General features: G+C 34.1%; 1 protein-coding gene and 1 long non-coding RNA gene across 2 annotated transcripts; both read right to left on the bottom strand.

Moving 5' to 3' along the window:
- Positions 1–26,191: 26,191 nt before the first annotated feature.
- LOC128237215 (uncharacterized) lies at positions 26,192–40,440 on the bottom strand. The gene is made up of 4 exons (XR_008261527.1): positions 40,336–40,440; positions 32,621–32,694; positions 27,229–27,351; positions 26,192–26,822 (listed from the first exon to the last, which is right to left on the bottom strand). It is a non-coding gene; the product is annotated as an uncharacterized LOC128237215 (long non-coding RNA).
- Positions 40,441–54,413: 13,973 nt separating this feature from the next.
- On the bottom strand, positions 54,414–55,829 carry LOC128228125 (uncharacterized). The gene has a single exon (XM_052939248.1). The coding sequence runs from the start codon at positions 55,827–55,829 to the stop codon at positions 54,414–54,416; it is 1,416 nt and encodes a 471-aa protein (XP_052795208.1).
- Positions 55,830–65,329: the final 9,500 nt, after the last annotated feature.

The raw sequence follows: 65,329 nt of genomic DNA, 5'->3' as shown, positions 1-65,329 counted from the left end.
TTTAAGTTGGTAGTTATGTAATCCACGGCTTCCATGAAAACCGCCTGGCAGATATAAACTGATAGCCAAACCACCCAATCCTTTGAACGGATATGGTAACGTTCGCCAAATGTTTGAATAAATGGTATTAATATTTCTTATCTTTTAAGTCAAACACTTTTTCTGTCTATCATATCTCCTGGGAGATTTCAGTTTTTGGTTGAAAGCGTTACGAAGGATATTCTCGGAGTCGCATGATCGACGAAAAGTTGGAAACAGTTGACTATGAGGATACCAGACATCAAAGAAAAATGTTAGAACAAACAAACGTATGCGGTTTTGAACGCATTTAAATTTATTGAGTTGAGCATCAAGTCCAAAATAGATTTAAAGTACGTGGACGCAAACATTTCAAAACATTTAAAGCCCAGAGCTGTTGCCCTTTTATAATTGGATCACAATTCGTAAAACCATTTTGTAATGTTGCTAATATACGCAAGTTAAACCTTTCAAAGAGATAAAGTCATGTATGTTACAATGATTCATATCAGAACTCATTTCACTGCATGATATATTCTAATAAGTATGTAGTTTGAAGGATGAAGACTCAACAAAATATCGTGCTTCACAAAACACAGCTTTGTACATTTTCCGAAATAAACTTCCAATATAGAGATAGGGAATGGACATGCTTCCTATTGTTCTTTCAAAAAGAGTCGTCATAATCGGTTTCAAAAGTCAATTTATTTCGTTATAATGTATCTGTATACTTTTCATAGTGTTTTGATTATATACTATCACCTACAAAGTACAACATGGAGTTTTTAATTAAAGTAGGAAAAGCGAGCATATACTGTGCGCTTTAACAATTGAATTATGTAACTGAAAGCACTTTATACAATTAATGTATTGAAGGAAAATAAAACCGAATCAGACAAATTGAATAGAGGTATGACAGATGCAAACAAATGATGTGCCATAACATAGCTACTATCAAACCTAGATAATTATATGTAAGCCCTTTGATTGAATTTGATTTGCAATTATTGAACTATTTATACATAGAGACAAGGCATGACTTTGTATATCCAATTAAAGTCAATCCTTAATATAGCCATCGAATTCACGTTTGGAACTTTTTTCCAAAAGTATAGATTTGTGTGTCAAATACCAAGCAATATTGGTAAAACTTTGAACACATTCTGGCGTAGTTGCTAATGAAACATAACTGATGTTTTTAGTCTCGAGAAAGGGATTGTACCTGGCAAATACGCCATTACACGTACATCGCTGACCTTTTAAGCTTTCATTTTTTCCTTCAGGAAATGCTAGTGGGATATTGTGAATCTAATTTAACCATACTCACCAGTCTATTCCGCAAAATGCGGATATCACTTGTGTCGGCAAGGATATGTTTAAACATCAACGATGTAGATTTAATCTTCAATTATTTTTTGGATCAGAAATCTCCCCGACAGTGTAAATACTACAAAGATAAGACCGATATAGAAAATCAAATGTTGATCTGCTGGTTAATAATGAATCAAAATATTAAAGGATAAATACGTCAGAAGATTACAAAGAAGTCATAACATGCGTCATTGTGTTTTATGTACTCGATAATGTATTGATTATTGATTATTTATATCAAGACTCTATTAAAGAATATGTTTTACTAGGGATGCAAACGAATATTAGAATATTCGAATATTCGATCAAACGTTTGGTATTCGAATTCCAAAATCGGTATTCGAATATTCGAAAAAAGTTAAATAAAGAGAATAAAACACATTTTGCCTACAACACTGATATTGTTTATAAAGTTCGTTTGTCTTGTTTTTACAACGATTGGCCACTTATGCCAGAGGTGTGAATGTGATGACTAGACACGCGTCATGTGTCATTTTTGGACATATCGCCGGGTACTATAAAAAGTCCCCCTACTTTTACAACAGCTAGCTAGGGATCGGCTTTAACACCAATATATTGTCTTGGCTACAAATACTGTGCAACATAGCGCAAATCGAGGTGATGATATGAATGTCATGTGCTACAATAATGTTGTTGCATATATGTGCTTTAAACTGTTTCAATGTTTCGATACAATTTTCGTGCTTTGAAATGGATTTTAGGATATATTTCTCCTCTCTGGTCTGAATATCTAAACTGACGAAAAGCAGTTCTATATTTTAAATGAATTTACATATGTAGGTATTTTTGGTATTTAAGTTTTTTTTTATATTTATAATAGTGACATCTTGAAAGTATTAGTAACATCATTTTAATTTCTTTTCGGAAGAACAATTAATAATGCGTTGTTTAGAAGTGAACGTAAATAAATATTGTGCCAAATGATCGAAATCATGATTCATTAAATAAAATGTGAGTTGTGTTAAGGCTTGGAACGCGGAACAATGTTCATTGTATGAGCTTATGAAAGCTTGGACACTTTTCTGTGAAGTTTAATAGTTCGCTCCTACTAATGTATACCTCAGTGGGTATTGACAAATGAAACACAAATCCTACCGTTTTTCCTACTTTGCACGGAAGTTTCCCAGGAAAAAGCTGTCAGCTTAATTACCAAGCAAGTAAACATATAATTATTTTGACACGAATTTCTTCTAGAAAACCTTCAACGCTTGATCTAGATGAACGGGATAAAAAATGTCGGTTGCCGACACTTGTTTTGAAAGGCCAGATTTTCTCAAACAAGGTCAAGAACTCTTTGTTCTCTATTGTCTTTATGTCTCTCAAACAAAATTAAAACGAACATTTATTGAAGAAAATCATGTTCAAATATTATAAAAACATAACAATAAAAAAAAGGAATTTCTTTTAATGAATTAAGAGTAATTGTTGTATGTTACCCGATTGCGCTCCAAGTTGAATATACTCCTGGACTAGGGATACCGAAGGGTATATAGTTATATCGCATTTGGCTACTTTTAATGACCAATATAAGTTTTATTTATTTTATCAGGTCAAATGAACAACAACAACCGCAACAACAGCATCATTAAACCCCAACTATCATTATGGTACGACCCGTTTATAAGTTTTATTGAAAGCATGATGAAATTAAATCTGACGACATGTGAAGATCAAAACATGACATTTAAATGAACAGTTGTTTTTTATTTGTTTCTGGTGCGATGTTAAAATTATCGGTAAAAAAACTTTCTAAAAACATTGACTTAACCTTTGACAAATATTAATAACAATATCCTTATTCTTAATTTGTTTTATTCAAGGACGACGGAATTCCAAATTGCTGTCTTTTTTTAAGACAAACATGATATTGCCCTGATTTCATTGGCTTCAAAAGCATAAACATGGCATTTGTTTACACCTTTTTATGTATCCAATTTAAAAACCTCAATAGTTTTGTACAAACGCCACCAATTGATTAAAGTTTGTTAGAATTCATTCCCCAATATCACGAACACATGTATTGCTAATTAAGTACGAACTCGATATAACATGCGTTCAGAATCACGACACGGTTATTACCGCAATTATGGCACCAAATATTATGCGTTTCAACCTTACATCAAACCAGTTTTGTAACTGCATTTGGATATTAAAGAGTACCGTAGCTACACTTTGTAATTAGAACGATGATGTGCCTACGGAATCCTTTTTCGCCATCAATTGTTCGTTGTCTAGCCGAGCGCGAAGATGCGATCGTGTTTCGTCCCTAAAAGGTTCATGTAAACTCACAATTTTGACGATACTTTACAAAAGTCGCTGCCCTTTAATAATTTTGTATTTCGCTTCTCTGAAGATCTGCCAATAACGAAATCTGCAAAGTCTAATTTAAAACTTCGTTTTGTCAAGGACATTTTACTTTCAAAACCAAAACATTCGGCAACAACCATAATAACTAAATTATTGTTTTGCTGATTTCTTAGATCGATAGGAAACGAAGCATTATTCACAAATTACTTGGCGATAATATCATCCGATTTTTGTGTTTGTATGGAATTTCTAATAGCTAAGATGTGAAATAAATTTCGCTTTGTTGCATATTCACGGTTGTGAAAATAAGAGTCTGTATGTCCAAGAACAGAAAACTGTCTGTGCATGGGATATCATTATCAAAACAAGTCTGGAACCTTATTGTAACTTCGATTATCAGGCTTTCTTAAGAGAGACATACTATTTGTATAACTTATCGCTCGGCGTACAATCATATCATATCATTCAAGTTAGATTATGCACTTTAGGTTGAATTGTCTACATAAACGATGATAACATATGTTAATATAATAGACAGTTTTAAAATATAACATTCTACTTTGCGATATTAAGCATCGTGCTGACATTAAAACTAAACTAAATCCATAAATTAAACTTACTGAACCTTTACAATACTCATATATCAAATTTAGTTTTATGATTTAGTACAACTCGGTTAATAAGTCGAAATGAATTTCTATGTTAACGTTTTTTGTTGTCATATTTGTTTACGTTGGACGAAATCAACAGCACTTTTTCTTGCGTATTTTAATAACCCTTGGCCAAACAACCAAGCTCACAATGACTTGTTTAAAGGCACAATGTTAGAACCCCAACAGACAGTAAACCGAAACTTCTAACCCAAGCGACAACATACATAAATAATGTACATACAATAATTACTACTAGCCCAAAAAATGATTTAAATGGGTTAACTACTAGTAGCCAAAATATAACCTTGGACACTTTAGCAAAGTTTTAAACAGTGGGCTTCAGGCCTCTCTTTACCAAAAGACTAGTTCATGAAACTAGCGACCTTTTTCTCGTGCAATGTATCTTTTTGTTTTATTCTGAATACTGACAATCCAGGGACTTCAACGAGTGCTGGAGTCAATTTATTTAAAAAAATTATATTGCTGCGGTTTCAAATGTTTTTTAAACAGTAGGATACTATAATTGGAAATCTTCTTCTGGCCACCCAAATTAATGTTTTGTTCCCCGGATTTTTTTGCCAAACAAATGGAGCAAGCGAGCGAAAAACACAAAAGGTCAGTTTTCATAAAAACCAAAGAGCGGAAAATACTGTTTTTTTTTTCAAATAATCAATTTAAAGAAGGGACCCGTTTTAGTAAGCACAATGGCTATGGAAAAAGCAAATTTCCCGGGATAATAATAACATATTTTAAGTATGACGATCATTCAGAATAAAAAATAACCCTGCTGTTAGTAAAAGGTTTAAGACAACTGATCTACCTGAAACATTTTAACATGATTTACAAGTGTATTTGTACATCATACATCAAAGTATCATGATTGATTTTGGATATTTAGAAAATGACCGGTTTTACACAGGCAGCATCAAACAGTTAAGGAGTCCGTTACATCTTATTTTCTTGATTTAATTTTGTTTTGAAAATCACAGTCAATGCATGCATGTGTTTTCCCAAATGAACAGGGTATATTCAGAATATTATTTAGGTCAGGGAGTTGTTTAATTCATCCAAGATTATGCTTTTAATTACAACAGACATAAGGGTTATTAACTTATGTTAGGCTTATCTATTTGGGTCTGTCCGAACCAATGTTCCTTTCCATTATGATCGCTATTTGTGGACAGATATTTGTTCGCAATTGATGTATATGCATAATTGTTTACCATGTTGTAGATGGAATGATGTACAATGACATTCGAGCATGGTCACAACATACAAATGGACAATAATAACATAAAAATTCCAAAATTCGAGCCACAGTCTGTTTACAGAAAGCCGCAATTTTGATTCAAATTAATGGAACCAATGCTTAAACAGTTTAAAACTATACGCATCAGTTACTTCCCTTTACAAAAAAGATAAAACTGTGAAGGGAAACTAAAATTGATTATATATCAACTTTCAAAAAATATTATTACCACTAAAAATCAAATTCGTAATAAAAATAGAGGTGCGGCAGCACTAAAAAATGCGTTTTCAAAAATAGGTGCTGTAAATCCGCGGAACGAAACATCAATTTGGAGTGGCCTCAGAGAACGAAACAATTCCTAGGATTATTGATGTCATTGTCCCCTGATATCAAAGAACACTTAAAACAATGGCAATGTCGTTTAGTTAAAGTGACACTCTTTTTCAAAATCAAAGCATAAACATGTATAACAAACATAAATTTTGATTGATAAAACTTGAAATACTTACTGAATAATGCATTTATGGAAAATAATAATTACTGATAACAAGATTTTAACCGTGAATTTGATAGTTGAAAACGCAAAAATATTAGATGATTGGTGAATGCTAAAAGATTTACGGTAATTTACTATAGTCTCATTAATAGGTAGAAATACTATGTTTTATGCACATTTCTTTCAAATTGAACTCAGTATCCTTCATAAGAACAATTATTTTCGACATTTATTCATCATTTTTGGAATATTAAAACATAAGTATTAAATGTGGTAAATCTTGTTTGGGAGTAAGAGTGCATCTTTAATCTAAAAAAAAAAGATTTTCATTAAGGGCTGATTGCCATGCGTTAGTTCTTATATAGGATGACGTTATCATCAATTTATGTCATGTTTGATTCTGGATATCTGCGCAACTCTACAGAATGGAAAATTCCGGCAGCAATTAATGACGGTTAAATATTTCCGTTTAGTGACCTGATTGTGCGCTGATAGTTTATTGTGTGTGACTGGTAGAACGAGAGTCATATGGTTTCCTTATAGTAGATGACCTCCAACTTACTGCACTATATGTTCTAATTGACAATTGTCCTCGTCACTTCAATATGTCAGAACAGTTGAGGTCAATACCATTGTTGCCGTGTCGACAGTAACTTCCGCAACATGACAAAGCTTCGTTGTTGGGAACGTATTCAAGGGAAAATCATTTCCTTTTGAACATCCTTTGTAGTCGTCGTTAAAACCACATGATCTCTGTTGTTCACGTCCACATTTTAGACTCTAACTTAACTTTACGTTCTAGTGTTAATGTTATCTCAAATGAGATGACACATGTTTTCTTAAAAGTATGTACAGAGAAGTGAATTGCTCGAGCCGTGCTTACAGTTTTATATGTTTGAAGTAAGGATAACGGCAGTGTATAGTTAAATAACGTTTTAACAAATACATCATCGATACTTAGAACAGAAACACGATGTGTTGGCCTTGAAAGATTGCAAAAACAGTCATTTCTCTTCCGATTTCATTTGAAATAAAGAATAAATAAAAATTGCAATAATTTCATCTGCGATGTGTTTTTGTTTATTTGTTTTACATATAAGTATTTGGTTATTGATACCATGCGCACTTAATTTAACATTATGAACGATGGCTACATTTATGCCTGTAAAGGATAAAATAATTGCGACTAATGCTCAGATTAACACACATATAAACTGGACATGTTCTGATATTTGTAAAGTGTTTTTTCGTAATTGATAACTTATTAATTAACATCGGAAATAGGTTTTGTCGGCAAACAATAGAAATGCCTATGGGTGATATTTTTGTACCTTTACGTGCAGACCTATATCTATGTTTTGAATTAAGTCGGGAGATACTAGCTTTCTCAGAATTATCCCTCACTCACGAAAAATATCCAATAAGTATAACCTTTAGAATTAAAACTGGATTGATCAACCACGTCCGATCAAAATGCTTCGTTTTTAGATCTTTAGCTTGGGGAAACAGATAACAAAATGATCGTCCCACTCAATGACCAGCGTGATGATTTTAACTTAAAAATTGTAAATTATCCGTCTTTAGATGTCGATGTTCCAACGTCCCCGTCTTATGGTGTATTCATGGAGCAATTAGTTGGTTTCGCTTGTGTATGTTCGGACGTGGATGAATTTTATTCCCGTAGTAAATTAATGACTTCTGAATTGTTAGAACATGGATTGAGATATAAGAAACTAAGGAAAACCTTTTCTTTGTACTTTTAAAGCATTATGACATACTTACAGTCTTAAATCCCTGATTGTTAATGATATTTTTTAATCCGGATTTCTGTATCGTATCGACATTCTCAAAAGGCTTTGTAAAATTAAAATGCTTCCTCAAATAAGACTAACTTGATCGGCACAAAGACCTTTTCAATACTTATTTGAATCGAGGGTTATAATGTTGATTCTTTATCTGTTAATATCCTTGTATTTGGACAGGATTTTCTTGATGACAAAATTCATTTTAATCTCAACTTGCACCGCTAGTTGACAAACATTTATAACACTTATGACATTTTTATTTTAAGTATTACAAGTGGGGCCCCTTTTTTCAAAAGCAATGATTAAGTTTGACTTTAGCGTCAATTGACCTTTAATTTAGGTACTTTTTCATATATTATAAAAAAAAATCAAAACCGTTTTCGATTGAAGTCAGCGTTACAGTCCGCGAATGGTTTTCGTGAAGATTGATGGTAATCTTTTAGATTATTTTTGTTTTGGCTGGTGCTTCTGTCTGATGTATAAAGACTGTTCATGTTTCGTTTTTACATTTCGAAAAGTATTACACAACATTTATATATGATTTCATGATTTTATTATATTTTCATTGTGTTTTTCCTCCTTGTTTCTACAATGATACTTTCTTAATTACACTAAATCAAAACATATATGTTAACCTTGTTCAGCGAGCTATGTCTGATTGTTGTCTTTGAGTGATTATCGTACCTTTTAAGAGCTAGAACTGTTGCTGCGGCTTGGCTTATTCGTTTACAGGTGATGTTGGTATCTGCTCGTTTAGTACTTGAAACTAATATTATATCAGTTATATAGGTCCTTTTCGTTATTCTTCATTGTTTTCAAGTTGATGCGTGCTCTGATGAGGCTGATATATATTTATTTCCCAAACAACACAAGACCACACTCTCGCGCAACATCTTGCCAACAAGAGTGAAGTAGTATTAGTTATAATAACTTTCTTTACAATCGTTGTAAAATACATAATGTTCGAACTGAGGATGGGCAAATGCTTTATTGTTTTTGAAATAAGCATGACCAAACCTTTTTCACGAGATATCAATGATGCGATTTCCATTATTTTTCTTCTTCTATTTTCAATGTAATTAGATCTAACTGTTGCTTTAAGAAAAGAAAATGTGATATTTTAATGGATTATTTATAAAAGAAAACACCGATGAATGTACCGACAACAAACAGAATAGTGACCATGTGGCATCAACGCAATGGTAAATCCAAAACATGCATGTGCATTTTAAAGTAATGCTTTCAAAAACAGGCGACGTCATGTCTGTTTAAATTCCATCCAATCATTTTATTACTGTTGCTAAGTACATACAAGGGAGATCTCCATCCATCTTAAATATTCGTGCTGAATGTATTTGAATTGTTAAGTATAACAAATTCATTATTTCAAAAAGATTAACATAATTTATTCATAGTTCTCATATGATAATAATTTATAGCTTTTAAGTTGGCACTTCGTTATTGCTTGATTTTGTGTCTTAAAGTATTTTAATTATTGTTAACCAACTGTCATGGCTGCCCGACCACCCAGTTGGGGTCACGTAAGCATCACCTGTTTTTCCATAAACAGCGTTCGTTTCGGGATCAGGAGTTTGACCAGTTGATGTCAGATCGGTGAAGTTTGAGAGCACCCACAAATCTGATAGGTCTAGTAGTTTGACCTTACTTAAGTAACAAGTTGTTTTAATGTTAAATTGTTAATTGCTTACCAAGTATTGAACACGTGAGAGCTTATGCAATCTAAACTCGTATCTAATAACTATGCATGTGTTTGATTAATATCATTTGACGATACAAGCATGCATAATGCGTTCATCGTTTAACATAGTGTTCGTTCTGTTAACACATCTCACGGGCATAAATGTTTGCTTTGACTTTGTAGGTCGTTACCATATTTAACCCTTTTCTAACTATTATCTCTATAATTTCAAAAAATTAAATTCAGTCTGGCTAAACTCTTGTTCCGCCTTTATATACGTGAACGTTGCTTATAATCTTGAATTAAATGTCTTTTTCATGTGTATGTACGAGGAAATATGTCAACAGTTGCACTTTGTCTTCGACAAATATAATCGTTTCTCTCAAATTCAGTTATTATAATTAGATCCACTTACTTTGACATACCTTACAAACATATATAGTGTTTCTGAAATGAATGTAATATTTACGTTGAAATAAGGGCGATACCTCCTCATAGAAGTTATATTGAAGGCCTACTTTCTTTGCGGAATCCTTGTTTCCAATGACACGCAAAAGACACAACTATAATAATTCTTTTTCAAACGATCTTTAGACAAGATTTATCAATGCACTTCCTCCTTTCGTGTCTACAACTTCAGTCAACATGGCAGTAAGGGAACATTGTTTAAAAACTAAGACAAATTCAATCCTTTTAGGCCCTGTATAATTTAAGATGTAATAAATTGCCCTTGAATGTTTATTTGTTTTTCATGTGCCGAATCCTAGAAGTTCCTGTAACATTATTGATATAATTAATGGCCCTTGAATGTCCATCTATTTGCCATGTGCCAATTTCTAGAAGTTTCTGTTACATTAATGATATAATTGATGGTGCCTGGATGTCGTTCTATTTGACATATGCCGTATCCGGGTAATGCCTGTAACAGTCATGATATAATTGATGGCCCTTGAATGTATCCTGTTTGTTATATGCCAATTCACCCCTGTGCCACAAAACAAGTCCAATACTTTGGACTATTGGGCTTCTCCGAGCACTTTTTGCTTATTATTGATGCCAACGTTAATGTTAGTCTATAATTATTGTATACAGAAATGATGTACACTGTTATCATCAAAATAAATGTAGACGCATCGAGGACGACCTATCTTAATGGACTACCAGGATGAGGATTGGTATGATTCTTTTTTAGGTAAAAATAAGAATAATAAACTGTAGAGAAACCTATCTTTTCTGCATCAAGTTAACGTTGTTCTAAAGAAAGAATCATAAAATGCGTACGCTCGACGTCTGTTACACCAATTTAATGTAATTTTAACAATTCATTGAAGTAATTTGAAATGGTTTCAATAATTGCATTTAATTGGATGCGTTATCGCCATTATTTCTTTACATTTAGTAGGTTCTCCATTTACCAATGTCTAAGGAACCTGTCTTTCCCTATCCTGTCAATAACTTTATACGTTCTTACCCAGTGCTGTTGGCAGCAATTTAGTACATTCTAACGCAGTACTTCTGGGTGACACTTCATACGTGGTAACCCAGTGCTTCTGGGTGACACTTCATACGTGGTAACCCAGTGCTTCTGGGTGACACTTCATACGTGATAACCCAGTGCTTCTAGGTGACACTTCATACGTGGTAACCCAGTGCTTCTGGGTGACACTTCATACGTGTTAACCCAGTGTGTGTGGATGACACTTCATACGTGCTAACCCAGTGCTTGTGGGTGACATTTGATATGTGTTAACCCACTGTTTTTGGGTGACATTTCGTACGTGGTAACTCAGTGTGTGTGGATGACACTTCATACGTACTAACAAGGTGTTTTGGAATTTCTATGTTTTACCGCAGTCTCTTCAATTTACAGTTTTTCACTGACATTCAATCTGGATCTCCTTTGGTGTCATTTTGTTTGGCTTTAATACTATGTGTATGTTTTTTTGCAGCTGTGTTTGTTCCTGTAACTTATGTTACTGCTTTGTATCAATGCAAATCTTTTCGAATACAATTTATAAAGCGATTAAGCCAAGTTGAATAATTAAAGTCATTCAATTGAAGGGAAAGTGTGCAGAAAAATTAAGATGTAATTTTGTATTGACAGAGAAAATACCGTGTTATATCATTTTACTTACAGTAAAACAGTAAAAAAATCAAAGAAAGGTAACCACATCATGCATGTTAAACTGAGATTGGAAACCAATATTAAAACATGGAATAGAACAAACATCTGTAATTATGTTACGTCTCTGTTATAAATACACTATTCAAGAATGTGTAACGAACTTAAACATAGTGGTATGTATTTTAGAGGACTTGAGTACATGTAGATAACGACTTTTTTATTGACACAACGCGTATGGCAAACAATGTTCAATGCTAAATGCAAAGCCAAGTCCTCTATATTGCCTTTATGTAAAGTGACTTCTTGAGATTTTTTTTCAAACGTTCCTTAAGATTCACTATTCCTTTTTTATGTGTTTTTCAATGTGGAATGGAATGTTTTGTTAATTTCTGGATGTAAATCAAGTCTGAAGCCTGTCAGCTGAATAGGCATTAACATCACCCAAAGGTGAAGCTAAGGACATCATGAGATTTAAGTCAGTGGTTCACAATAAGAACTACATTGTTTGCGTTTGATAGTAATAACACGGTGTCTTTACAAATCAGAAAACCACTCAAGTCGGTGTTGATAATGTTGCATTTTATGATCAGGTCAACTTTATTCTAGACCGATAGTTTCATAAGGTGGTATCTCTTATTTATGGGTGTAACTCGTTGCTGAAATGTGAAGGAATTTTCCAGAAATTCATTCAACGCCACTTGTCAGCTTAATGGGGCATTCATATTACCAATAAGGCCATCATGCGATTAAGTTGTCTTGAATAATGCGTGTTTTTGAATTAAGACTTCGTTTTAAGCAGCTTTGTACTAATCAAAAAGAGTGGCCATCGATCAGACATTGCTTTTACGCCTTTTTCATTGTACATAATTCTGTGTCTCATGAAATTAGAATACCGACCAAACCGATGGTAGTCGGTGTTGAAAGTGCTGCACTTAAAATAACTGTCAATTTCGAACAAGTTTCATAGTTATTACTTTTGTGTTATTCCGAAGATCACTCTTCCGAATTTCAAATATTAACCCATGAAGAAAAGTTAAACATGCTTTTCAAAAATCTGACGGACTCTGCAGTGCGATTTTTCGCCAATGCTCTGTTAGGAGGACATGTATACTAAGTGACACAATTGCATAGTCTATGAAGGAGCGCTGTGTATCTGTGATGGCATGGCATAGTTACTCCGGCTTAATTCATTAGTTATATAGGTGATGCTGCCTGTATATGGCCGTTACAGGCCGTTACTAAACATGTGTATGATAATATTATATCATTGTTTACTTCATGTTCTGCTTATACTCTTTTTAAATTTATCTTTGTGACGCTGTTAATATCTTGTTTAATGTAAAGTAGGCCTATACCTGGTTTCGCTTAACAGGGTCTTCGTTCAATAGCTGACTGAGGAGCTTGTCACAGGGTCTTAAATTATATTTTTGAAGGGCCTTAAATATAGACAGTTGTTTCGGATATGTCACAAAATGGTGTGATTCATTTTTTTCATTAAGGTGACAGTATATTCCTTGGAATTCTCTTCGTAGGCGAATTTTAAGTAGATTACTGAGACACATTATTATTATGCACGCCATAGCCGATATTTGCTGCTTTTGTACGGCAGGCGGACACTAAAGCATATGCTAGCTTTTCTTAAAGAATGTAGCCGTTTAAGGCAAACAAGCCGATTTGATTAACATTGGCTAAGCTAGTAGTTGCAAGAAGTTAATAGTTTAAGCCCGGAATTATAGTTATTCGGGTTTTCCCAGCCTAATCCTCCGGTTCAAGCAAAATTAAAACGTTGTTATATACACACGTTACTTCGGAAACAATAGAGTCATTGGACTGTTACATGAATTTCAATAGCTCGATATTCACCTTTTATTTGTACCGGCATGGGAAAACCCAGTTAAGTTAATTCCGGGCTATATATAGTATATTCACATTTAACATACATAACAAAGAAATCCCCCTTGCACTTACTGCTGGTTGGTCTCATTATTCTAATTACACACACAAACGAGGTGTGAAACAATTACCTTTAAGGTTACCTTAATTATGATAAACCCAAATGTCGCGTACACTAAGTTTAACATTATGCATTATAAGAGGGTTGTCCGTAGACTTTTTTGAAATACAAATAAATATTAAGAACATGTGTCTAATTATCAGCTTTTTCTAACTACAAACAGCATAAATCGTGTTGAAATGTTTTGCCGCACCAGAATTTTGTATGGGAATGTCTGCAACGTATGCTTAATTTATACGTCATATGATCACCCTAGTGCAAATACTCAAAACACTGCATATATAAATAGAAGCAGATATTGAGTCCTTGCACAAAGGTGACGATAACTATATGCTTGTACGTTGAAGTCAACATAAATATAAACAACTGGACTATATAAAGAATTCCTTTTAGAAACATGGACTTTACATTCGCTTGACGTTGATCTTTATGATCTACTTTATAACAAAAAACGTGCAATAACTATAAGCGCTTAAAATAAAGTCTAGCGTTGTCGGATATCCCAAAAGCTTCGTGTCAAATCTTAACAAAGAATCCAGATGATGATTGAGAAGATGGTATGTGCTATAAAAGGCGTTTATAAAATTGTTCATGAAATCAGTAAGTGATCAAAAGACGATAAAATTTATATATTAATATACTTTTTATATAGTAAGATAACAGGCGTCAAGTGTTACATTGGGTTACTATTTATTATTTAACTATCAATGCAAGATTTGTCCGTAATGTTTGATTTGTATCTTTGGAAATGAACAGTTCATATGTAACATATTTAAAAAACATATATTTGCATGAAAAGCGTTTTAAACAGAGGACTTCCACTCTGGATAATGTAAGTTAATGTTCTGACGCTTTTCACCACACAATTCCCTATGCTAAGTTTTAATTTTACCGTTGCAACACCGAAGTACTCGACAATTAGATTGTATCTTTACAGGATTTTTGTTCCGATTTATCAATGCACTACGACTGTGTGGGTGTACAACATCGAAATGGCACTAGTATGGGAAGATCTATTACAAATTAAGTCAAATTCCTCTCACGTTGACTTCGTAATTGATGATTTTTTAGTTGTTTCTGTATTTGAGACATGGAACTGCCAATGAGCAAATCAAACAATGGGAATAGCTTGGTTTGGGATTGTAGAATTTTCATTAATAACGATTTCTGTGTCATTCTGAGGATTTCTGTATCACTCTAGAAACATGTTTAAATACGTTCGTTTTGACATAAACGTAAAGAACGGCGTACACAATTATGAGACTGTATCTATTTAATGGGAATAAATAACTAGGCTTCAAGACGTGAAAACCGCTAGATTTGTACGTTCTTAAAATATGATAAAAGGCGCATGATCAACATTAGTTTATTCTTTTGAAAAAGATCAGATAAAGTTTACTCGCACTCAAGGACTGATTAAAATATGCTTTGACATATATGAAGGTTAAATACATACTGGACAGAAAATCATTCGGAAAGGATTTTAAAGCGCGCGTTTAAGCCGTGTTAATGAGTTTTAATAAGATACTATTTGCCAGGAGAAGAATCTAGACTGTAAAGTCATTATATATATGATAGGCTAAATGAACACATTTTTTGTACTTCAATACGCTCGTTTTCTGACCAAGATTTATAGACACATTCTCGATTTACAAACCATGCAAGATAAGATCTCAATTAAACAGTAAACTTAATACAAATCTAGACCGATGTTGAAAACTGTCTCAGAGGATTGTTAGAGCATTTATACGGATTATTCATAGCTGGCCTAAAGCCTCGTCTCTTCATCTAGCCCAATAGTAGAAAGCAGTCTTGAAACATTGTCGTGAATAATTGGCTGACATTCTTGTAGACTTGCATTGAAACGTTTTTTAGCTTTATAGCCATTGTTTGTTTGTTTATTGTTGTTGTTGTGTTTTTTGTACTTTCGTGGGAGGAGATAATATGTTCACCTATGGGACACGCGTAATATTTAGATATCGAAAGCAGGTTCGATACACTCGTTGCAACGGTGGTTTCTCTTTTGTTCTTCTCATGCGATATATGTGTGTGCGTGTGCTCGGTGTCGCTACTTTAATTTTAAAGATTCTGCTCCGATCATTGCTTTTTCAACAAGATCGCAGTATTGTTTTATCAAAGAATACTTAAGATAAACAAGACGTTACAATTATCACATGTTTCATATATAGATGACGGTGAACCGGTGACTTATATATCATATACCATTTAGATCAACGACACATGATCCTTAAAAGCCCTTCAGATCCGTTAAAGGCATATTTCTTTTGATGTTCTATATATATCAAACATTTGTCCTCTGATACATAGGTTTAACATACTGGGATGACATTTTCCTAGTAATTATCTTCTTCAGTGTACGTCAAATGATTTAATAGTTCTGTACGGGAGGTATTTCCAGATATAATAAGCAATTACATTTTTCCATATCGGTAGGAAATTGCATGATCGCCATGGCCCTCTGTTTATAAAATGTGTACAGGTATGAAACACATGTTTGTTTGTCAATTTGTGTTCTATGTCTTTGGCGTTGCCCATTGCCACTAAACCGGGTTTATGTTTAAACTTTTTGCTACTGAGCATGTTTCTGTAGCTTTTTGCATATATATATATATATATATATATATATATATATATATATATATATATATATATATATATATATATATATATATATATATATTAATATATATATATATATTTTAGTTAACTGCATTAACTGCATTATTGAGATATTGTCTTGCTATATATAACACGGTTTGAAAAAGGAGATGTTTGGATCAAAATTGTGCTAGCATCTGCCAACAAACCGATTTCAGCTATGCTTAATGTCAGTTTGCTCAAATTGTTGATAACTAAGCAGAAAATCTTTGCAATGCCAACCACAGTGAATCGCTTTTAACGGTTAGAATCGTTGTAAAAGCTAGCCGACGGTATTTGTCACCAGCGAGAACCCGAAAATTTCGCGCATGATAAGAACGATTTTTGAATTTCATTCAGCAATGAACCTTTTTGATAACGAAAGGATGGTTTTATCAATATTATTGGCACATGTTTTATTCATTTTGTTTTTGTTTGATTTACTGTAATTTCTTTTGTGACGTTATCCTTACTTACGTTATTTATAGACCAGCGGGTATTAATACAAAATCCAACTGTGCATAGGAAATGGCTGTGACCTTAATGGTGTTACCAGTGACAAAACTTTTGCGACAGCGAAAATTTCTATCTACGTGACAATAATTTTTCAATTAATTTATGACTTGACAAGGACAACAGAATAAAGTCAATACCAGGGGCATTTTCTCTATCCTCTTCAGTTTATGACACAGAATCAGAGAAGCAACCGTAAAAATATAACAGGAGCAATAGGTAAACGTTGCTGTATTTATAACAAAAAGTATGTTCTGCATTCAGGCTTTCTACACATATCTTGGCAAAGTAAGTAACATAATAGATATTATTAAATATTTAAGAATTAAGTTCAATTTATTTCTAAGCCGGAGCCTCAAACTCAGACTCAATACCGAAGTAAATACGGCATCTGGGCCTTATTCCTAGTTTTGACTTATTTTTTTCAAATTGCGTGTTTTTTTATTATTATATCATACTTGTAAAGCCTTGTGACTATTATTGTAGGTACTTCCACGAATATCTGACACCATTTATGCAAATACTTAGAATTAATTACACTGGAAATATTTGATTCCGATGCTGGAATCAGACTGACTATTCTTGTATTTTGTTTTTTACTGAACGAATTCCTGGTGCTTCTCCAATAGCGGGGATATAAAAAAAAATTCTGATTGATTTGGAAACTATATATAGTCATGTTTGTGAAAATGTGTTTCTAGTCTGAGATTGTTCGTCTGTTTCAGCGTAGTCACTCTTTGGGTTAGAAGCTGGCAAAGTCAAATTGCCTTTAATTAACAATGTTATGCCGGTGAGTCGTTTACTTTTTATTTTTCAACTTTTTGGAAAAAAAAATCATACCAACTACGTCTCTATCAGTTTTGTTATTTTTACGGTAACTATAAGTGCAGCAATATAATAATCGACTACAGGCTTGTGTGGTATTCTATTTTCAAGAGAAACGGTGTTATATACATTGAAGAAGTCGTGAAAGTTATGTCTGTTCAATAGCCACTCTTCTTTATGAATACAAAGCTGCTTAAAACGTTGTATTAATATGACCACACGCATTGTTTCAGACAGCTACATCACATGCTATCTTCAGATTCACCATTCGGTGATAAAAATGTCTATAAAACTGACAAGTCTCGCTGAATGAATTTCTTGAACATTTCCTTACATTTTTTGCAAGGAACTGCATCAATAAATCAACAAACCATTCCATTCCCTATTGACCCTTGAACATGAAAAGTATTTACAGACAAAGGACGCAGAAAAAGCTTCAGGAATGCAATACAATAATTTAAGTAAGTTCTGAAAGGCGAAGGCATTGTTATCGACATGGTTTTGAATTAAGCTTCGACGTATTATGTTGAAGATGCCTTGATTATTATAATGAAACCTTAGAGACCTGGCTGCTTTTTCAAAACAATCGTGATCTACCTTCATGTAACTCTTATCAAATACATTGGTACAATTTGTGTTTTCACTTTCGAGAATTATAGAAAACAGCATCCGGATTAAGTTTGCAAATCCGGAATTTTTGCAAACTTATTTTTTTTATTTTTCACCCAATGTTTTTTATTTTTGTATTTTTAAAATGTGTTAGGTAATACTAATAAGAGATATTTTTTGTTTCCTGAAATTTAATTTAGAAATATGTTTTTTTGGCATTTAAAATCAACTTTTCCAATGGGAGTCCCATTGAAAAATGGCCTTCCCATTGGAAAATGGCTTTTTCAAGCTTTTCCAATTGGAAAACTGGCTCTATTAAAATTGTGGGAGAATTTGGAACATAATTTTTAAAATTGAAATTGACTGTTTAATTAAGAATATTTTACACTCACTACATGAAAAATAATATATTCATTAAAAATGAAGAACCGATAGATTCATTTAAGGCATTTGTTTGCGAATCCTTCCCATGAGTGAATCTTTCCAATTGGAGGATTCCCACATTCAAAGTGGGAAAGTATGAACATTGGAAAATTCCAATTGGAATATTTGGTTAATGGGAACATTCCAATTGGAGAATAAAGTTCAGTTTTAAAATGGGAAATTTCCAATTGGAAGGACCGGGAAGATTTTGTAATGGGAACATGTAGGAAATGGGAATAAAGAAAAATATTGCCATATTTAAAGCAAAAATTAGCAAAATGACACTTCTTACAATGTCCTTACCTGTCAACTGTCGACTTATCCATATTCCTCATCGCTGCTATACTATACAATGGTTAGCATGACGTCTAACCATCGTATTGCTTCATTAACCCTGTATCAGATACTAGTACAATTTTTTATCCGATTGAAAAAAAAAGACAAACAAAAAAAATCCATCTTTCATCAATGTCACAAAAACGCTGTCGTTAAGCTTGATTACAAACATCTTGCCATTTAACCGATTATTTTCAAGGTTAAAGGCAACTAAAATTTGGTCAAGAATTAGCATTAATGAAGTTCTTTGAAGTCGAAGATATAAACTTTTTTACACTTCTATCTTTGTTAAAGACCACATGATTATGTTCATATATTTACACAAATTATAAAGGAGTCGGAGAGGTGATGGAGATCTATTGTATGAAAAGGCTTAATTTATGGTATTTATGGGTAAAAATAGTGAAGGAACGACTCGCCATACTGTCATTATTTCATGTACATTGTGCTATATTAAATTATTCTCGTTCACCAGAGTGATGGTGCCATGCTTTACACTTTTGATTTATCACTATCAAACCTCTTGTAAATGAGAATGTGTGAATATGGTGTTGATAAATCAATGAATGGTTTAAAAAATAAACATTTTGAATTTTGAAAAAAAGAAGCCTGAACTTGAAGAATACTGCCATGACTAATGAGATGCAATGTGCCAGGCCGCAAAAGTTTTATCAGTGAACATATTAACAGACAATTAAGATATTACATTCAAACAGGGAAAAAGTAATATGAAAACCTATCGCTGTCGCTAAAGTAATGCACCAGTCAATGGTAAGCATCCCCCCCCACCCCAGGTCCGGGGGGACAGTCGGTGGTTTTGTGTTCGCGCCAAAATAGCGGGGAATTGGCCTTGGACCGACTGTGTAGCTCAGGGAATTTGGTCGAAGCGCTAGCGGTTTAAGCGCCCGGCGTACGCCACCTCTAAAATAATCGAAGTTTACTGTTTTCATCAATATCGGAGAAACAAAGGTAATAAAATAAGCTCATAATGCACCATTTCCGACTACATACATGAGGGAGTAACCCCAAATTCCCGTAAAACAGTTTATGCCATATACTTTCGGTTCTGAGGGAGGAGCACATGTCAAAAGTTGCGCCCCTAAGTTACTACCCCTCTAACATCAATTCCTGGATCCGCACCTGCGATGTGCCATGTTTCCGCAACCTGAGAGATTTAATAAAAACGCTTCTGTTTCTGGGGCTGTGATTACGAAGTTCGTAATCACTGGTTCTGCTGTAATAAACCAAGATGATACTTGACTTCCACTACTACAAGTTACCTAGATTCACGTGCATTATTTAGCACGTTATTGCTATGTATTTCACAAGATTTATACCCTGTGTACTGCTAATATTTAGCATTCTAAAACATTTATTGTTGAATAAGATTTTAGCTGATAGCTATTTTCTATTTGTCTGAAGATGATGAAAAACATAATCTTATATATTCAACCTCAAGTCAGTTTCCTAGTCTGAATTTTGAGAGGATACACAAAGTATTCCTGGTGGGTACAACCTTTAAGGTAAAAGACAGACACAAATACATGCATGCCATACTTTTGAGAGGCTTTGCAGTGGATTTTAGTCTGAATTCCAGGGAATATTGGTCTAAAGTCCATCGGATTTTGGTCTTAACAATATCAACATTTATTATTTAAGACTAAATACAGAAATTTGAATGCATATTTACTTATATTTATTTAATGATCTAGAATACATACAATAAAAGAATAAATAATATATCATGAAATTATAATCAATTGTCAATGCATATGATAAATAAATAATACATAAAACAAGAGGGCCATGATGGCCCTGAGTAAAAGAGTTTAACCTTTGATAATAATATAGCTTGTTTCTCAAAGAATATTGAACAAGAGCTGTCAAAGTATGTGACAGATGCCCCCCAATGTGACATTGATCTATGAACAAGTACATAACAAGAGCACCGCGAAACGGAGCATTATACGCCCGAAGAAGATTCGGCTTGAGGTCCTTTTAATGTAGTGATGATTTGTATAAAGTTATTTGAAAATCGCTTTATTAGTTACCAAGTTATGGCCCGGACACGGAATTGCTAACGGACGAGTAACAAAGATGTGGCCCGGACACAGAATTGCTTATGCCCCCCCATGGTGATTCTAGTCTTTGAGGTATGGACCTGGAAATTGCGCGCAACACACCCTTTTAATGTAGTGATGATTTGTATAAAGTTATTTGAAAATCGCTTTATTAGTTACCAAGTTATGGCCCGGACACGGAATTGCTAACGGACGAGTTACAAAGATGTGGCCCGGACACAGAATTCCTAACGCCCCCCATGGTGATTCTAGTCTTTGAGTTATGGCCTGGACATGGAATTGCTAACGTCCCCCCATGGTGATTCTAGACTTTGAGGTATGGACCTGGAAATTGCATGTGACATCCTTTTAATGTAGTGATGATTTGTATAAAGTTATTTGAAAATCACTTTATTAGTAACAAAGATGTGGCCCAGACACAGAATTGCTAACGCCCCCCCCCCATGGTGATTCTAGTCTTTGAGGTATGGACCTGGAAATTGCGCGCGACACATCCTTTTAATGTAGTGATGATTTGTATAAAGCTATTTGAAAATCGCTTTATTAGTTACCAAGTTATAGCCCGGACACGGAATTGCTAACGGACGAGTAACAAAGATGTGGCCCGGAAACAGAATTGCTAACGCCCCCCCCCCATGGTGATTCTAGTCTTTGAGGTATGGACCTGGTAATTGCGCGTGACACATCCTTTTGGACACGGAATTGCTAACAGACGAGTAACAAAGATGTGGCCAGGACACAGAATTGCTAACGCCCCCCATTGGTGATTCTAGTCTTTGATTTATGGCCTGGACATGGAATTGCTAACGTCCCCCCCATTGCTAACGGACGAGTAACAAAGATGTGGCCAGGACACAGAATTGCTAACGCCCCCCATTGGTGATTCTAGTCTTTGAGTTATGGCCTGGACATGGAATTGCTAACGTCCCCCCCATGGTGATTCTAGACTTTGAGGTATGGACCTGGAAATTGCATGTGACACATCCTTTTAATGTAGTGATGATTTGTATAAAGTTATTTAAAAATCACTTTATTAGTAACAAAGATGTGGCCGGACACAGAATTGCTAACGCCCCCCCATGGTGATTCTAGTGTTTGAGGTATGGACCTGGAAATTGCGCGCGACACATCCTTTTAATGTAATGATGTTTTGTATAAAGTTATTTGAAAATGACTTTATTAGTGACAAAGTTGTGGCCCGGACACGGAATTGCTAACGCACCCCCATGGTGATTCTAGTCTTTAAGGTATGGACCTGGAAATTGCGCGCGACACATCCTTTTAATGTAGTGATGATTTGTATAAAGTTAATTGAAAATCGCTTTATTAGTTACCAAGTTATGGTCCGGACACGGAATTGCTAACGGATGGACAGACGGACAGACAGACGGACAGACGATGGAGGCCATAACATAATACGACCCTTCGGGCGTATAAAAAGTTTATCTTGCCTGTATGTGTCAAATACATATTGCAAGTTATATTAAATTGCCTCTGAGCAAAAAAAAAACAATCATACTAAATGACAGCCAACACCCTTTATGTCCTCATATTCAGCATTCCATTGTGAATAAACACTTAGTGTATCTTTCACCTTAGAGGTAGGGACATGGGTCTTGCACACGACACATTGTCTTGGTATGTTGAAAACATATGGCATTTTCATTTTAAAATCTGTCCATATAAGAGAAAGTCACAGCGCGGACACGACAGCCTATAATTTCCTTCAGGTTGCCATGGCAACCAGAGTTCTGCAAGGAATTATTTTTTTTTAACAATTTTGAAAAAGCACCAACCAAGGATCATTCCTATGAAGTTTCATCAAAATTGTCCAAGCGGTTTAGGAGAAGATGATTGTAACCAATTGTTGACACTTTTCCTTTAGGTTGCCATGTCAACCAGAGTTCTAAATGGAATTAATTTCTTTGAACAATTTTGAAAAAGCACCAACCAAGGATCATTCCTATGAAGTTTCATCAAAATTGTCAAAGCGGTTTAGGAGAAGAAGATGATTATAACCAATTGTTGATATTTTCCTTTAGGTTGCCATGGCAACCGGGCCAAACAAAATTATGTGAACAAATTTAAGAGAGGTCCATGCAAGGACACTTCAAACCAAATTTGCTGAAGATCTATCAAGGGGTTCATGCGAAGAAAATGTTAAGTTTTTTTACTAATTTTAGCTCTGGTGGCCCTTAAAAGGGGCCAAACAAAATTATTTGAAAAGACCTGACAGAGGCCCATGCTATGATGCTTCAGACTTGAAGATCCATCAAGCAGTTAATAAGATCAAGTTGTTTAAAGGTTTTTCTATTTTTTGCTCTGGTGACCCCTAAAAGGGGCCAAACAAAACATTTGAACAAAGTTGAGAAAGGACCATGTAAGTATGCTACATATCAACTATGGAGTCATTCTGACCTTTACTTTCAGAGGAAAAGATGTTCAGTGACAAGACAATGTAAAAACAAATGACCCCAGAGCAAGGCCAATTTGACCCCGGGACAATAATTTGAATACCTTTGGTGTAGGTCCACTAGGTAACACTATATACCAAATATGAAAGCTCTAGGTCTTATATTTTGGAGAAGAGGATTTTTAAAGTTTTATTATATAAGACTATATAAAAACAAATAACTTTCAGGGCGGGGCCAATTTTGACCCTGTGGCAATAATTTGAACAACTTTGATAGAGGTCCACAAGATGATGTTGTATACCAAATATCTAATCTCCTGGCCTTACGGTTCTGGAGAAGAACATTTTTAAAGATTTACTATATAACACTACGTAAAAACAAGGACCCCCTAGGCGGGGTCAATTTTGACCCTGTGGCAATAATTTGAACAAATCTGGTAGAGGTCCACTAGATGATGCTGTATACCAAATATCTAAGCCCTGGGCCTTACAGTTTCGGAGAAGATTTTTAAAGATTTACTATATAACACTATGTAATGAAACTAGTGACCCCTGGGGCGGGGCCATTTTTGACCCCAGGAGAATAATATAGCAAATTTTGTAGAGGACCACTACATGATGACACATACCAATTTTCAAGGTTCTAGGCCTTGTGGTTTTTGAGAAGAAGATTTTCCCTATATAAGTCTATGTAAAACAAGTGACCCCCGGGGCAGGGCCATTTTTGACCCCAGGGGGATAGTTTTAACAATTTTGGTAGAGGACCACTAGATGATGCTATATACCAAATATTAAGGCTCTAGGCCTTGTGGTTTTGAAAAATAAGATTTTTAAAAGTTTTTCCTTTCCGTTGCCATGGCAACCAGAGTTCTGCATGGAATTCAATTCTTTGAACAATTTTCAAAGGGGACCACCCAAGGAACATTCCTGTAAAGTTTGGAAGAAATTGGCTAAGCGGTTTATGAGAAGATGTCGTTTAAAGTAAAAGTTTACGGACGTACGGACGGACGACAGGCGGACGCCGGACAAATTGTGATCACAAAAGCTCACCTTGTCACTATGTGACAGGTGAGCTAAAAACATTTACTTATTAATTATTATAGCACTGCGCATAGTAATATACTTTTCATTTTTTCATTCCCCCCTCCCCCCCCCCCCCCCCCCCCCCCCCCCCCCCCCCCCCCCCCCCCCCCCCCCCCCGGGAATATATGGCATACACAAACCAAACTTATACTCTCAATTGTTTCAAATGAACATTATTATTTATTAACTATTTTGATTCAATTAGCATTCACATATAGTCAAGTCACCATGATTTGCATTTGAATTTTTGCTATTTGTAACATTAGACATACCTTATATACTTCATTTGTACCAAAATTAAACAAATAACGATCTGTATTATAAGATAGCATAATTTGAAAAAAAGAAAAAAAAACAACTTTTATTACTTAATTAATTGCTTAAACAATAAACATACATTTTTCCATCCTTTTTTATGAAATTCAAAAGCCATTGCATTACTCTTCATATTGACAAACAAGAAATAAAAATAGTTCATGTATGTAATCATCTATTTTATTTAATTTAAACAATCATTTGATACCATTATAATTTAGTTCTTACAAATCATGTAAGTAACTTCACTTTCAATAAATTGAGAGTTAATAAACAGTCACATGACAAATTCCTTTTATTGGATCTTCAATGTCAGATGGAAAGCTATTATTAAGGACCCAAGTGATGTTTGTTCCTGCATCTGAACTGCCTAAATGCAGCCAATTAGAAATTTTGCATTGAATGTTACATATTTGGGTTAATTAAGGGCTATAATCCCTGTCCCGACAATTTTGAAGATAGAACTTAAGAAAAGTTATTGACTGGCTAAAAGAAAAATATGAATTGAGGAATATAGGCAATGTAATCTTTACAGATATACAAAAATGATTCGCAGATACATATTTAGACTTATCGACATTTTACTTAATATCAGGTTCTTACAAATTATTTATAATATTATTCATACATACACATTATTTAGTAAACAGTACTGTTTCAACAATTCAAACAAATACATAGTTACAAATCAAATGTTGCTGTATTATGGCAAACACTTGGTGTTCTATCAGTACTTTAACTGAACTGGAACCTCAGATCAACCCATAAAGAAATGGAGTCTAGTAACTTCCCACTCGCCTGCCTCTTGGAACAACTGGGCCATGATTTTACCAGTTACCAGTAAGTGTTCTTTTAGACCATCATGTTGGTCAACAAGAGCACCGCGGAGTGGGTGCCAACGCTCGTCTGTTTTTTTTCCAAGTCGAAAAGGGGGGATAACTCAATATTAATTAAAGGCAAAATTATATGACCTGCTATAAACATGCATAGTGTTAATAGGAACACGTGTAGGAAGTTTAATGTGAAAATGTTGAACGGTTTTTGAGTTATGAGGTAAGGTTAAAGTTTTTGGACGACGACGACGCAGACGCAGACGCAGACGCAGACGACGCCGACGACGCCAAGGCTATCACAATAACTCGACTTTTTTTCTTCGAAAAACAGACGAGCTAAAAATGTAATCAGACAAATCAAGACTGTCCGTAACTGGAAATCGGACCTGTTTCAATACATAGGCCACACTTTTTTTTATCCAACTCCTTCCAAATGATGGGTAGTGACATGGACATTCCTCAATCTAACTTCTGCAGTGACTTCATTCATTCCTTTAGTCAAATACGGACAGTGTGAGCTGTTGAGATAGACAGCTCCTGTGACATCACATTTTATTGTGAAGAATGTCCAGCATAGATGGCTTGTCATCTAATGTAGCTAATATGTCCGCCCGGTCAGCTCAATCGGTAGAGCGTTGGACTCTGAATTGGACATCCCGGGTTCGATTCCCGGGCAGACCAGGTCACCTCTGTTGTGATTGGTTATGAAATCCTTTCTACGACCATTCGCACTGTACCACTGCACCTGGCATGTACAGAAGCTGTCAGTTCCTTGCAGAGGTGAAGGCACCTAGTACTGGTTCTGCCCAGGATAGGTGTGCGGTGGTTGAACTGTCACTCTGGGACCCTTCAATGTGCTCACGCCGGGACCCGGAGTATAAACTACTAACACCACCACCTGGCAGCCTGCTCTGAAGCTTGTCCATAGCCCCATATGTGTGGCCAGTCATCCATTATCCCCATTTTAATGATAATCTGAAAATAATCCCAAGCACATTTATATGCATATTTATTATATCATATCCACTTCTATACACTTATCTTCTCTAGGATGTTCAAACAGGCTTGATGTGACAATACAAAATGTGAAGACAAATAAACAGTGAGATACAACAAGTATATTGAATTTTCTGTCTGATTTAAAATGATTTGTAATATAAACAGGACAGGTGAAACTTCCTATTCGACAAATATCTTTTTTTTATTGTCATTTCCAAGCATTTTTTATGATTAGATTATTTAATATTTCACAACTTAAATACTATCAGGAAGTCATAAGATTAACCATCTATATATATATAATAAATCATATATATATATTTAATATATAAAAACAAGTCATTATACAAATGATATACACAAATTAAAAAGGTATTTATACTTCTGAAACACTGTTGCACAAGCCACTGGGCACAAAGAGGTTGATGAAGGTTTTCCTGATGCCCTTTGAGGTTTCCCCACAATAATGAGAAAGATGACCTCTGAGAGAGATGGTGGTTATTTCCTGAAACATTAAATTTATACATGTTGTATATAATTTAAAAAAAAGGACACTTGACAATATACAGAATGCTGTACATAAAATTCATAAGTCCTATAAATAAATGCTTTTGAAAAATTCCAGAACATATAAACAGCAAAACCCAAAACCTCTTGATTTTGTTCTCAATTGGCCAACAGGGAAGTATTTTTTTTTTCAAGAATCCATGAAAACCAGTGATATAAAACTGCTGACAAAAAATTAGATCATGCATTTTTCTTTAACTGTTAGTAATAGTTTAACCCACAAAACATTGGCTTTCAAACGAAAATATGCAAATCTGCGATATGATCTATGTCAGCAGTCTTTTATCATTGGTTTGCAGATACTATTAAACCCAAAAATTTGCTCTTTCCAAGACAAAAAAAATAAAAAAGTTGTAAAAATGGTAAATTTGTGAGAGTGCATGCAGCTTTAATAATAATTAATATATTCTTGTAATGAAGCTGTTATGTGCTAAAAATAGAACCCAATGAAAAATAAGCATATCCTAATAAGCCTAGCTTTAATATTATGAAGTATTTACTGAATCAAATAGACATATATAGGCAAATGACTGAAAAGCTACCATAATTAAAGCTGCACTATCACAGATTAAACATTTCGACAACTTTTTAATTTTTGTCTTGGAACAAGCCAATTTTTGCTACAATCCATGGAAACCAGTTAATAAGACTGCTGACAAAAAATTAGATCGCGGATTTTTATATTTAAGTTCATAAATTGATGTTTTATGCATTTTTCTTAAACCGTTAGTAAGGTTTTAAGCTCTAACATTTTCGAAAATAAGAAAATCTAAGATCTGTTTTTTTATCAACAATCTTACATCAATGGGTTGCAGATATTTACGCAAAAATTTGCTCTTTCCAAGACAAAAATAAAAAAGTTGTAAAAATGGTAAATCTGTGAGAATGCAGCGTTAAGAGTATTTTTTAAACTTATAATGAAAGTCATTTGCATTTATTTTACATAAGCACGAAAACTAATGTGTTATTTATTCTGAACTCCTTTATAAAAATGTAGGACAAAACATCCCATGTCATTTTTGACTAAGGGGACAAAACACGTCCAACCCATTTAGACAGGGTTGACAAAACAACCCAGATCATTTTGACATGGTGGACAAAATAACCAGGAAAATATTGGCAGTTCAAAAAGTTAAGACCCCCCTCCCATCCTACCAACACTTGAAAGATTAAAACTAATTGGCCATTATCAAGATGTGTTTTATTATCCCCAATAAACACCCTTTTTCACTTAATTTATTAGGTTTAGAAATGTTACTATGGAGATCTTTATCACAGCATAAGGAAGACACAGTGACTTTAATCATAAGGATTTGCTACAAAGCTACAGTACAATATTAAGTTCAGCATTATGATAATCCTTACTTCAAAACACTCTTCTTAAAAAGGTGTTCAAGGCCAAAATCTAATATTCATATTCATTACAGGCTGCTTTGCATGACAATTATTAATTTCAGATATTTGCTTTAAGCAATTTATTTTTAATTATAAAAACACTTTCTCATAGTTTTCATCTTCTTTTTGATATTGACATGTTAATATTAAAGGGGCCTCATTTGTTTTTAATATTTACGTTAGTCTTATATTAAAGCTGCAACCTCACAGATTGAACGTTTTGACAACTTTTTTTAAAAAAATTGTCTTCGAACAAGCGAATTTTTGCGTAAATATCTGCAAACCAGCGATAAAAGACTGCTGACAAAATATCAGATTGCAGCTTTTCATACTTCCATCCAAAATTGATGTTTTATGCATTTTTCTTAAACTGTTAGTAGCAGTTTAAGCTGTAAAACATTAAATTTGGAATGGAAATATCAAAATCTGAAATCTAATCTTTAGTCAGCAGTCTTTTATCACATAAGCAGGTATTTACACAAAGAAATTCTAATACATAAAGTTTAAACAAAAAATAAAAAAGTTGGAAATCAATACATACACAAGTTGACTAACATATATTTTGAATAATAAACCTTAAATTACTTTCCAAAGAATGCATTTAAGGAAAAGTTACTTACTGAAAACAAGACTGTAACAATGCATGTATTTTAAAGTGAAAACGCATATATATTATGTATTTTAAAAATGTAATCCTTTATACTTTTTACTCTTTCTGTTTTTAAAAAGGATGTAACCCTAACCAAATCATTTTATTTTTGGCCCTACTATAACACAATCAAGAATTTAGCCCCACATTCCAGAATGCAGGGCTTAAATTGTGTTATCATTTTGATCACTGACATGACATCATTGACAAAATAAGGATTCAAAAATCTTTGTTTCCGCCCAACTGACCCTATTTTTATCCTTCTGATCCTTTTTTGTTTTTGGTGTTTTGATCAATATGTGCTTTTTTAGTAAAGACCTTAATAATTCCCTGATATAGGTCAGTTTGCCAAAGAAACATGGTCCTAAAAAAAACAACAGTTACCGTATGCCTACCTTTTTTGATATTTAACTGGAAACTATGAATACTTTTTTTGGCCTAAGCAACAATTTTTGTTTGAAGCCAGTGTGCATGTGCATACTGTGTATTTTTTTACTTAATTACATTGTATTGTCTGCGAATTACCAATATCAAATCCATTGTCCTATTTAACAGGATAATGGTTTTGATATTGGTCCCATGTATTATCTTTATAAAAAGTGTAGGAATTTTATTCAAGACCATTTGCAAGATGTGTCATGTTTGGTGTCAATATTATGCTTGAATGATCATATTTTATATTTGTCATTGTTAGATATTTAATTTGTATAAAAAAATGAGCAATAACAAAACCTCTAAAGTTTTTTCCTCAGTTGGTAAGAATTACACCTGTTGTTGTTGTTGTTGGGTTAATAAAAGTCTGCTTGCCTATGGCTCCATTATGGCTTGACCCTGTCACACCCCCTAGTGTGACTGAAACATATTTGTGAGGCCAAAGGGGGATCTATCTTCATTGAATGTCAGTATTTATTTTAGCTCCACCCCTTTTACTTGACCTGGCATCGCCCCTTTCACTGAACCTGACATCTGATTGGCTGAATGAATATGCCTTTTAAAGGTTTCCTTATGACTGACAGCCCCCAACCCCACAGAGAAAGACTGGTCATTTGAGACAATCACTATCATATTTTGAAAAGGCGGCTATATGCATGACTATGAATTGGCTTGTAATTGATTTAAGATAATGATCATTATCTGCAGTTATGCACTTAAATTCATAAAAAATTCATGTTCCTTATACTATGAAAATTTTGGAAGAAATACATGACTGTCAATTTAGAATTGAACTTAATTTCCATGTAAATATCCTTAAATTGTATAACATGTCGAAGGCAAAATGTAGATTTTCACAGATTGATACAATTGCTAAAAGGCATGTTCATTTTTTCAAGATAATGACATTAATAGAAGGTTTCTACTTTGTGTAAGGTTTTCTGAATTTAAACATTTTTTTTGTCTTCAAGTCTCTTAACATTACCAAATAAAAAGAACTGTCCTCCAGTTTGTATTATGTAGAATAAGATGTAATTTGGAAGTAACTGTAATTTGTTACAAAGATTGTTTAACCAAAACTTAATGAAAATCCCACATTGATTTCGTGCATTTATATATATATATATATATATATATATATATATATATATATATATATATATATATATATATATATATATATATATATTAATACATATAGCCCGGAATAGTTGTAGCCCGGAATTATAGCTATTCTAGTTTTTCCGACCTAATCCTCCGGTACAAACAAAATTAAACCGTTGTAATATACACACATTACTTCGGAAACAATAGAGTCATTGGACTGTTACATGAATTTCAATAGCTCGAAATTCACCTTTTATTTGTTACTTCCGGGCTATATGTATTAACATAACAGGGTTTTCCCATGCTGGTACAAATAAAAGGCGAATTTCGAGCTATTGAAATTCGTGTAACAGTCCAATGACTCTATTGTTTCCTACGTATAATTCCGGGCTACAACTATTAAGAGCATATACTATCACACTCATCTGATATATTGGGGATTAAATTTATGTACCAGTACATTATCTTACAGAATGATAGTGATAGTCATTATCAAATTATTATCCTGATTAATAAGTAAGTTGTTGAGTGAAAACTATTTTTAAATTGAGACAATAAGGTGGATGACATGTTAAGTTATTGAAAGCTTTGAAGATTTTATACAAAAGTTATAAGTTGTCTCAATTTATGATTTCGAAAACCATTAAATTGGCAGGCCTAAGCATCATGAGCCACTCACAGACTTTGATGGAATTGGTAAAAGACAAAAAATAAATATTTACTTTCTTAGTGTTGCAATGCAAAAGATACTGGGCCTACTTTCTATCGAGTAAAACATTCTTAATATATATTTAGCTTTTTTCCATTTGCCAAATAATGGAAAATTATTTGAACTTGATTTTGAAAAATAATTATTTTTTATCCTGACTATATAATTATTTAGTCTTTAAAACAGACTCTCTTCCTTTTAAACTCTAAAATATCTTTAAAAATAAAATAAAATACATTTAAACCCATTAAGATTTAATTAATTATTTAAACAGGCCAGTCTGCACTGCCTTTTCAGTAAGGATTTTAGTCAAAATCATATCTTCGTAAGAACAAGACAGTACACCTTAGGTAATTATGACCCCCCCCCCCCCCATAATTATGCATAGTATGCATATTTGTATACATGTATTAGCTAGACAATATACAACGATAAGTGTATTGTATATATTAGTGAGCAAATAAATGCATTAATAAATAAATAAATACAGATTTATACTGGTAAATAGATTTATAAATATAAATATTTTAGGAAAGATAAACATTAGATAAAAAATATTATCAAAGCCTTTTTAGCCATATTGTATTGGCTGGTGGGGTTACTCAAAATTACCGTGCATGGTCCGCTTACAACCAATTAAATATTTTCAATAGCTCTGAGAATGATTCATACAATCTTTGATATGATGTCAGTTTTTTTTACATGGCATGGCTTGACTTGATCAATATAAATTTTATATTATATGACTTGCACAATTCACATGACTTTTCATATATATCCTTTAAGTTTTGTGTGATAATAGATCTTTGATCTAAATTTGTGATTCAAAACTTAAAGATACATATATATATATATTTACTGCTTCGGAATCACACTTTACACACAAGACATGTTAAAATAGATTATTGTACTCACTGTTTTTTAATTTAAGTTTATTCATCAAACTCTGTCACTCTAGCTGTCTCTGTATTATCAGCATCACACATCAACTAAAACAAAAAATAATAAGAATTATAACAAGAAAGGTTCAAGTAGTTAGAAAATATATGGGCTGTCATTGGACATATAATATAACAATTTACCATGATTCCATGAAATATTTTTACAAACTAGCAAACCTGAACTACTTTGTATTTTTTTACATCTTTGTGAGATTTTGCATAAAGCATCTATCTAATTCTTTGTTAATTTACCACATTAAAATTTATTGATTAACTGTACTTTTATTTATTTTATAAATATCTTATATGTTGTGCACCAGTCAATTGTAACCCTGGCGCCCCCAGGTCCAGGGAATAGCGGGGACTTTGACTTTCGGTCCAGCCAACCCTGGGTCTAATCCCCTCCCCTGCGGGAACGAACTGATGGTAAAACCCCGGCCAAATGCCCCTGCACACCAGAGACTCTATATAAGGCCCAATCTCAGCTAAATTTGGCTCAAAGACAAAACCACTGCGGTCACCCGGCCCTGCGTGGCCACATAGAAAGTAAAAACACGGCCCATTTCCCGACTATTCCCAGTATACCCCCAGACCGGGGGGTGTGCGTGGTTTGTAACCGTTACAATTGACTGGTGCATTGGTTATAATAACTGAGAGGCCTCAAAGATGCTCACATGACTGTGACCTTTTTGACCTTTTAGCAGATTAGAACAAAGAAAGGATTTTTAAGAAATATACTCAATGAAACAGAGTGAAACTTTATTCAGGGGCTATACACCGTATGATGAAATAGCGAAAGAAGAGAAAATTGTCGAAAACTGACATGAATTTGGTATCAATGTGTACAATGCATTGAAACTAACTAACTGAAGTACCACATAGTTTACAATTAATTGATTTTTCACATTTTTTTTTCCATTAAAAAAGATTACTGGTGGGTATACCTAGTATAATTAATTTTTATGTGTGATTGGCTAGTCGATGTTATCACTTAATGTTACCAAGCTAGGTATATATTAAATCAAATAAACAAATGTAAACTTTCATAGCAGTGGATACAACACTGGACTGCAATTTTGGCGACCACAGTTTGAACCCGGTCTCTGTTATTTTTTCTTTACATTTTGATATTTTTTTACCAATTATGATATCAAAAGGATAAACATTTTATTGAATAATTGTCCTGTATACTGGGACTGACCCTACTGTTTGTATAGTCCATTGGTTAAAGAAAATAGATTAAAAAAGAGAAAAAGATAATTGTAAAGTGTGTGTTTAAGGTAGCACTACCCTAATGAAAACCTCCACTTGAAATGCTTCATTTTAATGTTTTATCCTTTATTGTTAACCCTTTACTTCATAGATACGCAATTTTACTTATCTATCCATAGCTTCATAGATACGGATCTTAACGTTTTATCCATAGCTTCATAGATACGTAATCCTACGTATTCGTAATGTAGGGGCATTTATTTTCATACCTGATGCTTGTTATTCGCTATAAATTCATATTCATGAAGTATAAACATCGATAAATACAATGCACTAAAAAAAACATTATGTTACTATTTAAAGAATTTCGGAAAATCGCGAAATAAGGTCACTGGTATCAAAGATGCGTAAAACGTTGACTGCGCAGGTTTGTGGGCATTCGTTCCTCGTTTTCCTCGTGGAAATTTACACAATACTGCAAGTTATAATTAACTACCAATAATAAAACTATATTTTATTGATCACGCGCCTGACGTCACAGGTCATGGTTCGAAAACGTGTCAAAATGTCGGCCATGTTGGATAAACAAAAAATCATCTGGCTTGTATAAACAAAGGCCATAAATCATTATATGGGACATATGTGTCACTTCTGTTTCGCTAATCCGGTCATAAAAATGCGCATCTGCTTCTACAAATTGAAAGTAAGTACAAATGTGTTATAAAATATTGACTATCCCTATTGTTAAACTTTGACATGACCCAATTTAACATCGATCAGCTGTTGAAACACGTGTTTTCGAATACACAAGAATGCAATGTAGAGCTAATTTCTGCCCTTGTTAACTTCAGTTTAAAACAACATTCCTGAATAATGTCATTTATATTTCAGTGTTTGACTGACGAATCGGAACATTCTGGCTTCGATTAAAATTAGTTTGAGTACGACGTCGAGATGGCGAATTCGGACCTCGGCGTCACGCACACAAGGATACGAGAAATGAGGATTTTTAAAATCAAACCCAAATGACAATACCTGGACATGCAATAAACGATATAAATTTAGAAAACAACAACATGCAGGCCTCATTTAGTAGTTGAATAATAACTTTATTTGTTCTTTGTATTGTTAAATAACCGAAAGTTATACGTGCTGTGACTGTTGATCAACTTTTTTTTTCATCGTTTCATATATATAAATATACCGTGCTTCTTTGTTGTGAATTATTTTTGAATTCTGTCCATCTTTGTTTCAATTCAGGTTGCATTAAATGAATTATAAAAATATGTTGTTTATATAATATTTTGTGTTATGTTTGATAAATAAAAGTGTAATAAAAATTAATTTTCATCAAATTTGACATATTTTTCTGTTTATTTATGAATAATATGCGTAAATAATTTAGATAACAAAATAAAATTTATATGACTGGATTGGAAATTTAATTCTCTCTAAACTTTACATTGATGACTTATTGATTAAACCAAAAGAAATACTACGAAAATAGGTTTGTAATACATGAGGGTTAAAATTCCAATAATATCAATAATCTCCTATGAAGTAGGGGTACTGATATGAACTGATAAGCCATACACTGGCAGCCTGAAATGGCTTAGGTTTACATGAAGTAAAGGGTTAAGCACATACCTACACATCTTTTGTGGGTTCATGTGAGCAGTTCAACTTCAAAGCAACCCAGAAGCTGACATACATGCCATATCCCCCGGAGGGGGAAAAATCCCCCGGAATTTCGACCCATCCCCCGGTCTCCCGGAGGGGGATGAAAATCCCCCGAAATTAAAAAAAGTGTGTTTAAAATTACGCAAAATTATCACAGGGTTTAATTATATATGCCTGTTTGCAGTTATAATGCCCTTCTTGTCTTAATTGGATTATCAACTGATGGTGTGTTTTAACAACACCAATTGGGTGACACTTAATAAGTCAGCAGGGCACATTTCATGCATTGTTTTGATTGAAACTGTCAGAATTTGCATAAGAAATGTCAATTAGACTGGTCAGATAAAAGGACGATTTTCATTGGTTAAAACTATAGGTTTTATCCAATCAGAGAGGATGTAACAAATTAAAGTGTTTAAACATGTGTCATTGTCATCAAAATGATTTATGATTTAAAGGTGACAGTACATTATTTGGTAAAGAAAAGGATTAAAATAACTAATAGACAATGCTGTTCTTTGTTATGACCCACTAATATGTTTACATACATGACATGACCTTCATCTCAAATATCGGAAAATAACAGAACTTCCAGAAGAGAAACTGAAAGTAGACAATTCGGATGAAATGACTTTTATTTATTTTACCCCAAAAACAATAGGGATCTTCTACACCTCATGACCAACCTCCCTACCAAGTTTGGTGATCCTAGGTCATGCGGTTTTCCAGTTATCGATCGGAAACGAAGTGTGACGTACGGACGGACTGACGGACTGACGGACTGACGGACTACCGGACTACCGGACTACCGGACTGACGGACAGGGCAAAAACAATATGTCTCCCCCAGAGAGGGGGAGACATAAATATCGAAACATTAAAATCATAAACAACGATTAATTGATATTTACCTCCTTTCCCGATTTCCATTACCGTTATAACTCAATCCAGTTAAAGTGCTGACTCACATCGAGTTTTTGTGAGTAGCGTCCCTTTTATAAAAAAGTAAACACTCGTGTTTTTTTCAATTTATTTCTCAATAAATCATTTTAAAGTAAACATTCAATATATTTCTGCGTGTGTTAACTTGCGTGATTTTACCTATATCAGTTGTTCTTTTCGGTGACGCAGTACAGATACTTACTATTACCGCGTTCTTCCCCGGTCCGATATTTTCGACCTGAAATGGACTTGGAAAAAAACAGATGAAATTCTAATAGCATAGAAAGGACGCAGTCAATTTTAAAGCGAGAATTGGGGGTAAAAAAGTGCGTCCTATGCATGATATAATACGGTAATATTATGGTGGTGATGTTTTTTTATTTTTTGATGAATGCCAAAAGATGATATGTTTATGAACTTAAACAATAAATTATGCATTTGCTTTTTATCAGAAGCAAACAAATCTGACTATTTGGGAATTGAAATGAAAAATATTGATAAATCATTCCATTCTCTCTATTAGTCTGAAAGTCATCATTTATGATCATAATGAGCAGATTTTGTATCCAATTTTAGAGGAAGGTAAGCCCATTAAATTGTCTCTGAAACATATTTTTCTGTGAAGTATTCTATTTTGCAAGTGAGTGCTTTTATTATGCAATATGGCTGTGTCTCATTAAAATATAGATGAAGTGCTGGAAAAAGGGGTAGACAAGGTAAATTGGCACGTGTGTCATGCCCGTAATGCTACATGGCGATGATGAAAATTCTCTGGTATGTGACCCAAATCCCCTTAAATTCTGGACATAATCCCCTCGGGAGTCTTTCAAAATTATGGCAATTTGTTTTTTTGTACTTGCGTCTTAAAATACTCTGAAATTTTGTCAAATTAGACCTGCTAAAAAAAAAACCCTGAATACTACCAAAATCCCCCTGAATTTTCAGACTTTTGAACATTAATCCCCCTGAATGGTCTCAAGAAAATATGGCATGTTTGGAAGCATCTTTTTATTTTCCATTTCATTAGCTTACATTTTTCAACAGTAGTTTTATTAGAAAATAGTTATTTTCTTATACCGAAGGTAAAACATACTGTTGTTTTTTTTGCATAATGTTCCTAAAAGTTTAAAGATATTTCATATTGATAAGGAACAGGTCATGAGTATTTTTTTAACTTGTTGATTTCGCTGTAAAATGACATTCACAAGCTAAATCTTAGTAGACCAAAGAATTGTACGTTTACGGATTTTTGTATCTTTTTTGATATGGCAAATCCTTCACATATAAATTGTTTAGTATCAAAAGTGGGTAGTTATTCCGATCGGGATTCTGGGTTAAAGCATTTAACATCTCAAAAATATCATAAAACAAGAAATATTACCAGATTATGTAATTTTATATCAGTTCCATACATAAAAATGTCATATCCTCAGGGGTGTAGAAATGGGCCGGAAGCCGGTAAAATAACCCGGTTACTTTAGCATCTTCACCCGGCTATTTTCTCCGTATCAACAAAAATAAAATCTGTTATTTTTGTCATGTTTTTATGTTAACATCAGTTTAAAACCCCGACTGATGGTATTGTATATTTTGGTTTCCGCGCGTTCGGACTACAATACAGCATTAGCTCGATTCGTGACGTCATTAGTCGCACCCCCCTCTGGGATGTTTTCAAGTTCTAGGTTTGGGTTTCCCAGTATTCCGAATACAATAACATTAGCTCGATACATGACCTCTTTAGTCGCATCCCCCATGGGGATGTTTTGAAGTTTATGATTTGCGAAGCAATGGAGGGTGAAAAAAAGAATATTTTTTTCCAGACATCAAAAAGCGTAGTAAGTTTGCAACATGAGCGTGTCTGGCCTTCTGTTAGTCCTATTACCATTTACGCAACATTCCTTTTAATATACGCGTGTTACCCGGATGTAAACAAAATGAAACAAGCTTGCGGTGATGTCACTGCTAAAAATAATCCATTATTTTGATGAATTTTACATGTACCTTTGGTGAAATTTTGTACGCTTTGAACATCACAAAGTGTCCTGATATTTCGTGTGGGTGTTAAAACGGAATAAGTTAGCTGCAGGTGAAATATCTAGAACCACAGAAAATGAAGTTAGATGTTTAATTTTACAGAGGATCACAGAGATTCAGTGGCTGAAAGTATATAATTGATAGAGAAGAAATAACATATACGATTAGGAGGGAATTGCTAGCAAATGGCAAAGCATGTGGTCTGGAATGTTTAAATAGTATCCTGAATCTGAATTTGACAGTTATTTGGCTTATTAGTTAGCTCTCACTGGTGGGGGTGGGGTGGGGTGGGGGGGGGTAGTATTCAGATTCATTTCAGTGGGGTAGTTCTCAGACTCAGTATCATATTCAAGTACATAAGTTTCCCTGTGTCCCTGTTACAAAAAAAAACATGCACCAGAACACTAGAAATTTTGGTTAAAAAAGGCTTAAATTCATCCCACAAGGGGCATTGGGACACGCAGATTCCCCCCCACCTACTTTTGGGATCTTCCCTGCTACTTAAATTAATTTCTACACCCCTGTATCCTATGAATAATTATGAGTTTGACGTTTATTTTTCATTTCTTGCTGTCAAAACATAGCGATATATACATGAAGGGCACCTGCAAGGCTTCAGGGCACAATTTTTAAACAATTGGAACATTTTGGCCATGGCTGAGTTGGTACGATTGTATTTACGAGGTCTATCTAGAAGCTTGTCAGTGGTGGCCGAGTTATTACGATTGGGTCGAGTTGTTCGACTTGGCATAATTGTGTCAGTCAACTTTTGTTTTATTGGAAAGGTAAATAATGTGTTTTAATGCAAAATAACTTTTCACTTACATGGTAAAGTATGAATATAAACCTTTATGATCAATTTAAACCATAAAATACTTCACTTAATACAATTTCAATATTTTTCAAAACACCCCCGGTTTTTGCACAAGCCCGTTTAGACGTTACTGGCTAAGGTCACAAATCCGAACACTTTCTGATGTTTTTTACAATTATCTTGGAGAGTTTATGTTGTAGTAAGTTAAACTTTCGTATGAAACATCTTTGGTTCATGTGAAAACAGCTGTCAAAGTACAGATTCACGATCTCGTCAATATTATGTCGAAAATCGTTCAATTTTATGGATAGTAAATCACCCTTCAAAATACGCTATGGAGGGCACAAATACCGAACACTTGAAAAGCGAAAATACATGGTCATACAATTATAATTAAAAAGTATGCTGTAATAAATAAATGGCATTTTTTAGAAAAATGCTTAACAAAACAAGATGAAACTTCGCAAGTGTGACCAAGGCAAGCCTCTGTATTGATCTAGATCATCGAATAATCGATCACGGTAAACAAACGCGTGTTTTAGCCGGTGTTCAGGATTTGTGCCCTGTTAGGAAATGTACCGTCAACCAGTAAGGATTGGAAGAATGTATTACACGTCTATAATTTTAGACTGGGGGGCGGGGGGGGAGCTACAATAATAAGCGATTAGGGATACTTTTTTTATTATTTTGACATTTCATGTGTATCCCTGTAACTGCCATAGTCTTAAAATCGTCAAAAGACCCATTGACGGTCATTTAGGTGGACTGGGGGGGGCATGGTTACAATTGACTGGTGCAACCACTGGGACACCATTTTTTATTATTTTGATATTTCTTAAAATACTCGTTGACGGCTATTTAGGCAGAGTAGCCCCACTCCCTGTCGAAGTGTGGATAAGAAGAGGACTGTTTCAAGTGAACGTTCTTTACGAGATGTCCTACTTATTGACTGTTTATATATTCAAAATTCAAGACAAAAAATTAAATGGAAAAAAATAAATGACTTACCAATGGGTGTTTGAGATATCCATTTGGCACCACTTTAGTGCCATTCATCGCTCTTCAAAGCTCCATAAAACAAAATCATTCGTCTAACACATTCCCGACATCTTAACACAGATGGTATTGATTACTGTGACATGTTGGTGTTAAACCGGTTTGAAGGTGCATTCACTCGAGTAATAAAGTCAAAGATACACTATTAAGTACTGCCAGATAAGGTTTACCACAATTAATAATGTTGTTTCAATATTCCTAAAAGAATGAATAAATGTCGAAAACAATGGTTCTTATGAAGGATATCGAGTTAAATTTGAAAGAAATGAGCATTACACACGGTATTTCTACCTTATGAGACTATAGTAGACCACAATAAATCTTTTAGCATTTACCAATCATTTAATATTTTTTGCGCTTTCTGCTATTAAAAACACGGTTACAATATTGCTATCAGTAATAAATATTTTCAATAAATGCATTATTTAGTATGTAGTTAAAAGTTTATCAGTCACAATTGATGTTTGTTATATATGTGTATGTATTGATTTTGAATAACAGTGTCACTAAACAAAAAATAAACAAATTTACGCAATTTCACAACCTTTTTTCCAGTTCTTCTGGATTACCCTGTATCCCCTGCCTCGAAACGAAAAGTTAACTTGGACGACATCGGTACGTTGTGGTTGGGGGGGGGGGTCACCCCCCCCCCCCCCCCCTCCTTCTGGCCACTAGTGCAATTGCAAAATTAATTTTGATGCGTGAGGGATATACTTAAGCGACGATGTTAACCATTGCTTCAATATTTATGCATGCATATATGTACTTGTTGGCATTTTGGGTGCCTCATTTCTACATCAAAAATGCTCAACCAGGTATGAGTTTATTGTATAAGTTATAGCTCGTAGTTTGTAAAATGTGGTTCTTTAGCAAATTTGTTTTAAATACGAAATAAAAGGTGTTGCTTCCAAGGTATGCATGATCAAAATATCCATAAATTATGTATGAGTCCCTTTTGCTGAGTGGTTATGCTATTTATTTGTCCATGACGTAAAAAGCGTAGGTTCACCCCTGATTAAAACAAGACTTTATTTTCATACTTTCATTGTATTTTGTTCTGCAATTTCAGTATCAAAGAGTTAACTAATTATTTCAGACACATTACCTGGAAAATGATTATTTGGTGCCAATGAATTACGAGTCCCTTTAAGAATGACAAAGTGTTTTTACAATCAGCTAGATAACAAGTTCATTTTTTCCACATATACAAGATGATTTACAAGTAATCATCATATGTGTATTTTTGCTTCACTGCTATCTTGTAGGATGACTGGCTTATATACTACTACCGGGTATGTAGTAAAGTGACAACAAGGCATTAATTACCAATAGCGTTTATTTTGTAATGCAAAATTCACCAGCCTTACATGTTTGTACAGTTCGATATTTTTTTCTAAAACATATACTAGTATTACTGTTTGAGGAAGGCATTGGCACATGATGCATGTTAACATTCTAAAATGCCTTGCAGCATTTTTAATGGTGTTTAGCTTGGACCAGCTCAAAACCAAATAATAGGGGTTGGAAAGTCTTTGGTTTAGGAGTTAAAAAGTCTTTAATATGGTTATTAAAATAATTCAACTAGGGGTTGAAAAGTCTTTGTTATAGGAGTTAAAAAGTCCAAACAGGTAGGGGTTGAAAAGTCTTTGAAATAGGGGTTTAAAAGTCTAAGGGTTGAAAACTGAAAAGTGTTCTTTTTTAGAAGGGTTAAAAAGCCTCTTGGGGTTGAAAGGTCCTGCTCCCCTGCAGAACAGTGTGTATGAAATAAACTATTATCTTAGGTAAAACATTTCATATGGATTTCCATCAATTAATTACATCTTCATTAAAAATCAAGAAAATGGTACATTTTCTGTGTAAAGGTACTGACAACCGAAATAACATTTTCAAGCGTAAAAGTGAGTATAGCTTTGAAAAAATGAATAAGTTCTTAGTCGTTTGTAACCACAACTTAATCGATTAAAAATGGCGTCTGAGGAGATGAAACTAGTGTAAAGATATTTAAAAAATGGAATTTGTGTCACTGGTTGAGTAAGAATACTTCAGGTAATTTTTGATATGATTTATTGCATTCAAATTCATTAAAAGATGCTTAAATCTTATCGCTAAGATATCAGCACAGAAGTATTAGCTTGGAATTGGATGGATACAATGTCAGGACACAGGTAAACAATAAAACAAAACTTCAAATATATTCCTAAATAAATAAATAGGTGTTCTTTTAAGAGATTTAGGAAAGTTGAAATATTTTCCCATTAAAATTTATTGCCAGAACCTCCAATTGGATTAAGCCCATTGCCAATGTTACCAATTGGAAGATTCCAATGGGACAATGTTCCAATTGGAGTTTTCCAATTTCCTGACTTTTCCCATATTGAATTGTGGGAAATATCCAATTGGAAAAAATGGTCGACGGGATTTTTTTTTTACAAAAAATGATAAAAAGTACTATAAACGCACTTTTTCTAGATAACATTATAACCATTAATGATAATGATTGTTATTAATCACTAATTCCTTTTTTGAAAATGTGTGAGAATTTTCCAACAAAAAATGTTGGGCTGATTTTCCAATTGGAAAAACCATTTTTCCAATGGGAAGGCCATTTTCCAATGGGACTCCCATTGGAAAAGTTGACTTTAAATACCAAAAAAACATATTTCTAAATTAAATTTCAGGAAACAAAAAAAATCTCTTATTAGTATTACCTAACACATTTTAAAAATACAAAAATAAAAAACATTGGGTGAAAAATAAAAAAAATAAGTTTGCAAAAATTCCGGATTTGCAAACTTAATCCGGATGCTGTTAGAAACCAACCACACCTATGATTGGGTCTGGTGTTCTCGCCATCAGTAATTGTAGATGTGGCATCGTCATATTAAATTGAATATGTCATGTGACTACATCACGAAATTTGAAATCAGGCTTGTTCGGCATCACATTGACTTAATTGTAGTAATAGTAGCAGCATTAGCAACAGCAGCAGCAGTAGCAGTAGTAGTATACGATATGAACCAAGGAGATAAAATAATTTTGACAAATTCATCGGAATAATAGTGATCGAAAGATGGTGGACAATTTGAACAAGGATTTGCCAGTAAAAAAAATAGAAAGCATACCTGATTTTCAATTCCAATTAACATTTGCTCTATTCGTTTTCATCCATTCCCAATTGTGTGTACTACAATTTGTAACAGTAGTCAGAAGCTTAAGCATGGACCCCGTTTATTGGCGCAGAGTTCAACGCCAAAGACAAAGAAAGCAAAAACAAACAATCACGAAACCAGAAACATAGAACAACAGCACAAAACACTACAAACAACACACTACACATATTATTTGAGTGTTTATAAAGGTTTGTTAGGTACCGCCTTGGAACGGGCAGTAAAGTGTAAATCTACTGGGAGGGGTGTTAACCAGTTTGTGTGCACATTCTCACTTCTATCTCAACAATCCCGAAGTATTCATTAACTTGAGAAAACTTAATAATATAACAAATTATAATAAACTTATAGGTAAACCCCAAGTAAATCTATGATATGGGATCCGATTTTATCTGCAATACAATTACACATGGAACAGTAATTCATTTAATGTATAACGTATCTGCAATACAATCAAACACGGAACAGTGATACATTTAATGTGTAACATATATAATACAACTCTGATAAACCGGGTATCCGTAAAGTATCTTGACGAATATTTGACGTACTCGGCCAGTGCCGAATTTTGCTAATTTTAGTACCGGAAGCTATTTCCAGCTTTTAGTAGGTCAATATTGGAAATTTTACAAAGTAATATTTGGAAACTCGAGTGTGTTTTTTTCAGAAATGTTCATTTAAAATATGAAAACACTACGGAAGGGCTGTCAATTGATTACGATTCATCCAACAATTTTAGCAATGACTGTAATACATGGATAATAAGTAAGATCTTCTTGTAAACAAAGAATAAAACTGTTTACTACTAGCTGCTACTAATTCTTCTGACGCTATTGATGCTGCTGCACAGTTTTGATTAACATTATATATTAACTCGTTTAAGCATAGAACTCAAAATATAGTGTATTTGCTTTAAACTTTTTTTTATTTAAGGAATGAATTGCGGGGTTGATGTCATTATCGGGGTATGAACGCAATTGGGTTGGTCAATCTGTGTGGAGTCCGAAGGACTCCACGCGTACTTTGACCAACCCAATTGCGTTCATATCCCCTTCTTTTTTATCACTGCATTCCTGGTCTTCACTGGTTTTCCTTGCTCAAGACAGGTCTGGCAAATCTGACGAACTATGCCCAACTCCTCTATCACGCGTTTGAGGTTTTCGTTATCAGCCAGCTCTGTGTCCCCACATTGGAAGCAAACATCGTCAAACTGCATCGTTTTTCCTGGAAATGTTAGATGTTTTGTGTTAACATAATAAAGCAGGCAGTATCACCATATAATATATTAATTAATATTTAATGATAAAAAGGCTAAGCATATAAACATGTTTGAATATAGCTGGTCTGCTTGCCGGATACAGACAGTCCTGTCATAAGTTTGATACATTTCCACAATTGCTTCTTTCTGCTCTGCTTACTTCTGTATTTGCTAGGACTAATACATATTGCAACATTTTAAAAAATAATATTACCTGCATAATATGCAGCCTCCATCTAAGAATTACAGTTGATTTCCTCCTTAACAATGCTTGTATTATGGTAGACACCAGCGTGAAATAATGGATCTCCGCATGCATACACAAGTTCTTCCAGTACCCGGAAAGCTTTTTGGCCTTGTAAACCACACGCTGCTTGCCACTCTCTCTGCAGATAGCAAAATGTTTCACTTTGGCTTAGATTGGAAAAGTTAGCATTACAATTATTTCATAAACATGTATAATAATATAAGAAATATGTCATTCTAAATGTCAAAAGAATAAACAAGTATCCCTAAACGCTCAATGTTGTAGCTATGCACCAGGTGCACTTTTCTTTACAATGTTTACTTCATTGCAAACCGATAATTTGGCACTCTTTGTCAAATAAAATTGTCCATGTACGAACGTGTCATACATTAAATGGGGTAAATCATATAGATGCGTGACATTAGCCCGATTATTAGGCCAACATTTATAGCAGTGGCATCTCAACTACAGCGTGGTGAAAATATGTTAATTCTGGACTATTCTTCAACAAAACTAATAACAAATTTATATTTGTATTTTCTTAATTCTGGATTATTTTTTGTTTAAAACTGATATCATGTTGATGCATACCCAAATAGAAATTCTTTCAATACCCAGAATTCGGTGTTGATCGCAGTTGCCGCGTCATCATCAGCTGCCCGATCTACTTGGACATCCTTGTCAGCTAGAAAATCTGCTACGAATTGCGATAATATAATCTGCAGATCGATTAATTTGATACAAGTTTCTTCCCTGCGATTTAAAACAGTTTTTATACAAAAAGAAATGATACTGCCGCCATGTTGCAGACAGATAAAAAAGTTGATAGAGTGATCTCCCTTGACGAGCGAAAACACGTCGTAACAACTCGGCCGTTACCGGCAAGCTCGGAAGAAGCCGAGTGGGGTCCGAATGCCTTACGACAAAGGGAAATAATTGATTCGGGGAAAAATTGTGTGACGATTTTTTTCTCTCTTTTGCTCCTAATTTACAAGGTCGGCAGATGAATTGAAAATAAAACATAACATGATCTCTTTTATTTTTATTTCATTTTCACAGAAATTAGGGTCGGCGGGTTTGTAAATTATTTAATTAAAAAATGATGGCCTAATGAAACGAAATGATGTATGTTTTAATTCATGGTTATCAATCTTTACAAGTTTGATAGTGCCGGTTTCTGACAGGGCTAATACCTTACAGAGCCAATTAAAAGACGTTCCGTCCCTGCCTATTGTAGTTTCTTGAGTGAACCAATCATCTCCCCAATGAAAGCCCACAAAAAAGATAAATGGTGTACGGTGGAGACTATAACGATTTCAATACGCTTTTAGCTAAAAGCTGCATTCTCACAGATTTACCGTTTTGAAAACTTTTTTATTTTTTGTCTTGGAATAAGCAAGTTTTTGCGTTAATATCTGCAAACAAGTGATATAAAACTGCTGATAAAAGATCAGATCGAAGATGTTCATATTTCCGTTCGAAAATTAACGTTTTATGGCTGAAAGCGTAATGACGCGAAAACATTATTTTTTTAACTTAAATATGAAAATCTGTGATCTGATAGTTTGTCAACAGTCTCACTGGTGTCCATGCATTTTCGCATAAATTGGCTCGTTCCAAGACTAAATAAACTTGTCAAAACGTTTAATCTGTGAGAGTGCAGCTTTAAATTGGATTTCCAATATATAAATCATATATGATTAGTGAAAGACGATTGAAACATGTAAGCACACTATACATTCTAAAATTATGTTAAGAGACGCCTGTTTCATACTTTCACAAAAATGAAAACCATAATATTTTATAACGATTTTTATCGACAGCTTAAACTTTATGCGGAAAAAATATTGTTTTTCGTATGTATTCTTTTCTTTTTTCCCCTGCAATATCTAGTTATTCAATGGATCTAATATTTCGCTTTTATAAGAAGACATCGTGCTGACAGTTATAATCTTAGACATTAAGATTTCTATGTTTATATAGTGTTCCTTTTTTGAGTAAGAATCATCGTTATTTTGTGTTTTGTAAAATCATTTCATCAAATTTTCTTATCTTTAAGATTTCTTTCATTTATCATGTTGAATTGCTATTTACCTTAAAAAATGCAATAAACGACCGTATGTTTTCTTTCTGAAAGATACCCATTTAAAGATACAAAATATGAAAAACAAAAAGAAAAAAAAGAGTTTTGATAGTAATTCAATGTTTAAATATTTATTGTCTTAAATGTACTTCGAATTGTTATCGAGAAATTCATTTCTTGTGTGGTGCAATGTATATATTACTAAAAAGGGCTATTTGAAAGGGTCCCAAAAGGCAAAAGTAATATCAGATATATGATCACCATAAAGAGGAGTTAAAATCAATGAAAATTGTATCGGAACTTGAACTGTTTGAAAAAGGAACTAAGCATCAGTAAAATGCAAATATGTGAATTTGTTTAAATAACAAAAACAATAGCCCTGTTCCTCTATAAAAAAATATACATTGATCTGATAACAAATAAAGCATTGCAATTGAAATATTTAAAGTTGGTTACTTATGTTTGTCTGGTGCATAACATTTTGACCTATTTTTTTTCAGAACGTATCCATTGATATAATTTGTTATTGCATATTAATGTGTTTGCCATCAGGTGTGGATATGACATGAACACATTTGATCGTCATTTATTGCAGCCGTTATGAGCCATTTACTTGAATAAAAATCCGGAAGCAATGTTGAATTTCATTGATGGGACCGCAAGTCTACACGCAAAAATAGAATCCTTTTAGAACAAACTCTTAAGAAAAAACACGTACGCTGGTTGAATATTAGTCTTCCGATGATATTAATTGTTCAGAAGCAATAAAAACTATATATATATTTAAGCATTGCACGAGCCAATGTCAAGATAAAAGTCGCTAAATTCATCCGCTAGTAATTTAGTGCAAACTAAAGATAATGTTTTTCAACGAACAATAAATAGAGTTTATGACAAGAAATAGTTTTTGAAGACAAAACCACCTTTACATGATAGGAAACAAACAAAAAACTGATCTTGGAGTGTTCGACTTGATCTTGTCTTTAGTTTTTTAACATAAATAAAGAGTTTATGGAACACCTTGTCTGTAACAGCGTCAACAACATCGTTTATGTAAAATGTGACACATATATAAAGTAATATATCTTTTTAGTGACCGCTGCAAGAGCCTTTTTTAAGATACATTTTGCCTATCATGCTCTAATTTTTGGTTGTAAATTACATAGCCAGCAGTTAAAACACTATGCTTTCAATGGTATTGATTTAAACACTATAATGAACGTTTCTGATGCAGCGGTAAGATGCACATAGACAAAGATCTCCCTTTCAGAATGTATTTACACAAATAGAAAAGAACATTTATAAGGTATATCAATTTCTGGCTTTTAAAAAGGTTAGCGAAAACGAGAGCTCGACTCCATTAAGTTGAGACTTACTCTACGATTGCCTTAAAAAAATTCAGAAATGATTGATCAAGTAACACAAAGATACAAAAAGACCAATACACCGATCGCCTCAAAGCTGACAAGCTTGTTTTTTCTTGTCTTTTTACTTTTTCATTTGATTTACAAGATTTTTTTTTTTTTTTTTAAAAGGAAAATTGTGTGAGTTGAGAAATGAAAAGACAAAGCATATGGAGTAATACCACTCACAAAAGTGCTTAATATATGCTTATTCTTCAATACTTTTCGATGAAATATGGATTTTTATGTGAAATAACAATAGTGTGAAAATATCATTCTTATATTTCACTGCAATACAAGGAGTAAAAATATCAACTTCAGAACTACTTTTAAAATCCATTGTAGTTACTTCCCCTTGTTCGAAACAGAACACTTCACTTTGAAACAGAAAATGTTGGCAAATAAAATGTTTAAAATCTAGAGGTATGATACAAAAGAAAAATGATTATCCCTTTTTTATTTCAAAGTTGAAGCTGAATGTTCGAACATTTGCTTTCATACCAAACTAATTACAGACGAAAACAACTGTTAAACAACATAAAAAGAATGTTATATCATCTTTCAAATGTATTTTGAACTGTTTGTCGTTGTAATACGTAATAATAGCTTCCCGAAAATTCACAAAACATTTTACAGATTTACTGATATTTCTTTTACCCCAACCACGCCTCAAAATCTGTCAACAAATTAGCGTGGTCCTCATCATTACCTGGAAATCGACCTGTCTTCAAGCAAAACAGACTGGTCTCTGACAGTAACATCCTATTTTCTTTTGATGATACCAAGGTACATGTAGATGCTATACAAGGCATATGTCACGATCATTAAAGAATTACAATTGACAAAGAATTTGTTAAAAGTAATTTGTACAGATTCTGTGTCTTAATGGAACAACCGAAAAACAACTTAAACCATGTTCTTTTCGCCGGTGGGTTAATTTTGTGTATTTTGTATCCAGTTTCTGTATTAGTACAAGATCGCAATAGGTTTCACCTCGTGGACCAAAAAGGTAATCATTTCACATCGCCACCAGTGATAAATAGCTTTCTGTGAAATCCCGTTTCTGCGTAAACAGCGTTTCAATACAAATACTGTTAGGTAATTCATCGCATATATTTGCCCATAACCTTACGTATGTTCCCGATCAAAAAAAAAATAAAGATCGCCTTCATTTTATAACCGCTATAACAGTCTATAACAGTTGTGCCACTGACTGTCTGTCATTGACGGTCTCCAAAAGTGGTGTAACACGCCAAGGACTACTTCAACATGACTTATTTTCATCCAAGGTAAGTGACACCGTTATGATTATCGCAATGATACAAACTAACTTCATATCAGAGAATTTGTATCGCCATTCAAATAGACTTCGTAGATTTTGTAGGGTTTAATTCGTATATAAATATGTTGATGATATCAGAGACCAAGAAATATCAAACATTTCCGGGAAATTAACGCAATGCATTGTATTAAATTGTACGGTGCATTGTGGTACTCGCTTGACATGCGCACTTAAAACAAAGGAAGACAACAAAGTGTCGACTCATTTCAAGGGCATTGATTCATCTAGCAACCATAAAATGTGCAGAACAGAGCCAAGATTCCGTAAAAACGACAGCGCGTAGAACTGAAATTCGCGTTTCGTATTTACAACTTGAAGGTGTCTAGTAGAAACAATGGATAACATTAAGAACTTAACATTATGATTCAGTTCAACTTTAAGCAGCGTAAAACTTACGGTTGAGATATCCTATTCAAATGAGGCAAAGTGTCATGCAAGAGGATGAGATTCTGGTAACTAATCATTCCAAAAACGCGTCTTAGATGTAACACACTTAAGAATATTAATATTTGATCTAAACACATTCCTTTTACAAAAATCTTGATTTCATTAAAAATAAAATGATAATGATTCGCATTCATATAATTCTGTTTAAAAGTTTCAAAACTTTTAAAAAGAGAAACGGTGCACAGGAAAGAACAAGTATAAAAAAACTGAGCTTGCTATTGTGATAAGGAGCTTAGGCCCTGCCACATACGAATCTGGTACTGACATTTATGCATACTTTCTAGGTCAAGCATTGTAGGGCTTTCCTTTCCGACCAATTTAATGTCTGTCGCAAAAATGTTATTACTCGCTACTCAATTAAAGTGAGAGCTGTTTTCTTGGAAACTTTCGTGTACAGTTCGGAAAACCATGAAGAATGAATAAAATCTTAGAATATTTTGTGTGCATTAAGTAGCACGCAGTCGTAATCTTATTCAATAAAAAATTTGAGACTGCAAAGGTTTACAATAATCCCAACACTAAGTACCTATGTTCGTTTCGCGTTCTAAGACTTAAAGTAAACGTATGGGTGAATGGCTTGGGCGGAGACGGGAAGGTACGGGATGAGTGTATAAATGAATGACTGGGACTAATATGTATATGAAAAAAATACAGAAACAAGCTCAGTAGCCAAAATTTTAATATAAACCCCGTTTAATGACACTGTGTAAACGCCAAAGACATAGAACACAAAAACAAAAAACACAAACAAGAGACATGGAACAACAGCACACACTACACAAACAACACAGTGCATAAATACTATATAGACATCTAGGTGTGTTTATCAAGGACTAATATTTATGCGAAAAGCTACAGAAAAACCGCAAAGGACAGGTTTGATTTATGGGCGGATAGTCGGGACGAATCGGGAAGTGACGGGGTTGATGTACATATTTACGTCCAATAAATTGTATATATACGCATTATATTTATTCAACTTGAATGTATAGATTTGTAATTTGAATATAATATACTATGAATTTATGATATATAACAGTTGAACTTCTAAGGCCAGTATGTTTTAAAAAAATCTGGTATGCCCTTATTTGCATATTTTATTCACATGTATTTTGGATGAATTGAATGTTGTGTTCGTAGGATATTTATAACTTGTAATTTAATTTTGGTTAAATGTATCCAATAAAAAATATCATTTAATAATCATACGAGTTTATGTCAAACAATTCAGTTAGGTTTGACTTTTATTTCATTTTTTTATATCATCATTTCTAACGTACTTTAATGGGTAATTGTGTCTGAATAATTTCTAAGGTGTTTATGTTGCCTAAAAATGTTTAAGTTTAAATTTAGTTTTACATTTACTCGCCGCCTCAAAGGAGATCTGCATTTTGCGAACTATGCTCGTTAATATGTTTTAATCAGCATCAACATTTCTTCCAGGAAAAATAAAACCAAGAAAAGAGCATTGATTACTTTTTGATGGCGTCAATGCCAAGTCAACAACCCTTTTCTCAGAAGACGATAAATTGTCAGCAGTAAAGCCAGTATTTGTTCACAGGTTTTACAAATATGTCCCTGTAATCTTTCACGTAGCTCTATTTGCTTCAAAAAATGTTCTTTTACGTCATATTGTGACGACCCAAGAATGGCGAACATTTTGAAGCGATGTTGTCTTTTGTGACAGAAATCATACACATTGCCCCAAAACGAGTTTTCTTTTGGAGTTACATGACCTACTGGGTCGAGTAAAAGAGGCTATATCAAGGTGATTTGATTATACCAATACAAAATAGAACTAGCATGTAATGCGAATTCCTAACAATGCTGTTTGCTATGTAAATCTTAAATTCGAAAACAAACTTAGAGTATAGGATATAATTCATTTACCTTAATCGAGCAATTAAACTTAAAATATAATTAATATAGCGTGCAGCGATCTGATATCAAAGGGTGACCATTACTCAGGAATTGATGGCCTTTATTTTAAAACTATATCCTTCTGGTTCATTTTTGTAATAATGTAACCAAAAACAAATTGAAAAATATTTTGTATCACCAACACATCAAGTGGTTTTTTTTTTATAACATGCTTTTCGGTCGTTAATAAACATATGTCAGTCAAATAAAATTGATATATTACTATTTCAAATAGTGAAAGTGTCCATTTGTTATTTGTTCCTGCTTAGAAATATATGCATGCTCTCGCTTTCCAATTCAAAGTAAGCAGGACTCGGACACAAAATAAAAGCCTTCATTTCCAGAAAATGCTTTTTCGAATTGAGTTAAACCTGCTTGCGTAAACAAAATCTCAGTTTATATCCTTTAATATGTGTCAGTATAAGATTGCAATATGTTTCACCTTATTTCTAAAATAAACACTTAAACATTCCGTATTGATACTAAAGTAAAGACTTTCATATATGCAACCATGTCTGAAATACTATTGTTTAGTCACAAGACGTATCATGAGAACAATGTTATCGTTCCTTCCGTTATGTAAATTTATATTCAAAATATTTATACAAATTTCTAGATCTACTTTGTGGAGGCCAATCGTGAAGGAATATGGCTGTTTGCCCGAGTGCAATATTTTTGGACCTCTTAAACTGATTACTAGGCGGCAGTATTTAATACAGACTACATGTAAATCATGCAGAACGTTAAATAAATTATATTTTTTAAATGCTTTGCAAACCTTTAAATAAGCTTTTTCACACAAAACTAATAGTGTTCAATATCTCAGGAATCCATGAAAACAAATGAGATCAAAGGATAAAGTATTTCTCCCACCTCATATAAGTAGATCCAATAATTTAACCATGGGCGAAGATAAAATGCCCGTATGGAACTCCTCTTTAATGGTGGCCACATTGTAATTATCTCCCTTGTTGAAGACTGTCGTCTGTAACATCATAAAAACCTTGTCTTGTGGCAATATTTTGAACGATAATTGATTATTTCTAGCTACAAATGTCACCATAAAACAGTTTTCACACACCTTTCAAGAAAAAATGCTTCATTACCCTTAGCACTATTTGAAGACCGATTTGACTATTAACGTAATCTGAATCACTGCGCGCATATCCATGACAACCCCGCATATCCATACGCAATTATTTTCACTAAGCACACAAGAGTTCCAGCAAAAAAAATACATTTTTACTTAATTTTATTTAACTGAGGTAGGAGAAAAGCATTTACCATAGCCGCTCGTGTAAGATAGGATCATCCCGACCTCAAGCCTACCCTGACTACCCATAATTTCAAGCCTACCCTCACTACCAATACATTCAAGCCTACCCTGACTACCCATAGATTCAAGCCAACCCTGACTTTCCATAGATTCAATCCTACCCTGACTACTCATAGATTCAAGCCTACCCTGACTACCAATAGATTCAAGCCTACCCTGACCTCCCATAGATTCAAGCCTACCATGACTACACATAGATTAAAGCCTACTATGACTACACATAGATTTAAGCCTACCCTGACTACACATAGATTCAAGCCTACGCTGACAACAAAGGGATTCAAGCCTAACTTGACTACCCATGGATTCAAGCATACCCTGACTACCCATAAATCAAGCCTACCCTGACTACCTACAGTATCAAGCCTACCCTGACTACTATAGATTCAAGCCTACCCTTAATACCCATAAATCAAGCCCACCCTGACTACCCATGGAATCAAGCCTACCCTGACTACCCATAGGTTCAAGCCTACCCTGACTACCCATAGATTCAAGCCTACCATGACTACCCATAGATTCAAGCCTACCCTGACTACCCATAGATTCAAGCCTAACCTGACTACCCATAGATTCAAGCCAACCCTGACTTCCCATAGATTCAATCTTACCCTGACTACTCATAGATTCTAGCCTACCCTGCATACCAATAGATTCATGCCTACCCTGCATACCAAAAGATTCAAGCCTACCCTGACCTCCCATATATTCAGCCTACCCTGACTATCCATGGATTCAAGCCAACCCTAACTACCCAAAGATTCAATCCTACCCTGACTACCCATTGATTCAAGCCTACCCTGATTACTCATAGATTCAAGCCCACCTTACATACCAAAAGATTCAAGATTACCCTGACCTCCCATAGATTCAAGCCTACCCTTACTAGCCATAAATTCAAGCCTACCCTGACTATCCATAGATTCAAACCTACCCTGACAACTTATAGATTCAAGCCTACCCTGACTACCTATGGAATCAAGCCTACCCTGACTACTCATGGATTCAAGCCAACCCTGACTTCCAATAGATTCAAGTCTACCCTGACAACTCATAGATTCAAGCCTACCCTGACAACTCATAGATTCAAGCCTACCCTGACTACCCATGGATTCAAGCCTATACTGACTACGCATGGATTCAAGCCTATCCTGACAACTCATATATTCAAGCCTACCCTGACTACCCATAGATTCATGCCTACCCTGACTACCCATGGATTCAAGCCTACCCTGACAACTCATAGATTCAAGCCTACCCTGACAACTCATAGATTCAAGCCTACCCTGACTACACATGGATTCAAGCCTATCCTGACTACCCATGGATTCAAGCCTACCCTGACAACTCATAGATTCAAGCCTACCCTGACTACCCATGGATTCAAGCCTATCCTGACTACCCATGGATTCAAGCCTATCCTGACAACTCATAGATTCAAGCCTACCCTGACAACTCATAGATTCAAGCCTACCCTGACAACTCATAGATTCATTCCTACCCTGACAACTCATAGATTCAAGCCTATCCTGACAACTCATAGATTCAAGCCTACCCTGACAACTCATAGATTCAAGCCTACCCTGACAACTCATAGATTCAAGCCTATCCTGACTACCCATGGATTCAAGCCTATCCTGACTTCCCATAGATTCAAGCCTATCCTGACTTCCCATAGATTCAAGCCTACTCTGACTACCCATGGATTCAAGCCTATCCTGACTAATCATGGATTCAAGCCTATCCTGACAACTCATAGATTCAAGCCTACCCTGACAACTCATAGATTCAAGCCTATCCTGACTACCCATGGATTCAAGCCTATCCTGACTTCCCATAGATTCAAGCCTATCCTGACTTCCCATAGATTCAAGCCTACTCTGACTACCCATGGATTCAAGCCTATCCTGACTACTCATGGATTCAAGCCAACCCTGACTTCCAATAGATTCAAGTCTACCCTGACAACTCATAGATTCAAGCCTACCCTGACAACTCATAGATTCAAGCCTACCCTGACAACTCATAGATTCAAGCCTACCCTGACAACTCATAGATTCAAGCCTACCCTGACTACCCATGGATTCAAGCCTATACTGACTACGCATGGATTCAAGCCTATCCTGACAACTCATATATTCAAGCCTACCCTGACAACTCATAGATTCAAGCCTACCCTGACTACCCATGGATTCAAACCTATCCTGACTTCCCATAGATTCAAGCCTACTCTGACTACCCATGGATTCATATATATAATTAATCAGCAGGTTAACATGTATTGATGTTTCTTTATCGGTCAAATCTTTAAAGATGCATTCTTACTCCCAAAATAGATTTACCACAATTAATACAATTTTTTTATTTTTACCGAAAATGATAAATAAATGTCAATAACTATGGGGTTTTTAAGGATACCGAGATTAAATTGAAAAAAGGTGCAGAAACCACAGTATTTCTACCCTATGGGACGATAGTAAATCACTGTAAATCTGTTAGCATTAACCAATCATTTAATATGTTTTGCTATGAAATACATAGTTACAATCTTTTTATCAGAAATTAATATTTTCCATAAATGCATTATTTAGTATAAAGTTCAAGGTTAATCACTCAAAACTTAGGTTTGTTATACATGTGTGTGTATTAATTTTGAATAATTAAAAGCTTAAAAGAGCAAAAAAGTTTAAAGTTGGTTACTGCTTAGTGTCATCAATGCGCACTTGTTTTGGAACAAAAGAAAACTGTGTTAATGTTTGTTTCATTTTATTCTATTATGTTGGAAGTAAAGCCACTATTTGTAACAAAAGTTTTCCAATATATCGTGCTAATTGTGCTAGGGGAGACGATTCGAAAGGAGAATACGATGGCGCTGATAAGGACGGGCTTTCATTGGAAATATAAAGTACCTTGTCTGTCTGTAAGACACTTCACATATCGGGAGATGTGGAGCGAAATAAGATACCTGGTTAACCAGTATTACATTGCGAAGTCATACGTGGAATGAAATTATATTTGTTTGAAGTTATTTTACTTAATATAACATAAGTACTTGTTGATATTTGTTTTCTTGTTGGTTTTATTTTGTTTGAGAGATTTTTACTAAGGATACAAAGCAGTTTCGATTAGGATGTAAACAGTTAACTTATAAATGTAAGTAACAAAGCTTAAATGTTTCTTTTTCGCTGAATATCATTCGGTATATAATAGAAAAGATCTGTTTAAAGTTTTGCGTAATAATTTTTACAAGATGTACGTAAAGCGAAAATAGAAAGAACTATGGCAACTGCATGTACGAAATAATGCTTGAATTTAAACTGCAGTAAATGAAAAAAAAAATGATATTCTGTTTCATTTCATCTATCTTTTAGACATATATTTTTACATTTATGGGTCCAAAATGCATGTTTTTATGGTATTATTAACAGTAAGTTCATCAAACGTTGTTGAAATGTATTTTAATGAAAAAAAACCACTCTTTTTTAATTTGAGAAGTTGCACTTAGCATGTAACAAAACATGTTATTGCTTCTTTTCCAGTTTTTTTTTTTGCCTAGTGTCAAGGGAAGTCACTCTGAAGTATAAAGTACAGTACAAATTGCCTGTTCCCGATACACTTTAATCCGCAACAGCTTTTATGATCGATTGGTTGTGTGATAAAATGCTTGTTCTTCTCGGCCTGAGGTAAATAGTTTTGACTATAGACCAGCAATAATTGTATACTATTACCTGAAATACATACTTATATTGCCAGACATGAATCGTGAAATGTGCAATCGTTATAAAAATATTTATAAAATACACCACACAAGGCAAACTATAAATGTCACCACATGGAATGCTCCGTAGTGCGATTTAAACGACATTTTTTATAAGCTTGCCTCGAAATTGTGGAAAAATGCACAATGAATGTTACTGTTACAATGACATTAATTTGCGCTTAAAGTTTTCAATGTGTCAAATATGTTCTTGAAGACTTTTAAATACTCGAAAAAAAAAACAAGCATATATACAAAAATGCTCAACAATGGACTTAGCTTATGTAAACAGGTTGCATAAGTAGTGCTTGATTTTACAAGAAAATATTGCTTTACTAACTTTTTCCAACCGGACATATACCACAATGTCGCCTGGATTTAACATTACGTTAAATGGTACCTCCGATGACCAAAGTCTAAACAAACAAAGGGAGTATCCAAAAAGACTTCTGCATCTGTTTGCTTCTCTCCGAGAGAAATGTCGTATTAAGATGAAGCAAGATTCTCCTTCGACTTTCGGTAAGATTAATTTGCATTTGTAAAAAGAAAAATGATGTCACTATAGATCAACTGAAGAGTACATCTAAATTGCGTGGTTTTTTTTTTATAAATATCTATAACTGTTTCTATCTATAGAGAAAGCAATCAAGGTAGACAGGTCATTATTTGTTTTTGAAACATTGCCCTGTTTTGATTGATTTGTATATAAAAAATATCCATTCTGATTTTGGAGTTAACGATTTCTCTGTTTTTCCTGAAATATTTTGTTTGCTCACATCACTTTTTTAAAAGAAATAGTTATATGCTAAGATAAGCAAACATTTTCAAAATGTAATTATTACATAATTAAATTAACATACCATGCAATAACGATAGTTGTTGTTTATCAATTTCACTTTCTTATTGTACCAATGCAACGGTATTACCCATCGAAATCATTTCACGTAATAATACTTATAGGTGGGGCTCATTTCCATGGAACTAATTTTATGATGAAATTATTTTAAATTCATTTTTGACAACCTGTTCAACTAGTTCAGACGACGAAACATGCTGTTAATCAGCTGAAGCATATTGAGCAACGATAATTTGATTGATTGTAATCTAGGTTTTGATTTTATGATGAATGAAACATGTTAAATAACTATTAAACGATTTCGGAAGTGGAATTGACATTTTGTGAATTTAAAGCAACTGACAATTCCACGAAAGATTAAATCATGGAAATGAAACAAAAATTGAAGGAAGAACGAGAACAAGAAGATTGTACCAGGTTTAACAGAGTTGATGAGGAAGACATAAAGGTGTTTGGAGTCTCACTATTCAACGAGAACAAGAGGAAACAAAACAATGGCGGCTAAGGTATTCTAAGGTATGAAATTGTGTTGTTGTTTTTATTCATTCTTGTGGAATAAAATTAAAGTCAAAAACGTAACTGTTATTCTTTTCAAACTTGGTGCGTAAATAAATCTAATTAATTAAAACACATAAAAATGAAGAAAAATCACAAACAATTACAGTAGAAAAATATTTAGACACGATAATAAATATAAAATCAAAATTCATTTAACAGGGAAATGTAATTATCAAGATCAATTATAATATTGTTTTATACGAAAATGCAATAATGCAACTATTTGGAAAAAATGTTAAAAATTGTTTTTCCTTATTCCAGATTGGCTCACATCTAGGTTTGATGAGCATCTAAACATGTCTTTGCACAAAACCTACTAAGAAGTCGCCCGCAGCCATCTGAATGTTGCTAAAAGGCTTTCGGAAATGGGTCTAAGGTGTACCACAAGAAAAGTATGAAGAACATTCTAGCTGGTCTGAACAGATATCTGACTGACCTTAGCCGCAACATGGGCATTGTTCATGGTACACCATTCATGGCTGCAAATCGCACAATTGAAAAGTTCATGAAAAAAACTAAGGCCGGGCTTTCCCTGCCCACACATCACAAGCTATCATCGAGCAAAGCCACATTGAAACCATTTCTAAGTATTTTGTTCCACGTCCTCCAATAAGTCTTCGACAGTGCGTATGGTTCCAACTTGCTCTCCACTTCGTGTCACGCGATCTTGAATTTACACACCAACTTCCGGTCGACTCCTTTGAGATTAGTGGGGATCCTTGTGAAATCTAATTTGTCATCTTGAAGCACGAGACGCAGCAAAGGATCCAAGATCCTTATTTTTTATCAATACGCGATTTTGAAAAGCGTTTCATATCTTAGAAACGTAGCGTGATACTTCGACCTGCCAAATAACACTCTGCGTACGGAACTCTGGGTTGGTAAATGTTCATTATTGTTCATAGAATGGAAAAATTACCTACTTACAAATAATTTCATAGAACATATAGTTGATAGATATTGATTATTCGGCCGTTAGGCCGTCTTAATTCACCCTGACTTTCTATGAAATTCACTAGTTCAAATAAACTAAATAGAATTAAGATTTCATTTTGTAATTATTCTTAAACTAAAAACTCAATTGTTTATTGTAAATTTAGTCCAAAAATATAAAGGAGTATCGGAAACGAGTTCTTTAGATCACTGATTGGTTAAAAAAGGAAAATTGAATTGAATATCTCGTCGCGAACGATTCTTCAAAAAAGTAACACATATGTTTTTTAAGGGTAAACACAAGGAGTGAAACGCTAAAAATAGTAAACACATTGTTTTCGGACTTCTTTGCTTTTGGTATAATACGGTTTTTCTTTGTTTTCCTTCCTTGCGTTGAGATCTACTTAATAATAAAAAATCTTACTAGTGAAGTGAAAGTAGTATGAAGAGGTATTTTATGTTTCATTATTATTAGTTTGTTATAAAATAATTATATTTTGTTTTTATATCTTATAAGAGTGTTTAGTCGCAAGCCACAAGTAAACTGTATGAAAACCTTCAAGGTCGACCATTAAAGCCTGAACTCATGTTCTCAAGAACTCAGTTCCTGTTGGTCATATATATATTGACGCCCTACAACAACAAAATATAATCGCGCATGGCTTTTTGTTACCTTCCAGTGAAAACAGTTCATGAAAGTATGAAAAACTATGGCATTTTTCTAAATTCAAATTTACTACTGAAAACCTACTGAGAAAATCATTTTAAAGTGGAAGTATAGATAGCAATGAAATTCTTGCAGAGCTGTCGTCTAGGAGTATGACATGCAAGTAATGGATATTCTATGTTATAAAACCAGTGCATATTACGATGTTTTACATCAGAGCTGAAAGAGAAAGTGACTGGGTTGTACATTTGGGCAGCTATTAAAGCCACGATCTCCTACTTCTTTGCAGCAGAAAACGAGCATTACGCTATATACTGTCTCATCTAGTTATGATTTATGGAGTCAATGCGCGATTCATATAGGGATATACTTTGGAAAGGGGAGCATATGATGCGTCAAATTCCTAGAGTTTGGAACGTCTTTTGAGGTGATTTGTTCATTAAGACAACATTTACGAGATACGGGCATGAAAAACAAGCATTATTGGTATAACATTGAAACCCGACGAACTCAAGATATTGCCGATTGGTCTTAACAGTTGTAGCAGGTTAAAGGAAGATATCACAAGCCTTACAAATACATATTGTGAACAAGTTATGCCAACTGATGATGAACACCAGAAGGAAATAAAGGCAAGACAAAGGCAACGACCGCAAAACACTGTATAGATTAATAAATGATAAATGTATAAATCCAATGGACCCGTCGAATATCTCTGATGAGTTAATGAACGTTGTTGCAGGTCAGATAGCACCAGAAACTGGAAATGATTTTAAAATTGGAATCGTACAGATGAAAGAATTTGAGAATGGTTGGCCATGGAGTTCCAATGACAAGATATGTCGCAAGATCAGAACCCTACCTGAAACACGAAAAGGTAAACAAAAATGACATTGACACAGAATTCATTTTTGATACGCATTCAAGAGAGCTCACGTGACTTTGATGTGAAAAGATTGCCGATTTATAAGTTGTCCCCTTTTCTAGCATCGAGAGTTTTTGATTCCGTCGGAATGAGACTTGCAAAATCCACATCCGAACTGATATAATATATCCAAGTTGAGGTATCATCCCATTCTGCAACAAAGATTTGCATATTTATATTCTAAATGATGACTTTCTAATCTTTGACAGGTATAGCAAATACAGCACAAACTGTGAAACATGGGAACACAGAGGATCCCATAATCAGCGCGTACATCAATTGTCAACTGCACTGCAAATTTCTCCTCAGAAAATTTTCGTGTCAATACCGAAAAACAAAAGTCAACTATTTGAATGTATTCCGTCATCCAAAGATGAACTCTATTCTCGGAGAAAGCGCTTGCCTTGACCTCCTCATTAAAGCAACCTTTTAGTAGCTAAAACCGTTGGTGACGCGATCTTGAGCAGTGACGCAATAGTGTAATATTGCTTGCATTTGCCTGATGTTTAAACCATACCATGTCCGCCGAATATCTGGAATATATCCTCGGATCTGTCCGGTGTAGGTTTTGCGCGTTTTTGCGCGTAAATTACATTGCGGACATGACATTTAAAATGCTTGATTCCGTTATTGAATGCACGACCATTGAGGGTCAGGGACACATCGACTTCCAGAAAGGCACAGTTTTCATACAAATTAGTGTCCACAGATCACGTACATACAAGCAAGTTTAGCTGAAATCACTTGCTGAAATGGTCACGACTGTTATGGCAGCAAACATATATCCCGTTAAAATGGTATGCAAACTATAAAGTCAATCGCTATTCTTTGAGGAAAGTGAAGGCTTTCAGCCAAAACTCAGGCATAATTATAAATTACAGTTGCAAATCCAATTTTAATAGGAAAAAATATTGGCCTTGCCTTTTCATTATTCAAAATCCAATGATAAACAATGCAAGTATTTTCATCCTTTAGATGTTGTTTTTTTCTGGGGAATAAATCACTCATTAATTTTGACATGTTCTGAGTAATCAACAGTGTTTGTTTAGCTAAATCTTAAAAAAGAAATCATGACAAACGAGCTTTGATTCTTCTGTGGTCATGTCTACGTAAAATGCTTATACAGGCTATAACGAACCGGCAGTCATTTTCTGTTCACTACACTATTCCCGTCATTTCTTTATTCAGTTGTTCAGCGTTACCAAACTATGACGTTTGCAATGACATGACCTTTATGTCATGATTTCCCGACAAACCGGAAGGTCAAAAAACGTACTACAGGTAGTTTAAGATCATATTTGGTACAAGTTTTGTTGTTTTTTTTATTTCGAAGTTTTTGAGTGATTGAATAATTTTGGTGGTCGATGAAAGTAAAACAAAACATGCAACGGTGATACAAACGCATTGATCTGGTATTTTTTAATTATTTTTAAACGTAGGAAATGTCAAGCAATAATTCGTATTATTTGCCGGGCTAAGATACAACTCGTTTTGATTATAAAATCGCAATAGTTTAAACAATTTGCAATATACCTAAAAATATTTAAACACAAGATAACCCGTTTATTTTATAATCATATATGTTCTACTGCAGTATATTGAATTTGGTAAAAGACGTCGGAAAAGTGATCCTTGGAAACTCGAAATTCCAGGGGTATTACGTATTCAATCGAATTATTTCGGCATACGAAGAAATATAAATATAAATATGTACTCTGTATTAATATCAATTACAAATGATAAAACCGTACTTGAAACGGATGATCACATTACATATTGTATGCGACGCTATACATATCTCAAATCTTAAGTTGCTCCTTGTGTCGTTCCTTCCCGTTTAAAACACTTGCATTTGACTTGTCAACTGATCTTGAAATAAAAGTTGTATAAGTTATCAAAATAAATAAGATAAACGGAGGAAACCTTAAAGTGACATTTTTATTCAAAATCAATGCATACACATGTAAAACAAACATAAATTTAGAACGATAAATATTTAACTGCTTAATAAATAATGCATATATGGAAAATATTGATTGCTGATAAAAAGATTGTAACCGTGTATTTAAAAGCTTTAAACGCAAAACAAATTAAATGATTGGTGAGATTAACTGTGATCTACTATCGTCTTATAAGATAGAAATACCATGTTTTCGGTACCTTTCTTTCAAATTAAACTCGGTATCCTTTATAAGAACCATTGTTTTCGTTATTTATTAATCCTGTTTGGTATATAAAAACAATTGTTTCAATTGTGATTTGTTGTTTTTATTTGGGAGTAAGAGTGCGTCTTAAACGTCTGAGAATTTAGAGGAGTGAGAATAAATTACAGTAGCTGCAACTGAAATAGTAGTTAAGCAGTTTAAGTAGATATGAGTTATTGAAGTGGCTAAGACAAAAGCAATGGTTGGAGAACTCAATGTCAGAGGAGTTGGAGGAAGATAACGAATGAGAGGACTGCAATTAAAAAAGGTACCGGCAGCTGCAATAAGAGTTGTAGAAGCAGTATCGCATGTTACTACAAGTAATAAGGAAACTGATATAGGCATAGGCAGCAGTAATGGACAGGGTGGTGATGACGTTAAGATAATAAGATGGAATAAAAAGTAGGATTTATCAAACACTGATAAATGTTAACTTACTTAACACTGTTTAAAAGCCCTTTTCGAAAATTGCAGGGGGGGGGGGGGGTCAGTTCAGTTTTAACGGGCAAGTGATAATACGGTCTAAGATACCTTACTATGTATACTTATGTAATATATACTATATGGTTACCATCTCTGGCCGTTAATGTGGTTCAGTAGCAAACTGGATGTGGACTAAGTTGCTACGGAATATTAAAATGATGCTAGTTTAGTGCTAGAAAAAGGTACCGGTGGTGGCAATGTTGATGCGTATAACAGAAACCCCAGTTATAATGAAAATTGTAGATGCGTAGCTAGTTTCGATGTTCATTAAAGAGATAGTAGTTTGTGATTTTTATTGTCGTTTCCGTTGCGTTAGTGATTTACTTAGCTTGGGGATAAGACGATATATAAAATGGTACGACATTAGTTTAGCAGCACTAATGGTGGTGCTGGCTGTTGCTGGTGTTGTGGTGGTGGTGTGACCGAGCTGCGGCGTATATGCAAATGTAGCAGCTGTTTCTGTTGTTGCGTATATGTAAAGGTCAAGAAAAACACTCATGTGTTGTTGAGGATAAGTGGTTGTCCGGAATAAGTGTTTGATGTCTTTACTAATCTATGATTTTGTCTAGCTTATGGTTAATGTATATGCAATTTCTTGTCAACATGTACTTATTTGTTCAAATATTTGTAAGTCTATGTTTATTTATTCTTATTGACCTCCATATCTTGCGTTCACTGTTGTTATCATTATTATTTTACACATTTATTTTTTAAGTGAATGATTGTGCTTTTCTGTCACTCCCTTTTGGCAATACACTGTTTCATTTAAAAACCATATATTATGTGTTGTGTTACAGAAGGTCCATTTTGTGGTAGAACACTGGACAACTGGGGAGGCTGTTGGTCGGACACTCTTCCTAACACCATGGCAACTGCAGCCTGTCCGGAAATACCATCATTCAACACTATGGGTAAGCAAGCGTAATACTCTTCAAGAGTACAGCTTCAAAAGAAATGTGCGGCTCGGCTAACCAACCGATTTTATGAAATCGTTAGTGTGTTAAAGCCTTGAACAAAATGTGTTTCCACTACCTATGCACTCATTCCTTTGCATTAATAAATGGGTATGTTCTCCATATAAAACATTAATTTTGTCTGTCCCGTGCCGATATTTTTCATGCCAATTCCTTTGAAAACTTGCAAATTGACTTGTCCTTCTTATGTTCCCAAACACTAGTTCAAGCCAAGATTTTTCTTACACGCATTTCGAGAATTAACTTTATGGACCATAATTACAAATGCCAATAAAACCATAGGACACAATGTAATAATAGAAAAGCAATATTAGATGATGCAAAAATAGCAGATTTTGTTGCCATTAAAGTCTTCCTGCGTGTTGTGTCTGCGGGTGTGCCAATCA

Source organism: Mya arenaria, chromosome 1 (assembly GCF_026914265.1).
Source record: "Mya arenaria isolate MELC-2E11 chromosome 1, ASM2691426v1".
Taxonomy (NCBI): Eukaryota; Metazoa; Mollusca; class Bivalvia; order Myida; family Myidae; genus Mya; species Mya arenaria.
The sequence above is the reverse complement of the archived record's forward strand: the minus strand, read 5'-3'. Positions and strand labels throughout refer to the sequence as shown.

Excerpts from the sequence above, each read along its gene's own strand:
- LOC128228125 (XM_052939248.1), bottom strand. The coding sequence starts at position 55,829 with ATGGGTAGTCAGAGTAGGCTTGAATCTATGGGAAGTCAGGATAGGTTT.